Source organism: Oryx dammah, unplaced genomic scaffold (genome assembly GCF_014754425.2).
Source record: "Oryx dammah isolate SB20612 unplaced genomic scaffold, SCBI_Odam_1.1 HiC_scaffold_4, whole genome shotgun sequence".
NCBI classification, from domain to species: Eukaryota; Metazoa; Chordata; class Mammalia; order Artiodactyla; family Bovidae; genus Oryx; species Oryx dammah.
In genome coordinates this window covers 1,846,072-1,918,160 of record NW_024070188.1, presented here as the reverse complement: position 1 = coordinate 1,918,160, position 72,089 = coordinate 1,846,072, and the positions used below count along the sequence as shown (strand labels likewise).

The 72,089-nt window shown below is 38.4% G+C and overlaps 1 long non-coding RNA gene and 1 pseudogene across 1 annotated transcript; one reads left to right on the top strand and one right to left on the bottom strand.

Annotated features, from left to right (window-relative positions):
• Positions 1-18,039: 18,039 nt before the first annotated feature.
• On the bottom strand, positions 18,040-30,532 carry LOC120862893. Its single transcript, XR_005720873.1, has 3 exons — positions 30,423-30,532; positions 26,846-26,848; positions 18,040-18,049 (listed from the first exon to the last, which is right to left on the bottom strand). It is a non-coding gene; the product is annotated as an uncharacterized LOC120862893 (long non-coding RNA).
• A 6,022-nt stretch (positions 30,533-36,554) lies between these two features.
• Positions 36,555-39,178, top strand: LOC120863092 (annotated as a pseudogene).
• Positions 39,179-72,089: the final 32,911 nt, after the last annotated feature.

The window sequence follows — 72,089 nt, the reverse complement described above, 5'->3', positions numbered from 1 at the left end:
TTAAACTGTTCCTAAATAAATCATTTTTGTATATCTATTTAAACTGTGAACTGAACTTTTACTCTCTCTTTTGATAGACAGTTATCATAAGCATCTACACTTTTCTCTGACTTTATTTTTTGTAAACCTGAATCAGACCATGCTTTTTAAATTATGTGTTTGTCATGCTTGGCAGTTCATTCACTGTTTGGCCATTCCTAAGCTTCTGTAATTCTTTAGAGGGCTCCAGAAGGTCACCGTGTGCCCTGACCTCCTGCTAGGTGGACGGCTTTTTTCTCTCTCCAGATGTTTTCCACTTCAAACTTTTATAGCCATAGCTTTATACAAGTCATATATGAATAGTGTTAAGTCATTGTCCAGCAGTGAAATTAGGACGCTTTCAAATTGGAGGGAAATGTTAACAGAGAGCAACCGTTGTCCTGCCAGTGTTGCTCCTGGCAAACCAGCTCTGAGCAGGCTGTTTTCCCTTCAGCCATCTGTGCTTCCATAAACAATCTGCAGCGGTTTCTTCTTCTCATTCAAATTCTAGCAGCTGGATTCCCGTCTAAGTTCCTTTTGATGTTGTGACACCAGTAGCAGCCCTCTCATGAATTTGGTGTTTCTTTCTACTTTGGGGGATTATATCACCAAAGATGTTAAGTAAGTAGTTCACTTGACTCTTCACACATAGGGATTCTGCAACCCATATGCCAAAGGAGAGCACTCTGGCCTGATGCTAAAATGAAGCAGAGTAAGCCCCCTGGGCAACCTCCAGTGTCTTTGTTTCTTATCTTTTTTAAAACAAGTAAATCCTTCTATCTCTTTAACATTTTTCATCATCTAAGAAGTCTCTCTGTTTTTTCCCTATCTGCATTACCCATCAGTGCTGTCTATTTCTGGCATTGTGCATGTTAGCAACTTGGATTCAGTTCAAAGAAAGTGTTTCCATAAATAAACATTTAGCTTTATTAGGTATTAGTAGACTTAACCCTTCCTAGTAAAAACTTTAGACGCACAAGTACTTGTATATGTGTTATATACATATATATGCATATGTTATTTAGAGTATGAACATTTATTTATGTACAAAATCTTCATGAACATAGTCACATTTTTGTTTCTGTTTAAATTCATCAAATGCACAAATATTTTTGCTTTTTAAGGAAATCAGCAGCATTAAAAATTATGGAAGTTTTCAGAATATATTGCACTTACTCTTTTACAAGTGAAAAGAGTTAAAAAACAAATCTAGAATCATGTTTTTTTTACTACTATTACTTTGCAAAAAGAATTGTCAGAGTCTACAAAACAGCTTTTCTTTAAAGAAAAGGCAAATGTCAGGAAGTAAGTTAGCATATAAGCAAAAGGAAATTTTAAAATATCTTTCAGAGAGATTTGTGAGAAGTTGAACTGGTGACCTGACAATCAAAAACTGTGTAGAAAACCATGAATAAACATGATTTTTTAATTTAAAAATTAGACATATAAATGATATAAAAATGCAGATAAACATTACGCAAGTTGAACATTTACTAATTTTTCACTGTGATATCAAAAACTTGAATTTAACAAAACATTCAAGTGATTGATCAATATTTTACCTATTCGTTGATAAATTTTATTGATTTTGTAGGAAAGAGACATTAAAAATGAGCTTGACTATCAATTTTAAGCTCTTTTATATTCAGATGCATTCGCTTTCATGCAGAACTGTATTACTAAACTCAGGAAGGATTTTTTTTTCTGAATTCATTCAGAATAAAATAGAAAACTATTTCCCTTGAGGAAATAAACTTTTCTTCAATTCCAGTGAAATATCAATGAATTAATGATGTTGAGTGCCCTTAATTTCATCCCAGGAAACTATTTCCATAATTAAAAGCTCCAATGGTCAGTCTATCTTGTTCTTCATTGTGGCCTGAGTACCAACATGGTAGGCACTTGATGAATAGACTGAAAAAATGTTTGAGTATTGGTTGATACTTGAAATTCATTACACTCAAGTAGTCTTGTAGGAGATACTAGGAAAAAGCATCAGATATTCTGGCTCTGCCACTTGGCCAGTTGTGTGGCCTTGAGTGAGGTATCCAAAGTCCTGCTGATTGCCTCAGTCATAAAATAAAGACGGAGCAATAGCCTCTCATTTATGCAACAAATATATATTGAACGCTTTGCTAACCACCATGCAAAACTGTATTTATACCATGTTTCTGTAATTTACAGTGCTAAGCTAGTGGAAAGAAGTGAGAAGAGTATTACTGGGAGATAATGAAGATGGTTGAAACCACAGAGGAACTGAAAAAAAGACTTTCTGTGGTAGAAGAAAACTGGGTGATGGAAATATAGCATGGAGAGCAGCAGGAGGAGAAGAGGGGCCAAAAGAGGAGGCTACTGTGGGGCCTGGAGGGAGGCTGACGGAGGCTGGGACTAGGCGGTAGGGTGGGGCAATGGAGCTCATGAAAAGTGGGTGAGCTTGAAATCTATTTTGTTTTAGAATTGAAAGTAATTGGAATGAATATTTTTAAGCTGAAGACTGAGTGATCAGGCACTCTGAAGAGTAATTCTCAGAATCCCTGCTCAAGTGACTGAGTTGTGGAGATGGCATTGGCTAGGGTGGAGAGCACATGTGGATGAGGAGATGGGCAAACCAAGGTTGACCTGTGAGCATCAGGTGGGGGTATCAAGCAGGCAGGTGGGTGCATAGAGCTTAGAGGTGAGTGCTGGATGAAAATATAAACTGAAATCACAAGAGTATACAGATGGTATTTAAATTATGGGACTATGGTATATATTATATTTACAGTGGAATATTTCTTAGCCATAAGGAAGAATGAAATGACGGCATTTGCAACAACACGGATGGACCTGGAGATCATCACACCAAATAAACCAAAGACAAATATTGTATAATATAACTTATATGTGGGATCTCTAAAAGATAAAAACTTATTTTCAAAACAGAGACTCACATCCAGACAGTATGGTATTGGCACAAAGACAGAAATATAGATCGATGGAACAAAATAGAAAGCCCAGAGATAAATCCACACACCTATGGACACCTTACTTTGACAAAGGAGGCAAGAATATACAATGGAGTAAAGACAATCTCTTTAACAAGTGGTGCTGGGAAAACTGGTCAACCACTTGTAAAAGAATGAAACAACTAGATCACTTTCTAACACCGCACACAAAGAGAAACTCAAAATGGATTAAAGATCTAAATGTAAGACCAGAAACTATAAAACTCCTAGAGGAGAACATAGGGAAAACACTCTCCGACATAAACCACAGCAGGATCCTCTATGATCCACCTCCCAGAATTCTGGAAATAAAAGCAAAAATAAACAAATGGGATCTAATTAAAATTAAAAGCTTCTGCACAACAAAGGAAAACATAAGCAAAGTGAAAAGACAGCCTTCCGAATGGGAGAAAATAATAGCAAATGAAGCAACTGACAAACAACTAATCTCAAAAATATACAAGCAACTCCTGCAGCTCAATTCCAGAAAAATAAATGACCCAATCAAAAAATGGGCCAAAGAACTAAATAGACATTTCTCCAAAGAAGACATACAGATGGCTAACAAACACATGAAAAGATGCTCAACATCACTCATTATTAGAGAAATGCAAATCAAAACCACAATGAGGTACCACTTCACACCAGTCAGAATGTCTGCGATCCAAAAATCAGCAAGCAATAAATGCTGGAGAGGGTGTAGAGAGAAGGGAACCCTCCTACACTGTTGGTGGGAATGCAAACTAGTACAGCCACTATGGAGAACAGTGTGGAGATTCCTTAAAAAATTGCAAATAGAACTGCCTTATGACCCAGCAATCCCACTGCTGGGCATACACACTAAGGAAACCAGAATTGAAAGAGACACATGTACCCCAATGTTCATCGCAGCACTGTTTATAATAGCCAGGACATGGAAACAACCTAGATGTCCATCAGCAGATGAATGGATAAGAAAGCTGTGGTACATATACACAATGGAGTATTACTCAGCCATTAAAAAGAATACATTTGAATCAGTTCTGATGAGATGGATGAAACTGGAGCTGATTATCCAGAGTGAAGTAAGCCAGAAAGAAAAACACCAATACAGTATACTAACACATATATATGGAATTTAGAAAGATGGCAATGATGACCCTGTATGCAGGACAGCAAAAAAGACACAGATGTGTATAGCGGACTTTTGGACTCTGTGGGAGAGGGAGAGGGTGAGATGATTTGGGAGAATGGCATTGAAACATGTATAATATCATGTAAGAATTGAATCGCCAGTCTATGTCCGATGCAGGATATGGCACGCTTGGGGCTGGTACGCAGGAATGACCCAGAGAGATGTTGTGGGGGAGGGGGGTTCATGTTTGGGAATGCATGTACACCTGTGGTGGATTCATGTCAATGTATGGCAAAACCAATACAGAATTGTAAAGTAAAATAAAAAATAAATTAAAAAAAAAAAACCAGAGACTCACAGACACAGAATACAAACAATGATTATTATAGTGGAAAAGGAGATGGGGAAGTGATAAATTAGGAGGTTGGGATTAACATATACACACTAACTACTGTATATAAACTAGCTAATCCACAAGGACATTTGGTATAGCATAGAGAACTGTCTTCAATAGTTTGTAATAATCTATAAGAAAAAAGAATCTGAAAAGGAATATGTATTTATGTATGTATAATTGAATCATTGTGCTGTGCACCTGAAACTAACATGACATTGTAAATAAATTACACTTCAAAAAAAAAAAAAAGGGCCTGGGAGTAATAACAGCAACCCTATCAGACCCTGAACAATGCTGATGCTGTTTGTTTGAAGAGCTGTATAGTACTCACTGACCCATTAGAATGACTTTTGGTTGAAGTCAAATACCCATTAGTCACTGCTGGCCCAAAGTTTTAGTGGCAAAATCATGCAGATAGTCTCTTTTTTTAATTCTTGTTTTTCAAGTAATACAAAAATATTTTTATATAAAAGAATAGCTCTTGATTAGAGTCTTACCTATCTAATATATGTATTGAGATTTGAGTTGGCTCTGTGAAGCTCAGGTAGAAATAAGTCACATTTGAATATATTTTGTTACTCAATTATAACATGGCTCCCAGGTTCTGTGATTTATTGGTGGGAAATTTCACTGTAGATCTGCTTTTATTGGAGGAGTCTGTTCTTCCAGAGGCCTTGGCAAAAGCTCTAGGGGCTTAACTGATCAGAAATTTTGGGCAAGAACCATCTGAACTCCTCACCTTCCCCTGGTTGACTGCTCACACCAGCCACAGCTCCATGGGCCAGTGAGAGGCTGTCTTTGCTTTAAAGGAAGCCATATAGGATTTACTTTGGAGCTGAAGTTTTGGCTGATCTTCCAACTAGAATCTCTAACTCAGAATCTCAAAAATTTCGTGTTTTAATCACCCTTCTATTTCAGAGGTTAAAGCATCTGCCTCCAATGTTGGAGACCCGGGTTCGATCCCTGGGTTGGGAAGATCCCCTGGAGAAGGAAATGGTAACCCACTCCAGTATTCTTGCCTCGAGAATCCCATGGATGGAGAAGCCTTGTAGGCTACAGTCCATGGGGTCGCAAAGAGTCGGACACGACTGAGCAACTTCACCCACCCTATTTTTCCTATGTAGGTCCTCGGGAGAGGAAGACCCAGGCTATGGACTTTGTGACCTCCAGGGGGTCCAGGAGAGACTCATACTGCCAAGTCATAGCCCAATCTTTTGCTACTGAGTGTCCATCACCAAGGGTAATTTCAAGTTTGTTCTTCTCCCTAATTGGATCAGTGACTATTTTTTGTGGAACTGGAACATTCTCTCTTCCTAACTGGTTTGTAGCTTTCAAGATCTACCAGGCCTGCTTTTGCTTTCACATGATACCCATGCCTTTGACTTCAGATTGGTGGGTACGGCCTGCCACAGCCTGCCTACTTTGCCCACAAGTAAAGCTAACCAATGGGCAGTTGCACTTCTCGACCCTCTTGTTTGGTTGTGCATTGTTCTCAGCTTCACTGTGGGCTGGGACCTCCTCCTGCAAACCCTGGACCTTTGCTTCTTGCCTGACGAGTCACACAGCAGGCAGGCTGATGGGCCTGCCCATCTGCAGGTATGAGCTCTCTTCTCTTGTCAGTGTGTTTTGGAAGGGGCCTCAGGAAAGGGGCTCACCCTAGGCTTCTCAAAAACTGACAAAGCAGCTGTGGGAGATTTCGGCTGCTCTGATAATGTCTTGTCTGCTTTAGCTGTTTACAGGCTAAGCCAGTCCCCCCTGAAATCATCCACTGGACACTTGTTTCTCAAATAGTGGATCTTCCTCTACTTTTGAAAAGTCTGAGAATGTGCCACAGTTCAGTCAAATTGATCTGAGAACAAAGCAAGTGTCTGATGTTATCCTGTTGTACTCATTTTAAACAGACTATTCACATTTCCCGAGTATAAAGAGACTGGATAGATCTCTTCCAATCCATCCACATTGTAGTCTGTATCTACTCACACACCTTTACAACTGGTCTCCTGGTGTTCCTCCAAAAAACTGACATGCTCTGATCTCTGATATTCAACACATCAGGACATCTGTTTTGATTAGTTGAGACATTTGTTCACATTCATGAAAGCCCTAATGGGTGGGAATACCGCTTCTGGAAACTAAACTCAGATTTGATAATTTACTTTTTGCATCGGAGGGAATACAGCGTCCCCACTGTCTGTTTAGTACATTAGCTGTTGTTTTCGGTGGTATGTTTAAGTGCGGGGCCATAGGATTGCCTCTGTACCCCAGGACTTGGCACCACGTCATCATGTGCACTCCTTATTAGTAAAGAGATTTCCTGTTTGGAAATTCAGAGTCTGAGACCGGCTTCCAAAATCAACTTCTGTGCTCCTCTATTTTTGGTATTTCTCTAGTAATGACAGAGAAATCCATCTCTTGGGAAAACTCTTAAGATTGTACTCATTTTCTGTTCCTTTCTAAACTTTTTGAGTATCACTCTATACTATCTTAGGAGATTTATGTAAAGCAATTTTTGTACATGCTCTCAAACTCAGTTCTTCACATCCATGAGTATTTCCCATGTCCATCGTTTTCAGAGTTCACATTTATCTTTGCTCAGCAGGGCTCCAACGGGGTCACAGCTGTAACTGGTTTCTTAAACAGTCTGAACTCAGTCGGGAGTGAATATGAAACCATCCTATTTTCCTCTAGTCGCTGGCTGGGACCACGCTCAGATGAATTTCTCTTTATTGTATCTTGGACAATATCTTGGCCACATTAAAACTGGGGTCACTTTGGATGATTTAAAGTGAGTCTATTTTAAAACTCTAGTCTCCTTTCTGATTGAAATCTTAACTCCTCCTCTTTGCCAGTAGCTCTTGAATGGGAGTGGGCAGGTTCTGCTCTTTCATTTCCCTTATTTGAAGAGAGGAGGCTGAAAGTTGAATATCTCAGGGATAACTCTTTTCCTTTTCTGGGAACAGGCAGATTCTGGTGGTCATTAGGACTGTTCATTGGGGTTTCTGTTTTCCTTCTCACCACATGGAGGAGTTGCATTTCCTGACTCCTTTATGTACGTTTATACAGACAGATAGAGGAAGAAGCGGATGTGGGGGGAATAAAATATTCTTAAAGCTTCCACCTGTGATGGATGTCTCATTTCTAGTTTGTTTTTATCAGCCAATGACCACTGAAGTCTACCTTCTGATCACCAAATAGCTGGCTACTTCTTACTCAAAATTTCCATCTAGATACTGCATTCAACCCCAAGTCTAGAATCTCTGAGTGATGCTCCAGTCTCTTTACCAGGTCTGGATATGGGCTCTCCTAGCCTGCAGATCTATATATGTAATAGACAAATTATCTTTCTCCCATATGTGCGTTACAAAGTGATGGAAAAGCAGAGGACAACCGTAATCAATATTCCCATTTAGAAAGAAGGAAGAACAAGAGACACAAAGCAGCTTCAGGAGTCCATCAGTTCAGTTAAGTTCAGTCACTCAGTTGTGTCCGACTGTCTGTGATCCCATGGACTGCAGCATGCCAGTCCTCCCTGTCCATCACCAAATTCCAGAGTTTATTCAAACTCATGTCCACTGAGTTGTCTCATCCTCTGTCATCCCCTTCTGCCTTCAATCTTTCCCGGCATCAGGGTCTTTTCAAATGAGTCAGCTCTTTGCATCAGGTGCCCAAAGTATTGGAGTTTCAGCTTCAACATCAGTCCTTCCAATGAATATTCAGGACTGATTTCCTTTAGGGTGGACTCTTTGCAGTCCAAGGGACTCTAAAGAGTCTTCTCCAACACCACAGTTCAAAAGCATCAATTCTTTGGTGCTCAGCTTTCTTCACAGTCCAACTCTCACATCCATACATGACTACTGGAAAAACCATAGCCTTAACTAGATGGACATTTGTTGACAAAGTAATGTCTCTGCTTTTTAATATGCTGTCTAGCTTGTCATAACTTTCCTTCCAGGGAGTAAGCGTGTTTTAATTTCCTGGCTGCAATCACCACCTGCAGTGATTTTGAAGCCCCCCAAAAATAAAGTCTGCCACTCTTTCCACTGTTTCCCTATCTATGTCCCATGAAGTGATGGGACTGGATGCCATGATCTTAGTTTTCTGAATGTTAACCTTTAGGCCAAAATTTTCACTCTCCTCTTTCACTTTCATCAAGAGGCTTTTTAGTTCTTCTTCACTTTCTGCCATAAGGGTGGTGTCATCTGCATATCCGAGGTTATTGATATTTCTCCCAGGAATGTTGATTTCAGCTTGTGCTTCATCCAGCCCAGCATTTCTCATGATGTCCTCTACCTATAAGTTAAATAAACACGGTGACAATACACAGGTCCATAGCGATTCTGAAATCCAGTTAGGCCTATGTTGACAGTGAGAAACATTCCTTGATTTATATCTCAACTCTGCTCACTGGAAGAGCCTCCTTCCTGTTTCCCATGTCTTTTGAATCAGTTGCTCTAGAATTTTATTTCCTTTCCATTATTCATCAAGGTAATCAAAATATATACTGGGAAATTTGTCTGTCATTGGCTACTGAGTAGTTTTATCAGTCTGCTTCATAACCATGAGGACCTAAGATCATTTTGAAACTGGTCAGGATCCCATGGGGGCTCCTGGGTACAAATCTTTTCTGTGTCCTTCAGTTCTTATTTGTAGGAAGTAGGCTTCCTTCAGCCTCCCTGTCCTTCTCTGAGTCCCAAAGGACAGGTTCAAACAGTTGCTAATTAGGGAAGAGAGGGGATGCAGAGATAGGGGAGGAACAGTTAAGAAACAATAGTGTACCTTGGGGCAGGGTCCTGGTTCCTCTTGAAGGGATACATATAACATCTTTGAGTTCTTCTGTAAGAATTAAGGCCCCCACCCAGGTGAAGGATGGTAAATTCAGGCTGAGCACAAGATCCCTGAAGGACTGCCCTGTTACTTTACCACCAATCAGTAGGAAGAAATCGTATACCCTGGAGCTCTCACCCCAAATTCTACCCATTAAAAACTTCTCTCCCAAAACCACTGGGGAGTTTGGGGTTTCTGGGCATGAGCTACCTGTTCTCCTTGCTTAACCCTGCAATAAACCTTTCTCTACTCCAAACTCTGATGTTTTAGTTTATTTGACCTCACTATACATCTGGTCCCATCACTTCATGGGAAATAGATAGGGAAACAGTAGAAACAGTGTCAGACTTTATTTTTTGGGGCTCCAAAATCACTGCAGATGGTGACTTCAGCCATGAAATTAAAAGACGCTTACTCCTTGGAAGGAAAGTTATGACCAACCTAGATAGCATATTCAAAAGCAGAGACATTACTTTGCCGACTAAGGTCCATCTAGTCAAGGCTATGGTTTTACCAGTGGTCATGTATGGATGTGATAGTTGGACTGTAAAGAAAGCTGAGCACCAAAGAATTGATGCTTTTGAAATGTGGTATTGGGGAAGACTTTTGAGAGCCCCTTGGACTGCAAGGAGATCCAACCAGTCCATTCTAAAGGAGATCAGCCCTAGGTGTCCTTTGGAAGGAATGATGCTAAAGCTGAAACTCCAATACTTTGGCCACCTCATGAGAAGAGTTGACTCATTGGAAAAGACTCTGATGCTGGGAGGGATTGGGGGCAGGAGGAGAAGGGGACGAGAGAGGATGAGATGGCTGGATGGCATCACTGACTCGATGGACGTGAGTCTGAGTGAACTCCGGGTGTTGGTGATGGACAGGGAGGCCTGGTGTGCTGCAGTTCATGGGGTCTCAAAGAGTCGGATACGACTGAGCGACTGAACTGAACTGAACTGAACTGATACATTGGGTACATGAACTTGTGTTTGGTAACAATTTTGACTCTTGAACGACCACGGCTGTTTTTAGTTCACTATATGGTTTCTTTGGTAGCATAACTCTGCTGAAAACATAACAAGCACCAGATCTACTAGGTTCCATTCAGTTGTATTTGCCAATAAACACATAGTTCATTTTTAGGCCTATTAATTCATTTTGCTAAGTTATCTTGTGTCCACTCGAGCCTACCTCAAAGCCTGGTAGCCTACCAGGCTTTAATCTTTTTTCACTAAATCCTGTTCCCTATTGGAAGAAATAAGCATTAAATCTTTAGCTGTATTGTCTCTTCTGTCTCCTTGATCTATTCAGAGATTTCAATGAGTTTGAAAGCTACATCCTTGCTTTTTATCCTTGATGAGTTCTAATTGGACTTTATCATTCTAAGGCATTCTTAAAATTTCCTTTTGCAAACTGACAAAGGAGAATTAGTAGCCTCTTTCAGCCTTTTTATTCATGGATTTTAGCTATTCCATTTTACTTGTTTTTACTCCTGCCTGAAGCTAGCCAAGTCTTTTCTGAACTCATCTATTTCTCATACTGCTTTATCAAATGAAGCTAACAGCAACCAGCACACAATGATAACATTATTTTCTTATTTCTTCCACTAAAAATACAGATTATCTCTATATGTTATCTTCTCTCCAAGTTATTTCAGACAAAACTTTTACCAAAGACATCATTGGTATATAGCATCGACCATCATCCTTTCAGTTTCCAATAATAACTTTCTAGCTGCCCATCCCCAGTTATAAGCAATGCTATGTATTTGTGGTTTTATGTTATATATCCTGTCAATTCAGTTCAGTTGCTCAGTTGTGTCCGACTCTTTGCGACCCCATGAATTGCAGCATGCCAGGCCTCCCTGTCTATCACCAGCTCCTGGAGTTCACTCAAACTCATGTCCATTGAGTCAGTGATGCCATCCAGCCATCTCATCCTCTGTTGTCCCCTTCTCCTCCTGCCTCCAATCCCCCCTTGGAATGGGGTAGGCTCCTGTTGATGCAGGCTCCATGTAAGTAGCACTAAAGAATCTGCCTACAATGCAAGAGACACAGGAGACCCAGGTTTAATTCCTGGGTTGGTAAGATCCCTTGGAGGAAGAAATGGTAACTCACTCCAGTATTCTTGCCTGGAAAATCTCATGGACAGTGGAGCCTGGTAGGCTACAGTCCATAGCATTGCAAAGAGTCAGTCATGACTGAGCACACACATGCAGGTTTGTTCCCTGAAGATGTTCAGGGACTCAGAATGATGGAGGCTCCAGTTTATAAATGCTCCATGTAACTAGCCATCATTGACTACAGCTAGTTACTTGGCTACACCTAAATTCAAATTGGATGGGGAAGTGTAAGACTACCAGATGCTTGGAAAGAAAACTGGAATGTTTGTGAACAGCCCTAATGAATATTATAATCATTGTAGCAAAATAGTAATTGGTTTTAGCTTTTGATATTTTAACTTGGCCATCTGTGGTACAGATGTGGAATGCACAAGAATTCTTAGCAATCCTGATACTTCCTCCAAGCCTGTTTCTTTCATATTCTTCCCAATTTACTTAATAGCAATTCCATTTGCTCTGTTTATTGCTCAAAAATCTTATCTTTCATGTTTTTCTTTCACGCTCAGTATCCAATGTGATAGTCAATCCAATTGGTTTTACCTTCAAAATACAACCATAGTATTACCACTTGTCTTCACCTTCACCTCTACCATTTAGTTTTAAGCTACCTTTGTTTTTCACCTCCTAATTGTTACCCTAGTTCTACACCTTCAACCTGCAATTATTTTCAACACATTTCTCATCATATTTTTTAAATGCAAAAGCATATCATATAATTCCCTTATTCAAAACCCTCCAAAAACTATCTCTACTGCCAAAATAGAACAATGCCTGGCACCTAGTATATGCTCAGGAAAGTTTGTTAAAGAAATGAATAAAACAATATTGATTTATGAAAAGACAAATAGATCCATGGAATCAAACAGTGTTCACATTGGAATTTTGTATATGGTGAAGGTGGCATTTCAAGTCAGTAAATAACAAATGTTGGTGAAGATGTGGGGAGAGGAAACCCTAGTTCACTGTTGGTAGGATTGTTAATTGGTGCAACCACTGTGGAAAACAGTATGGAGGTTCCTACTATAAGATCCAACAATCCCACTTCTGGGTGTATATCCAAAGGAAATGAGAACAGAGTATTGAAGAGATCACCTTCATATTCACGGTAGCATTATTCACAACAACCAAGATGTGGAAACAAACTCAGTGTTTGTTAACGGATGAATGGATTAAAAAAATATGTGGATTATTACTCAACTACAATAAAGGAGCAAATCCTGTCTTTTATGACAACATGGATGGCACTTGAGGTCATTACACTAAGTGAAATAAGCCAGAAAAAGAAAGAGAGTATTATTTATATATGGAATCTAAATAAAAATTCAAACTCTTAGAAGCAGAGAGCTGAAGGTGGTTGCCAGGGGCTGGGTGGTGGGGCAAAGAGAGAGAGGTTGCTAAGGGTGAAAACTTTCAACTATAAGATAAATAACTTCTGAGGATCTAATGTAAAACATGGTGAATGTAGTTGATAACACTGTATTATATTTTAAAATCTGAATTTCTTCTCTAAAGATAAAAATAATGATGCCTGAATTAATGTTTTTTTCTGGAGTGTTATTTGAGTTTTTCATCCCTGCATTTATTTGGCAAATAGTTTTTGGTAACTTGAGCCAGGCCTTGGTTAGGTACTAGGTACAAGCCAGTGAACAAAATAGAGAAAATCTCTACCATGAGGGAACTGAAGCACTCATTGAGCATCCATTGAGATACTGTGTCAAGGCTGTAAAGGTGAATATAGTTCCTGCCTTTAAATACTTATTAAACAGATATGAATGTATAGTCATAGAACAGAAATATTAATACCACCATACCCCTAGAAAGATCAGTGGTTTTCAGAAAAAAAAAGAGGGTGTATATGGCATATATATTATACTATTAAAAAGTAACCACAGATACATGTTGTTGCTGTTTAGTCACTCAGTCATTTCTGACTCTTGCAACCCCACGGCCTGGAGCCTGCCAGGTTTCTCTGTCCCTGGGATTTCTTAGGCAAGAATATTGGGATGTTGTCATTTCCTTCTCCAGGGGATCTTCATGACCCAAGGATCAAACTCATGTCCCCTGTGTCTCCTGCATTGCAGGAGCCAACTAAGATAAATGAAAAAAACTCAATATCAAATTCATTCATAAGACAGACAACTGGTTAATTTCTTTGCTACATGTGCAGCTTAAAAAAAAAAGTCAGAAAAAACACAAAATGCACAAGAATGTGACCAGAGAGAAAAAGAAATAGAAATGGCTCAAACATATAAAAAGAAAAACCATGATCTCTGTGTTAATACTGAAAAAAAAGTAAATGGGAACTTTAATGAGATATAATTTTAAAAGCAAAATACTGGCAGAAATAATTTTTAAACATCTGGTGTTTGACAAATAAGATAAAGTTTAAATTCTAGAAGAATGGCTAAACACTAGATTTTAAAAAATCTAACATGAACCATAAAAGCAAATAAAACTTCATCATGAATTTATTAAGTATTTTTGGTTAACACTTTATTTTCCCAAGAAATACTGATGTCTTTTAAAATATTCTGAGATTTGTATTTCATCTGGACATAAATGATGCTGTCTATTCTGATGCCTGAAGCTGATCCTTGGACTGGCAGTTTTGTCCATGCAGAATCGTCCCTGGATTCTTGATGTTATGTAGAAGATTCACTGAAAAGATTCTCTTATATTCCTTATTGGAGAGCTCATTTATTAAGAGGAAAATCTTTTTAGTTTGTTCTTCACAGATAAGACAGTGATCAGGATCATACCATTGTGGAAACAATGGTCACAAAAATAAGAGAGCCCCCTCATCTAAGGCTAGGAGCCCACCCAAGGAGGGTGGCTTCTCCTCAGGTCACAAGGCTGTTGTGCTCAATTCTGGTTCCTCACAAACTCTCCAGCAGTGCCTCCTGGCAGGATTCTAGACAATGATTTCAGCTGAGCTCTAGAGCATTTCCTCAAAAGGAAAGGCAATAAATAGATTAATGCTATACTTCCTCTTGGGAGTCTGGAAGGAGGAAGAAGGACAATTAAAGCAACTGAAAAGGATGCTTAGCTTTCTGGCTTCTCCTGTATTCTCCGCCTACTTCCTGTTTCCTTCTGCTGCTTCTAATCTGTCCAGGGTATCCCACAGAGGCCTCCTAGACCTCCCAGTCTGGCCTTGTTTTTCCCAGGCACTGGATTTGGAAGGACTCTTTGTTAGGCAGGACTGGGTTTCAAGAAGGCCAGTTGAAGGATCTGTAGAGAGAACAGTCTGTGGGGCCAGTGAAGCTGTCTCAGAAATCTTGCCTCGAGGCCCAGAATGTAAACCCAAACTACTGGTAGGAAGCTGTAAATTCTTCAAATCCAGCGAAAGGATTGGAACAAACTTTCTCCAGCTCACATGGAAGCGAACAGAAAAAAATGTTTATCTCGTCCAAACTTGGAAAGTTGGTCCAGAAGCAGACTGGTTGAAGGGGACAGAGTTGATGCGAAAGCACTAACTACCGAGAAGTCTCTGTCCTTCCAAGGACTTCTCTGCAGGGGGGCTTCCATGGTCTGGCTCCACTTCCCTGGCTTGGATGGGAGGCTGGATTCAAGGGCTTCCTTCAGGGAGATCTGCTGGCCACCTCATTCATCCTGGACCCCACTTCACCAGAGTTACATTTTTCTCAGTCTGATAATGATGATCAGTAAACATCTCAGCCTCTCTGTTGCAATCCAGATGTGAGTTATACACTCTGATGCAAAGAGAATTAAAAAAGAATTGGTCCAGTATGTTCTTTGCAACATTTAGAATTCCTTTAAGAGGAATTTTCCAACTTAAAGTTCTTTTTTTCCCTCTCACAAGCATTTTATAAGTCTTGCAGGATGATTAATCATTTTTCTAAATAAAACATTTACTACTCAATGTCTAAATAAGGTATTTGAAATGCAAAGAGGTTTTCCTTTGGCTCTTCTTAAAATAAAACATTTCTGAAAATTTCTTGGATGAAAGGATATTGAGGTTTAAATGTGTCAAAAGTTTGAGAAGCTGGGGATGGAACCTATTTACCTGGTGACCTGGTTGCATGACTGCCCTATGTTTGTTTCTGCTAAATGAGCCTGGGAGGACTGAGCACTGTTCCAATGCATTCCCAATGTTTTCATTGCTAATGTAATTATGGAGTTTTATAGAATATCAAGCGTATATAAAAATGAATCATTCTGTTTCGGAAGGCTTACTAGGCTTCTCGAAAGAAGAAAGAAAAAAAAGACCGTGTCTATTAAGGAGTCCCCTTTCCTTACTTCCCTGCTGATTTTCCTCCCTCCATTCCTCCAGATTCCCAGTGTAGCTTAGTTCCTTAGTTACTGTCTTTATTTCTTTATTTTCTCTCAATTCTAAGTTTTTGTCAATATCAAACTTCCAGACTCCCTGTCGTCACAACCACAGGACATGTCTAATTGTTTCTCTTTGTGGAAGAACTCTGAGGACTAAAAGGTACTGTAGTAATGCTAAGTAACTTTTGCTACAGAAATGAAAGAAAAAATAATCAGAAAGGAGAAAAGAAGACATAGATAATGCTAAATTTAATCACTTAGTGATGATCAAAGGAAAGTATAAGGTGAATCTTGTTCAGAAGTTGGAAAATTATAATTCAGTGATCCCTGATTCAAATATTAATATAATTTTGATGCATGGGTAAAAACTTCAGGATTCTAGGATGCAGAAAAGGCACGTGGACCTTTAAAGATTATTATCTTTTATGTGTGGTGTGGGAAGTTGAAAGTGTGGTTAACGTAACCCAGTGGTTCTCAGGTGGGTTGTTTTGCCCACCAGGAGAAATCTACACTGTCTGGAGACTTTTTTGGTTGTCATAAATGGGGGTAAGGGTGCAACTCATATCTAATGGGTAGAGGACAGGGCTACTGATGAACATTCTATGGCACACAGGGGAGCTCCCACAGGAAGAATCATCTGGCTGGTTTTGAGAAACCATAGCTTAATCTAATGCATCATTATTTAAAATTAAAAGTTCAACAAAGCCAACAAACATAAAAACTAACCATCATATCATCTTTAGCCATTCTTCCTTTTGGGGGCAGAAACTCTGGTCTGTGATGGGGCTTCCATGGCAGCTCAGATGGTAAAGAATCTGCCTGCAATGCAAGATACCTGGGTTGCATCCATGGGGTCAGGAGGATCCCCTGGGTAAGGGAATGGCTACCCGCTTCCGCATTCTCTCCTGGAGAATTCCATGGACAGAAGAGCCTGGGGGGTTACACCCCATGGGATCACAGAGTCAAACACAACTAAGCGACTAACACACACTGGTCTGTGTTGTAGCACCATTGAACTATTGAGAGTCTTGCTAAGTGAAACTTTAAACTCGGTGCTACAGTGCCTTCTTCTTCTTCATTTAATTCACATTTAAGTATATTCAAGACCTTTTCTACGTGCCACTCCTATGTGAAGCTTTCTGTGATATTGTCTCCTTATGACTCTGTCTCCTAAATAACCAGTGTACTTCACCTCTAATGTTTTCTCCATGTCCGATTGCTTGTTCCTGTGTGAGCACCTTCCTCCCACTGTGAGCACTTGATGGCTGAAGCTGGATTCTACGCATATTTAAAAACTCTGGCAGAGAGTCTTGGAGAAGGCAATGGCACCCCGCTCCAGCACTCTTGCCTGGAAAATCCCATGGACGGAGGAGCCTGGTGGGCTGCAGTCCATGGGGTCGCTAAGAGTTGGACACGACTGAGCGACTTCACTTTCACTTTTCACTTTCATGCATTGGAGAAGGAAATGGCAACCGAGTCCAATATTCTTGCCTGGAGAATCCCAGGGACGGGGGAGCCTGGTGGGCTGCCGTCTAAGGGGTCGCACAGAGTCGGGCACGACTGAAGTGACTTAGCAGCAGCAGCAGCAGAGAGTCTATCCCTCAGCAGCCGCTAACAGATGTGGTTGAACAGATGCTTTCATGGATGGAAGTCTCAGGGAATGAGCATCCCTGGGTTATCTTCTCGCATACCTGGGCTTTGTTTATCTTTTGAATACTTTTGTGACACGTGAGCTTTGTTCAGCAACTCATTATATCACTTTCTAGCCCCAAACTCTTGCCTGAGCTGCATTATTGGTGTCTACACGTACAGTTGCTGCCACTTGTCCCCCGAAGTCTCTCAGGTACCTCAAACTTGCCTTCATCAAAACCCTCCCTAACCTGTTATTCCCCTCATATTATTGCTATTATTCCTCTCAAATTATTTCCTTTCCTAACTTGCTTCTTTTCTCAAATACTTTGTATCACTACTGATAGAGAACTTCCAAACAACTTCCAAATTTCTTTCTTATTTCCATGACCAGTACTTTCGTTTACAGCTATAGTTGAGCATCCACACTGCTTCCAGAATTTTTGTTTTTAATGAAAAATCTCTTCTTTCTTCTGGTTAAATCATTCACTGACTCAGAAGCTCCTCATCACCTGTAGATAAAATTCACATTGTGCAGACTGAGAAGTCCCTACATGATGTTATCCTAGGACATTATCTCTCCAGCCTGTATCATCTCACGGTTTATGTGTTCCTAGGACAGCAAACAATTTATCTCCCTGAAGTACTGTGCCTTATCACATGCCTTCATATGTGTTAACCTTGTCTAAAACCTCCTCGTCTCATCTCCAACCCCTTTTGTCCTCTACGCACTGTCATCTACCAAGCCTCTCTCTCCCGAAAGTGTTCACTTCTATCTTCAGGCTGAACTGGTGTCCCTTCCCTGGGGTCCAAGCTCATTCCGGCTGTATTTCCAGTACAGCCCTTTGCTCATAGTGTTGTCAGTATCTGTCTTTTTTTATTAAACTATGAGTCCATCAAGAAACGAGAATGCATCGTACACATTTCTTATTACAGAGACTGACAGAGAAGAGTTAGAAAACACAGAGCCTCTTTTGTAGGAAGTACTGAATAAGCATGTATTCAATCTGTGCTTATTCAGTTAAACTGAATATTTTCAGTCAAACTGATTCTTGGATGAATATCCTATCAGGAATACATCTGGAAATGGAATGGTTATAACATATTCAGCTGATTTCTCGTATATCCATGTTATTTAAAGGGACAAAAGCTCAAATTGTCTCCCAAGAGTGTGAGGCTCCAGTTTCTTTGTCTGTCTTATTGGATGTTAGTCTTCATTCCTGTGGATGTTATTTAACTATTCAGACTCACAGAGATGCCATCCAATTACTTTAGTCAATGGAATTTAGTTTGGCCTTTCGTGAGCCATCCTCACTCTTTCCAGCCGCTGGGTTATCATTTGGTCAGAGTGCTGTGGTGGCTCGTGGTTGAGGAATGAATGAGGAAGTGATGGTGGCTTCTGACGACACTGCAGGAACCACGGCAATGGCAGGAGAAACCTCCAGGCGACCACATGCGGGAAAGGATAAGTGGGTGTTAGGGGAGGGCCAACAATGAGATAATTCACGTCCAGTTTCCAGGTTTCAGCTACTACAAGAATTTTGAACATTTAAAAATAGACATAATCGGTTCCCCCGGCGCATTCCCAGACACGGAAGCCTCCTCCATCACATTCTCAGACTCTGTGGGTCCTTCAAGACATATAAAATAGAGGAGGGGCGTTTCAGTCTGGACAAAATTGAGGCATGAACTAACATTCCACATTCCAAAAGGAAGAAAAGAAACCTCAAAACAAAAATCACATCACTATATTCTTGCCGACATAGCTGAGGTTAATACCAAATGTGTCACATCAGTTTTACTTTATTTTCTCTGTCTGAGAAATGAAGTAGCAGGAAAAGGAGGAAATGAGGTTTAGGAAGGTGAATACATGACTTGTAGTTTATATTTTATAGAAAAATATAGTGTGCAAAAGCCTTTCTGGAAAAATTGCCGAAACTGGATTGGGTTATTATAAAATTTGAATGCAGGCACATTGCTTTATCAAAACAAAAGTCAAGTAGTGTTCACCACTCAAAAAGCATTCATCAGGGGTGTTTAGTGTGATGATGGTTCAAATGATCTCAATTAGATTTCAAGAAAAGGAACAGTAAATGTAATTTGGCTTGTTATTCATACTCTACTGACTTATATGTCACGTTCAAACTGTGCAAACCCTTTAGGTTCATTTTGGGAAAAAAGGAACTAAAATTTTTTTATGTGCTATTTTGTTTATAGCATGTAAACTTCAAACATCAAATCATTTCCTCAACTGCTTTTTTTCTTAATTTCATTTTGGTATGAAACAGAAGGCAAGTATCACCTGAGAAATCACTTTTTTTTTTCAGGAAAACTGTGCATATTTTTAATAATTATTTAATAAAAATATTTTATTGAAGAAAAATTGTGAAAAGAATTTCCTTATCTTGGTTTGCGAAAATGTATGGAAGTTAGGAACAAAGCTTCTGCTATGTTTTATCATGAAAAATTCTTGATTTACTTTAAGTGGGTTTATTGAGAAAAATAAGTTGGAGAAAATTTCTATAACAATGATAGAAACTTGTTTGGGCAAATCATCTAGCTGCTTCATCCTCTGGTTGTCTCACATATAATATGAATTTGGATTGAATATGTAAAAGTGTTCCAGGCTTTGAAATTCAGTGATTCTCCTTAATCACTTAATCTTCTTAATTAACTAAAGGAAAGTTGATTTAAAAAACATACAACACTATAAAATGAGTACTATAACATCCTGCTTTTGAAAAATAAAAATTATTAAACATCAAGTAATATTTAATTCATTCTTATTTTGTTTTTGTAGTCAAGATAATGTTTTCTTAAATGAAGGAGGAACAGTTTTACAGATCAAATTGTTTAAAGAGGTAACAAAGTACACATTTTGGGCAGATGTTGAAAATTTGGGTATTAAAATCAACATCTAGTTTAAACTGAGGCTAAAGATCACCATCACGGAAGGAGTCTCTGGTCAAAAGAGGAAATCTGAAATTTTATCCAGTAATGATTTATCATTAAATTTTCATTGTTCATGGTAAATATTTAAAGGTGTTAACTCAGGAGGGATTGTCTCTCAGCACTGCCGACAACAAATGGCTCTGTGTGTGGGGGGTGTGTGTGCTCAGTCATGTCTGACTCTTTGCAGCCCCCTGGACTGTGGCTCTCTATCCATGGGATTCTCCAGGCAACGATACTCGAGTGAGTTGCCATTTCCTCTTCCAGAGGATCTTCCTGACCCAGGGATCAAACCTGAGTCTACTGTGTCTTTGCATTGGCAGAAGGATTCTTTACTACTGTGCCACCTGGGAAGCTTCCTCTAAATCAATATTAGTGCTGCCAAATAAACACTGGGCTTCCCTGGTGGCTCAGAGGGTAAAGCGTCTGCCTGCAATGCAGGAGACCTGGGTTTGATCCCTGGGTCAGGAAGATCCCCTGCAGAAGGAAATGGCAACCCACTCCAGTACTCTTGGCTGGAAAATTCCATGGATGGAGAAGCATGGTAGGCTACAGTCCATGGGGTCTCAAAGAGTTGAACATTACTGAGCGACCTCACTTTCACTTTCAAATAAACATTTAACTGGTGGTGCTTGAAAAGCCACACTTTTCTCTGACACCATTGCTTTTCTGGTATATTCTTTATTACTTCTGGATAGAAGACAGTTTACATGGATGGATGGATGGATGGGTGGATGTTGTCAACATGATTTTGGAATATTTTCCTCCCAAATCTTGAAATCTTGAGATGTTAAATGAATATTTATTTAATTTATTAATTTAATTTAAATTTATTATTTACTTAGAATGACTGTTGCATTGGAAAAAATATGAATATTCTTGATTACCTTTGCTTTCCTAGATCTGCTGGGGATTTTATATAGGAAGAATTCATACTCCATGCTATGTGTCTAAAAGTTATAAAATTCTGAATTTTTAAACACACGTAGCCCCAAAACTTTCAGATAATTTTTCTCTTTGCCTCAGATATTTTTGTTCTTTTTCTACTGTTAGAGTAAAAGATAACAACCACAGCAAATCTGACTCTGAACTAGCTTCTTTTGGAATATTCATAAATAGATTAGATTTATATTATGTTATATAATGTCAATTCCTGGAGGAGGGCATGGCAACCCACTCCAGTATTCTTGCCTGGAGAATCCCCATGGACAGGGGAGCCTGGTGGGCTACAGGCCATGGGGATGCAAAGAGTCAAACACAACTGAGCAACTAAGCATACCACAGCATAGCATAGTGTCAATTAAGTTTCTCTTAAACCTTTCACCACCGAAAATATCTCTCAGGTTAGCTTAACATATTGCATAAATATTCAAGTTGAGGCATAGATGAATAAATTGCAGTCTGTGAAGAAAAGGAAAGTATGCAAAGTAGAGTCTGGACATTAAACACACGTGCACACACACATACAAACTTTCCAGGTGACTCCTAGTGTCCACTCAGCATTGAAAAACCAGTGTGAAACCCTTTTACTTTACAGATGAAATAACTGAATCAGAAAAAAATATTGGTAAAATGTCATTGGGTTCCAGAGGAATGCATAAAACTAAAAATAAACTTAAAAATTCACCTAACAGAAATGATTTATTATAATCATATGTTTAGTAATAACACTTTTATTTGCAAATGACTGAAAGCCAACCCTAAACAGCATATGAATAAAGGCAAATGGGTTGGCTTATAGAACGCAGGAAAATGTTGACTACAAAACCCCAGGAAGGGCAAGTTGGCTATGAGGCACATTCCACGCCAGGTACTCAGACGCCACCGTTCCTGTCTGTTGCTGAACTTTATTCTATTCTGTTGGAGAGCACACTTCTCCACATGCTACAACATGTGGTTGCCAATGGTTTCCAAATTTTACACCTCATCATTTAAGACACCAGGAAGAGAATGACCTCAAGATATTTCCCTCGGGCTGAATTGACATATCCTAGAAAAGGATTCAACTCAAGTTGGGCACAGAACATAAATCAGATGGGTCCAAGGGACAAGGTCACACTGTACTGAAAGAAGCATTTCCATCTAAACCATACTGATGGTGGAAGAGGCAGTTTGCAGACAAGAGATCCTTGACAAACCAGCTTAGGTGTGTACTAAATTAACTTAGCCATTTAATTGAGAGAAATGTATTTAAATATATTTAAAATTCTTTCATTGGAAAATCTTTACCTGAAGTACAGAATAATTTTCTTGAGGAATCATTCTCTAGAGTAGAATCTTTCACCTTCTAGGAGTGGTGGCCCAGGAACTCCACAGGGTTTCCCTGGTGGCTCAGACAGTAAAGAAAGGGCCTGCAGTGCGGGGTTCCTAGGTGGCTAGTGGTAAAGAACCCGTCTGTCAATGCAGGAGACTTACAGATGTGGATTCAATCCCTGGGTCGTGAAGATCCCCTGGAGGGGGGCATGGCAATCCACCCCAATAATCTTTCCTGGAGAATCCCCATGGACAGAGGAACAGTCCATGGGATCACAAAGAGTCGGACATGGCTCAGTGACTAATCCTTTCACTTTTTTTTTTAGCCTACTCTCCTTGCATTTCGTCCTATGCCTCATTTTTGTGCTCCATGAGGTCTGTATCCCCAGTTTAAAACCTCCTGGTTCAATTTCTTCAGGGAATAAGCCTCTCTTATTTGTCCAAGGAGTGGAGGAAGAGAAAGTAATTTGTAAAAGTTGAGATGGAACCGGGCAGACGTTACACAGACGTTACGCAGGCAGAGGCTCCTGTCTTTAGAAGGGCCTGCTTGCAAGGTTGGGCCTTGGCTGGCATCTGGTACCTTGGCTTTCAAAATATTCCCTTGTCCCTAAGTGGTAAGGTTAGTTTGCTGTGTCTCCTCTGTTTGTACAACACTGTGATTTATGTTGAATTCTTGCTTTTCATAGTTGCTAGGCACAACTTGCGTACATGACTGGCCCTCAGTAAAAACCCTAACTGTTAGTCTTAAACAGGCTTCCCTGGGCAGAAACATACATGTGGCTGCATTTTCCCCAATGGCAGGAATGTGTGCTCTGTGTGACAGAGGACTGAAGGTAGGAAACCTGTGCATTTATTCCTCCAGACTGCACCTATGATTTTCCTACTGGTCCTTCTGTATCACTGTAATAAATCTTCACTGTGAGTACAATTGTATCCTGAGTCCTGATGTTCCTTCTAGTGAGTCATCAAAAGTGTGATGCCTGAAACAAGGACTTTACTTTTGACTTCATGGTTTACCCCAGTTCTGAACCTCTCTTCAATATCACGTTCCATGGCAGAACATTGTAATTCATTAGCTTTCCTTCTTCCCAAACTTTATTGGAATCTTTTGTCACTGGTGTCCCGATTCAAATTCTTTTGTCCATATGGACTTTCATTACCACTTTTCATTACTGTAATATGATTTAGGTGCAGTTTTATGTAAGGGAGGATAGAAATATGGGGCTGCTGCTGCTGCTGCTGCTGCTGCTAAGTCGCTTCAGTCATGTCCAACTCTGCGACCCCATAGACGGCAGCCCACCAGGCTCCCCCGTCCCTGGGATTCTCCAGGCAGGAACACTGGAGTGGGCTGCCATTTCCTTCTCCAATGCATGAAAGGGAAAAGTGAAAGTGAAGTCGCTCAGACATGTCCAACCCTCAGCGACCCCATGGACTGCAGCCCACCAGGCTCCTCCGTCCATGGGATTCTCCAGGCAAGAGTACTGGAGTAGGGTGCCACTGCCTTCTCCAGAACATGGGGCTAACATGTCATCTTTATGTGGAAGTCCTCTATTATAGCCATGAGGGTTTTTCCCTGGTCAATTTATCCTAGTCCTTTTTCAGAGAATACCGTATTTTGGACCCCCAATATCTTATCTTCATATCTATCTATAATGATTTTTATTTCTGTGTCCACATCTTCATTTTGTATAATTTTTCTGAAGTTACTTTTACAGACCGTTATTAGAGTCTTCTGTATATAAGTGGTTCTGATTAAATTATAAAATCTCATTTTAGTACTATTTTTCTCCATAGTTTTTCTTTGTTTTGCCTAATGCAGGGAAGAAAAGCTCAAGAAGGAGGGCTACTGTTGTTGTTTAGTCACTGAGTTGTGTCTGACTGTGACTCCATGGACTGTAGCCCGCCAGGCTCCTCTGTCCATGGGATTTCCCAGCCAAGAATACTGGAGTAAGTTGCCATTTCCTTCTCCAGAGGATCTTCCCAACCCAGGAGTTGAACCTGTGTCTCTTGCTTGACACGTGGCTTCTTTACAATTGAGTCACCTGGAAAGCCCCAAGAAAGAGGATATAAATATGTGTGTGTGTGTATATATATATATACATACATATATATATACACACAAAAATAGTTATGACTGATTCATGTTGATATACGGCAAAGACCACCAAAACATTATAAAGCAATATCTTCCAACTGAAAAAACAAGGTAATCAAGTAAAAAAAATCACCTTAATGCTTTATTAACTCATGTTTCAGCATGTTTCATAGAGTTAGTGCATTCGCAACATTCCTTGAAAGTAAAGACAGATATTATTTAATTTTTTGTTATATATTGCAATTTCCAAATATTATTTCCCATTTCTGACATTCTCTGTATCTTTTGTAATATGTACCTGAAGTCTTTTTGACAGTTTCAGATAACAATATTTTTCTATGTGTACGCTTTAGAATAAATGGTTATTTCTCTACTTATTTGTTCCAGAATAATGTAGTTGTGATTTCCTTGACTTCATTATTTGTTTACTTGTGCATTGTATGAGCCTTTCCTTTAAGCCTGAGAGTGAGACATTAACTGACCATGTTTTATTTGTCAGTCAACAGTGTTAATAGGACACCAGAGGCAGCTACGATCTGAGTTTTTGTTTTATTCTGTTTCATTTGTTTGCGTGATTTTTCTTCAGTTGCTTGAGACTTTTGTGTTGGCAACTTATAACACAATTTTTGCTTCTGAACCAGCACTTTGGTGGGAATACCATTTAGGAAATAGTTTAATTGAAGAAAATGTTTAATTGTCATTATTGGTTCCTAGATCAGTATACTTTTCTCCTAAAGTTATCTTTGTTTTGAAACTGCAAAGTTGGCTTTGGGAATATTCTTTTCCATCTCACTCAATTCACTCACCTCCACACCTAACACCTGTGAGTTAATAAGTGAGGTTAGTGGAAAAATACTGGCAATGCACAGGCTCCCCTCCACCTCCACCCCACTGATGACCTGTGGCAGAGGGGAAATGTTCTCCAACTTGGGGATTTCTTGTCTGTATAATCTCCAGGGCTTGTGCCTACATGTCAGAGAATAATACTGGGACATTTCTTGCTTTACTTCCAACTATCTTATCCCATATTTTCAAAATTTCTATTTAGACCATATTATACCTTTCTCACTTTATTTGATGCATTTTATGAGTTGTGAAATGTTCTTGTTTGAGTACAGGTAAAATATTCTCTTCTATTTTTGTCTTTTCATTTCACATTATTTTGAAATTTTTTTTCAGTGTACAACAATATTATCATCTATTCCAGAAGACTTTTAAATGGCAGACCTCTCAGATTGTTAATTCCCAAACTTAATGAAAATTTTGAATAGTTTTAACTGAAAATAAAGTGACCCCAAGGATGGGGCTGCCCCATCATCACATACAGTTATTTAAAAAAGGTACACACTGCATTGACAAGCTAGAAAAAAGTTTCTCCCTCTGAGTTAGTAAGAATCTAAGTCAAAGAGGAATATTTGGTGAGTGAAACAATGAGGAATCTGGTTGTCATTCAAGCTGGGCATAAACTACACAGCATAACAAGTCTCACTTCATAAAAGTATGCTAGATATCTAATATAGTCAGTAGTATTTAATTTCTATGCAAAAGATCATTTGGAGCCCACAGCTGACATCATATCCAATTTTTAAGAGTTAGTACTTTTCCTTTAAGATTAGTAACAAGATAAGGATGCCTATTCTTGCCACTTTTACTCAACATAGTACTACTGAAAGTCTTACTCAGAGAAGTTAGCCAAAAAGAGAAATGAGGAGTGTTCCAATAAGGAAAGTAAAACCATCACTATTTGCAGATGACACGACATTATGTATAGAAAATCCTAAAGAACCCACCAAAACCTGTTAGAATTAATACTTGAACCGATAAGGTTGCAGGACACAAAATCAAAATATTCAGTATATGCATTACTATGTACTAATAGTGATATGTAAACTGAAAACTATATGACATTAATGAAAGAAATTAAAGATGATATAAATACCTGGAAAGATATCCCATAATCATGGGTTAGAAGAGTTAACACTGTTAAAAAATATCCATAGTGTCCAAAACAATCTTCAGATTCAATACAATCATTATCAAAATTTCAATGTAATTTAGACTTTCAGCATTTCTATTGAGACTTAGAATATTACATCTACTTTCAGAAAATAGTATTGTGGAATCCACAGAGAATTCATCAATGTGTTTTGTTGAAAGTATCAGTATCCTCTCTCTGAACACACTCATCTGCTTCATTTCTAGGTATCACAGTCCTCTCTTATCACTCTGCTTAGATTAAATACCCAGAGACCGCCTCCTACAAAGTGAACAGATGACTTTGAGGATGAGCAGGCAGTGGTTTGGAAATACATTATAATGAAAAATACAAACACTTTGCTCATCATGAACAAAAAGTGCTGCTGAACTATTGAAACACAGGTTCAGAAGACAGAATAATATTAAGACCGATTAGTGGGAGGAGCTATTAGGTGATGGGGTTTTCTTGTGAAATTAAGGAATTTTTCAGGTAAGCAAGCATGCTGGATTAATACTCTTTGTTACACAAAACTCTTACAGACAAGATAGAAAGTGGCAATTGGTCTAGAAATTCTGAGTTAGAATACTATGTTGATCCTATCAGTTTATATAATAAAAATATACTCTAGACACCAAATAGTTTCTTAGAAGTGGGAAAAGAAAAAATTCATGGTTATTATCCATTTGGCAATTTAATATCTCTAAGAGCTATTTGTCAATTATTGAGATGGGAAATACAACTCACTTAATAATGAAATAACACTGATATGAACGTATGATGATCTGATATGGGAGATCATGATAGGCAGAGGAATTAAAGAGTTTATTCAAATGCTGAGACAGATTGGAATCTGAAACCCTTTTCTGCAGTACTGCAATACTTGCACCTGGACACATCTCTCCTTGAACAACAAAATACAAAGAAACTGTATGGGATTAAAAATAGCTGCATGCACGTGCAGTTGGTGCAAATTCTGGACAAAAGACACAAGGAGATAAAAAGAAATCCAATACTGCCACTTTTGAATAGACTGGAGCTAAACAGAGTACCGTGCATGCCCCCTGCACACAATACCACCTAAAGGGTGGGCAAACCACTTAAGCTTCCCCTCTGGCCCAAACCCTGGACACACCCCTACCCTCACCTCATATAGGGAACAAGCTTGCCTCCCAACCTCAGGGAGCAAGAAAGCAAGGGAACCTGTTGTTTTTTCTAGCTTGCTCTTGCTATAGCAGAGGACCCAATAAAGACTTGCCTGAATTTCTGTTCTGGCCTCTAATCAATTTCTATTAATGGGGAAGGCCAAGAACCTTGGCTGGTATCAGTGTTACACAACTTATAGTACATGACTAAAATGGTTCCTCTCAAATGCTATTCAAATTTTAGTGGTATGACAGTTCAAAGCAAACCTAATTATTGAGATTTAGGGTTGTTACAGGTCAAATTGTGTTTCCTGATCCCACATTATACCCTAGTACCACAGAATGTGACCCTATTTAGAATAGGGTCTTTACCAAGTTAAATGAAGTGATTATGGTCCACAATCTAATATGGCTGATTTCCTTGTAAAGGGCAGTTTGGAGATGGACTAACATACAGAGAAAAGCTGCATGAACATGAAGATGGCCAAGGAGAAAAGCCTGGAATAGGTCTTTCCCCCATAGTCCTCAGAAGAAACCAATCTTGCCCACATCTTCATCTTGGACTTCTAGCCTTCAGACTCTTGGGCAGTAAATGTCTCTTTAACCCACCTAGTTTGTGGAATTTTGTTATAGCAGCTCTGGGAACTTAATACCCTAACATTGATTTAGGATGTTTGACCATGCACCAGAATAAAACCAAAAATTAAAATGAGCTGTGGAAAAAGTATAGCTTTCTTTTTATGAGTCTTCATATTTAGCTGCCAATTTCTGCTGAATATGACTACATAGTTGTAAATAAATATATCCTTTCTAAATTGTTAACTGGATACAAATTCTTACATTTGAAATAATTGAAATATATCCATAGGGAATATGTAAGAAAATTTTATTTTTATAACTATACTTTCTAAATAAAAATAGCTTGATTTTTGTTCTAAAGTTTTATTATGATTGTGTATAAAGTATTTTTCAAACTAATTTGCTTTTGAGTTTCCACTTTTTTTCTCATCAGAAAATATCCTTTATCCAAAATTTTGATTTGTGGAATATTTTATACTGTCATAAGGTAGAATGCTGAAATGTGATCACTGCTTTTAGTCTGATTTATTTGGAATTTACCAAACATTGAAGGTTTAATGAAGTTATGGTAGGCTCTTTTATTCAGTGAAGTTACTGACATTTCTGGCAACAAAATATTTGAATTTGAATTCACATCTTTTTTATAGATGCCAAAATATATCCCTAGATAGAATAAAAATATACAATAAACCCTTAAAGTTAATCTTTATATATATATTTATATATATGTATTACAAAATACTGAAAGTTGAAGGAAAAGTTTCTTGCTAAAATAATTGTTTTTACTGAAGTACAATCTGAAATCCTGAATCAAGGTTAAGTATTTTAAAACAACCTTTTTTTCCCTCATTTATCAGCTCAGTAAATCTATTGTGGTTTGATAGCTTATGCCTCTGCATTCAGAGTAGGACCCATAAACTGAATTCATATTGTAAGCAAAATGCTGTGTCTTTTGTAACAGTAATAATCATGACTCCTCATAAACACGAGAGATGTTCTACACATATTTCTTTACATAGAAGTGCCAGCTCTGCTCCCATTCAGATGTTCATCCTCTGGCCTCTGTAACCTTGACTACTACTACTATCTCATTAACCTTTTGAAATTCAAATTTTTCCCTAACATGAGAGCAAGTTACAAGATTTATTTTTCTAATCCTTATATAAATTATTTTTTATAGTTCGAATTTTATTTAGCCAAAAAAAGGACACATAGGGAAATAAGTATGCATCCTTTGACTTACTCCTTCCACACCACTTGTGGGTTTTTAGTGTGCACATAAACTCTTCCATTTGTCATTTAAGTGAAAACCGAGTGATTTTACCATATGACGTTTTTAGGTTTACGCGGTTTGATGATATGGTTATTAGTGGTAATAGTAACTAAAACCAAGCATGTAAAGCCTGGCATACTATTTTAAACTGTCTGGATTCTACCTTGCCTCCCAACTTCCTCCAATTTCTATACATCTTATGATTGTTAATCTACTGGGAGACTTGTTTTCTTAGGCAGCAGTAATCTTCACTCACTAGGTAGCATAAGTAAACTTTCAATAGAGAAAAATATTGGACAAGCGAGATTGGTGGCTGTCATGAGAACTCATTGGCCACAAGAGGAGAGTCAGCAACTTAAGATAAAACGTGGCCAAGACCAACGATGACACAATCTCAGCTAGCTTACAAATACAAGTCCTCCTCTAAACCTGTCCATAAGGTGTGTGCTTCGGTGCTAATTCGCTTCAATCGTGTCCGACTCTTGTGGCCTTAAGGACTATAGCCCACCAGGCTCTTCTGTCCATGGGATCTCCAGGCAAGAATACTGGATTGGGTTGCCATGCCCTCCTCCAGGAGATCTTCCTGACCTAGGGATCCAACCTGCATCTCTTATGTCTCCTGCGTTAGGAGACAGGTTCTTTACCACTAGCACCACTTCTAATGCATAATCTAAAATGCCTAACTTAAGCTTCTTAAGTTAAGAATTTTACTTTGATTAGCAATGTAATCAAAGATTACATTAGAATCTGGGCCCTACCATTCATCCATTTAAAATGAGATTACTCCTAGGGCTTGGGTCCGGAGTTGTGTTTAATGTTGTATGATCTCCTAGACTTCTCAGTCCAGGCACTTTGACAAAATTTTGTCCTCATTTGAGGCATTTTTTGGTCAGGTTTTTGTGTTCCTTTTTTGTGGGTATTTGCCTCATTCCATCCCCAAGCTTTGCAGCTAGACAGTGAGGTTCAAAACTACGTTCTAAGGCGTTTCCTGTAATGGAGTCATTGGTTGACAGTATAGTAAGTCAGGCTTTTCCACTAAAAGGGGAAACAGAGGGTGGTAATCCAGAAGATAAGATAATGTTAAATTGTTAGAAGAATTCCTTGTTCGGAAATTTTAGCTTTGCGTTTTGTTGCTCTTTCCTGAAAATAACTTGGAGGTGCCCCGGATGTGTCCATCTACTGCTCTGATGCCTCGGATATCACTCGTTCTTTTCACTTAAAGAAAAAAAAGATAAAACAGTAATTGTTGCAGAGGTCTCTGTATTTTGCAGCTGCCTTTTTGTAAGACGCACTTTTCCCAAATAAAACAGTTTTTAAAACCCCCCCAAAAAAATAAAATAAAATAAAATGAGATTACTAACTTTACATTTATCATAAAAATCACTCAAGGAAATAATTTTATTCAAGATCATACACAATTCAGTCTGAAAATTCTATACTAGTTACTTACCCAAACATTTTATTTATTTATTTAAATATATAAATTTTAAAAATAAATAAATTTTATTTATTTTAATTGGAGGTTAATTACTTTACAGTATTGTATTGGTTTTGCCATACATCAGTGTGAATCTGCCACAGGTATACACGTGTTCCCCATCCTGAAGCTCCCGCCCTCCTCCCTCCCCATACCATCCCTCTGGGTCGTCTCAGTGCACCAGCCCCAAGCATCCAGTATCATGCATCGAACCTGGACTGGCGATCCATTTCATATATGATATTATATATGTTTCAATGCCATTCTCCCAAATCATCCTACCCTCTTCCTCTCCCACAGAGGCCAAAAGGCTGTTCTATACACTCGTGTCTCTTTTGCTATCTCGCATACAGGGTTACCATCTTTCTAAATTCCATATATATGTGTCAATATACTGTATTGGTGTTTTTCTTTCTGGCTTACTTCACTCTGTATAATTGGCTCCAGTTTCATCCACATCATTAGAACTGATTCAAATGTATTCTTTTTAATGGCTGAGTAATACTCCATTGTGTATATGTACCACAGCTTTCTTATCCATTCATCTGCTGATGGACATCTAGGTTGTTTTCATGTCCTGGCTATTATAAACAGTGCTGTGATGAACATTGGGGTACACGTGTCTCTTTCAATTCAAAACCACAATGAGGTACCATTTCACACCAGTCAGAATGGCTGCGATCCAAGAGTCTCCAAGCAATAAATGCTGGAGAGGGTGTGGAGAAAAGGGAACCCTCTTACACTGTTGGTGGGAATGCAAACTAGTACAGCCACTATGGAGAACAGTGTGGAGATTCCTTAAAAAACTGGAAATAGAACTGCCTTATGACCCAGCAATCCCACTGCTGGGCATACACACCAAGGAAACCAAACATTTTAAATCTAGAGATTTAGCTGTGGCGGAGATGACTAATCATCAAACACGTGCTTCCCCTTCTTTGTGAAATTGTCTCTGGAAAGCAGCTGTTCACCAGCAACCAGATTTCCCAGGGCCCCCTCCCTCACCAGCGGAATGTGGACAGAAAGGTGTCTCTCTTCTAGACCAACCTTTTCCGTATTCTCTTTCTCTCTTCACTGTATTGCCCACACTAATTGATCCTGTCAATAATGAGTTTCTGAAGTGGTCTTAATGAAAGCACAGCCTTGACATATTGGCAAAAGCTCTGAATATAGGGACTGCTATGAATTTCTGAAGTCAACTGTGACTTTTAGAATGTCATTATTTTTTATGTAGTCTATCTCTTCCTCTTGGAACCTTCAAGCAAAGATCATGCTAATCCTGAATATTTTGTCTTCCTCAGTTGTCTAGCAGACACTGGAGGTGCATATCTGTGTGGTTAGGCTCTCTGGAGTCTCCTGACCCACTGGGGCTGGCATGGATCGTGCTTTCTTGGCTACTATCCTCACTTCTTCACAATGGAGGTGGCCAGATGTGATTTTCTATTTTTATCATGACCAAGAATGCTTTTAGATTCTTTATAAGATTGACAGACTGCTGGTAAATTTAAAAAATTACAAAGTTACAATAATTTAGGTTAAAAATAAGAAAAGAGATTTCTTCCCATGCAGAACATCTACCCTTTGTCCCCACTACTCACTCTTCCACACCCAGCCACGTCCCACATTTGTAGCTATTTACACAGCCTTGTATTTCTAGCTTATGCTGTACAACAGATTTTATACTTCTTATAAAATCCCCCTTCTTATTAAGTATAAAAATAATTTTCTGACACAGGAACTATAATAAAATCCATACCTCAAATGTGCAGCAATTGTGACAATTCAAAAAATCCACCATTTGTTTTGTTGTATGAAAAGTGATATGTCTCCAGTCATTTCACGTCATATCCTGGGGAAAGTGTATTTGAAAGAGATAGCAGTAAGTGTAAGTTGGGATAAGGACTCGAGGTTTCTTCAATATAGAAGATGGTCCAAGAAGTTGGCTTAACGGAGGACAATGAGGAAACAGTAAGTTTTCAGGGCCAACCTCTTAAGAATTCTGCCATAGGTACTTTCTCTTCGGCATGAACGGTGAATCCAGGTGAAGGGAGGAGAACTGGTTTAAGTATCATTGTTCTTAAAAGTAAAAAAAGATCATGGATTGGATTTTAAAAGCCAGTGGAAACAAAATAATAAATAAGGTCTAACATTTGTGTTACCTTCTTACCTGCTTCTCACAGTAGCCTTTTGGAAAAGATGAAGTCATATTGTTCTATTTTAGAGGTTAAGAGGCTTTCACTTACAAAGCTTATGATGTGTGAAAGTTCTGAGCACCTAGACCGGGGTTAAGTCTGTTTTTATTGTAGTCCCTGCCTCACATATAATGATGCTACTCAGATCAGGCAGGTCTGTTGCACAGTGTGAAGAGATGGTGCTCTTTGTAGGGCAGACAAACATCCAGGAATAGGGTTAGTTGGCTTCATATTGGCATATTTTGCCTGCTTTGGAGTTGTAAAATCTGTCAAGTGATATGCCAGATTTTTACTAGAATGTGAAATCAAGATATGTACAAACACACATATCACTGGAATAAGATTGTTTGAAAATTTAAGCTGAATTCTTGCTGTACCATTATCACCAGGAAGAGATTCGGGTACTTTTTCTGGCATAGACACTAACCAATGAAAGAATGTGAGTAGATCAAAAGCAGCTAGTTTGTGTGTGTCTCAGTGGACAAGTCTAACTCTGAAGTACCCATAGACCTGGATTCCTGGGCCAAAGGTAATGTAGGCTCCTTCCTGTTCTGTCCCAGAACCAAGCACAAGGCATCACATATGCTCTCAATGCAGACTTTTAAATGAGTGAATCCACAGGCATTGAATTTAAAATATTTCTGAAATCACGCAAGAACTTTCTTCCATGAAGGACCTTCTTATGTATTTCTGATAAAAGAGGGAAGAGTGACTAATAATGACTGAAAGAAAAAATCTGTGTAAAGTAATTCACAGACCATGCTTCCCAGTCTCTTATTTTTCAAAGGTAATGTTCAAAATTTCACAGAATACTATATTCATCAAAATATTATCATGTATTAAAAATCACATACTGATGTTCAGACTCTTGCAAAACTGTAAATAAACTGAATCTCTCTTGGTTATTTTAAGCGAGTCTGTTAGTGGAGACTGACCCCTTCTCTGCTTAGGAAATCAGCCAACAGGCATCACTGAAGCCTGTTCCTGCCACACACCCTCCAGATAACTCAGCCACCCTTTTCACTGCCTTTCTCTGCTTATGAACAATTCTGTTTGAGGCACGTGTTTCTTATTTTTATATTATAATGATATAATTATTTTATAAGCATTTTCCATAATTTCAAAAGAGACATTTTTCTCATAATGTTTCTAGACTGAATTCTGTTTAAAAGTATCTTTAAACAGTGATAAATCTGGGCCTTTGCATGTGACAAAACTTCCACCATTACTAATAAGTACAGTGAACAGCATAATAGCTATTTTTATTCTTTTCATCAGTGTGATAATCTACCACAAATAGGAAAATACAGTTGTAAATTGATATAGACTTTAAAGGAAATTATGATTCCACAAAGTTTGTCAATAAGACCTATGGAAATTCAGTTTTAAACTTTTCTAGAATAATTTATGAAAAGCTATTTCCATAATTTCTAGTAATATACTAAATTCTTAAGGGAAGTAGGCTTACTGTTAACATTTTATTCAATTTCTGTATGCTCAGCATTGTAATTAATATGTGGGTAGAGATTGCTGAGATTATATAGTCACCAGAAGCAAATAGTTTTCTGATCTATTTTTAGTGAATTTTTGTAAAATAGATCACAACAGATAAGGATACCTCCTTTTAGAAGAGAGATTTACTAACTGTAATGTAATATCCTGATTTATAGAGCTGATTATCCTTCTGCTTTGCAATAGCATATTTACAGACATGCTTTTAGTTTCAAGTGAAATTGAGGGAAAACTAAAACTTTGTGTCTTTAATTCCTACTTTCAACCTTCCCAGACTTACCCTCTGAGTGGTAAATATACACTTTGATGTATGAACAACATGTAACCTTTGGATATTTACTTAGATGATTTTTGTTTGTTATGGCTCATCCCTTTTCATATGTTGAAATTCTAACCTCGAATTTGACCATATTTGGAGATAAGGCTTTTAAGGAGGTATGAGCCATCTCTTGGTATTTTAAGGAGGTATTTAAGGATAAATGAGGTCAAAAGAGGGGCCCTATCCACAAGAGTTGTGTCCTCATAAGAAGAGAAAGGGACGTCAGAGATTACTTTCTCCATAAGCAAGCACACAGAGGAAAGACCTTGTGACTGACTCTGTTGCCTGGTAAAGCAGAGAGACCCGGCACTGAAAAATTGGCTGTAGCCGCTGATTTCCTACATGTACTATTATTCTCTGTGGATCTCCAAATAACTTGGGAGCCTGTTTACACATGGTGTGAAGAGCTACAAGAACACTGATGTGCAGCAGTTCCAGACCACAGGTATTTGGTCATCACTAAAAACAGATTTACCAATGGGAATTTCCCAGTCTCTGTTTTTCAGAGCAGCTGTTTGCTTCTATGTGCTCAGTCACATTCAGTTTTGTTTACTAATTTGTCCTTTTGGATAGTTCACTGTGCTCTCCACCATGAAGAATTATAAAGAAACTCAGACTTCTAGACTCCATATTGAAGACATACATATTTATCTGAAAATCTGCCACAAACCCCATTTGAATGAATGTAGAATAACAAAAGGTATAAACTTGTAGTCAGAATAGTAGTAAGTGGCAAAGAAAAGATCTCAAATTTTAGATACTAGGAAAATCCCATGGACAGAGGAGCCTGGTGGGCTGCAGTCCATGGGGTCACTAACAGTTGGACACGACTGAGCGACTTCACTTTCACTTTTCCCTTTCATGCATTGGAGAAGGCAATGGCAACCCACTCCAGTGTTCTTGCCTGGAGAATCCCAGGGATGGGGGAGCCTGGTGGGCTGCCGTCTATGGGGTCACACAGAGTTGGACACGACTGAAGTGACTCAGCAGCAGCAGCAGCAGCAGGGATCTGGATGAAGAACTGTGAGGTAGGAGATTGCTATTGTTTTCTTTTAAATAAGCTTTTATGACAATTTGTGTTTTGTGATTAAAAATAGGGATATTATTTTGAAAAGAAAATTTGTGCTTAGTTGCTCAGTCGTGTCTGACTCTCTGTGGCCCTTCCAATTGTAAGCTCTCAGGCTTCTCTATCCACGGGATTTCTCAGGCGAGAATACTAGAGTGGATTGCCATTTCCTCCTCCAGGGGATCTTCCGGGCCCAGGGATCAAAGCTGTGTCTCCTGTGACTCCTGCATTGCAGGCTGATTCTTTACCCACTTTTTAAAAACAAATAAATTATAAACACAAGTGTTGCCTTTCAGGAAAGTCAATCAAATAGAAAATATTTAATTCCTTAGTTGGGCATTTTCTAAGTCATGAATCTGCTGACACAAAGGTTGTCTTGCCTTCCGAGAAGCCATCAGAGCTCAGATCTTGTCACCTCTCCTGTACTTCATCTAAAACAACTTCACGCCTACGGAAGCGTGAAGAGACCCCTCTGCCCCTATGTTTCTGAGACCCCTCTGCCTTTGTTGCAAACTGTCACAGAGAATTCAGTGTTGGGTATTCCTGGATCCTCTGGGGAAGAAGCGGGTGAGCATCAAGGGACCTGCCATGGTGGTGCCGGCCCCGGAAGCAAAGGCTCTCTCTCGCCCATGCTGTGTGGGGTGTGACTGCTCCTGCCCTCTGGCTACCTGCAGTCCTGCTAATATGTCTTGGAACTGGCAACATTTCTCAAAGAAGCAATGGTCACAGGTTAAAATCTACAGTCACAAATTCATATTTTCTGAAATGTAACTTCAGCTTTCCCAAGAGTGTTTATTGTTATTCAGGGGAAAACAATTTTGCCACTTTTGGGTAATCCTGATTCAAAATAGTTGCTTTCAGGACACTTGGTTCAGGTATAGAAAACACTTGCCCCTCCCCAGGTTTTTTCCCCTTATTTAGGGGCTTTCAACACAAACTAAGCCCCATGTACCACCCCTGTGCAGGGATCTTTGTTATATTTCGGTACAAACAAGCCAATCCTCTTAGATCCTATGGAGGAAGTTGATTTGCTGAGTCTTAACTATGTCTTTCATCCCGTCCCTGGAATATCTCACTCCTCAGTGTAGGGTTGCCAGATTTGGTAAATACAAAGTACAAAATGCCCTTGTAGTTACAAGGTAGCATCCTGGAGCTTGGCACTGTTACTAAAGTTGTCTTTAGCCAAGTGGAAGGATCTCCTACTCACACTGAGGCCCCTGGGAGAAATGGTGTTTTAGATGCTAGGCTTAAGAATCATAACATCTGGGGCATAAGAGAAGCCCCAGAAATTAACTGGGAGCAGCCAAATGCTCTTCCAGGAGACCAGCAGTTACCTCAGACCCAAGCTCCTCTAGGGTGACCTTGGATCTGCCAAAAGAATCACAGGAAAGGAATAAGCAGATAGGAATTGGGATCAAGATGACAAACCAGAAGATGTGGGCACATTCTCTGTGGTCAGTGAGGAAGTCTTGAGGAATAGAGTCATTAAGAAAAAGCAAAATGTAGAAATGTTAAATTTCAATCTGACAATGGAAAGGCTTTTTAAAGGCTTTAAAGATTTGGTTGGACTTTCCGGAGGAGCCAAGAGCTTTTTGGATTTGGTAATGGCACTGAGATTCAACCTTCACAAGGACTTTCAAATGGTAGAGTGATAACTGGTACCTCTTCTCTCATTAGTCCAAAGGCTGGGACGTGGACCAACACAGCCTTTGATTCTACTACTTCAAATGGTAAGATAGAGAGTTCAAATTCCAAAACTAAGATCCCCTTTCAGTTCAGTTCAGTTCAGTTTAGTTGCTCAGTCGTGTCCGAATCTTTGTGACCCCATGAATCACAGCACGCCAGGCCTCCCTGTCCATCACCATCTCCCAGAGTTCACTCAGACTCACGTCCATCGAGTCCGTGATGCCATCCAGCCATCTCATCCTCTGTCGTCCCCTTCTCCTCCTGCCCCCAATCCCTCCCAGCATCAGAGTCTTTTCCAATGACTCAACTCTTCGCATGAGGTGGCCAAAGTACTGGAGTTTCAGCTTTAGCATCATTCCTTCCAAAGAAATCCCAGGGCTGATCTCCTTCAGAATGGACTCTGTGTTTATTGAGATAAAGCATACCAAGGGAACGCGACTAACAAGAAGTTAGCTGTGTTAAACTTTCTCTTCACGATTGGTTGTGAATTGCTGTTCAGTTGCTCAGTGGTGTCCGACTCTTTGCACCCCATGGACTACAGCATGCCAGGCTTGCCTGTGCTTCACGATCTCCTGGAGTTTGCTCAGACTCATGACCATCGAGTCAATGATGCTTTCCAACCATTTCATCCTATGTTGTCCTCTTCTCCTGCCCTCAATCTTTCCCAGCATCGGGGCACGTGGCACAAACCCAGTCTAATCTGACACCTGTCTTTAAAGACTGTCAGATTTATTTAGCAAACATTGAACATGGGAACAGTGGCAGTAATAATTATCAACATGAAACTAATAAAATGTTGCTTGAAACACAGTCCCTTTCCCTGTTTGTGTCAACCAAATTACAATAAGAATCATCATTTTTGTTTCATGACAGCAAAACTGAAGCTTCATCTGAAAAAAAGGTGAAATCTGTGCCTGAAGAGAAAATGGACCCATTACTAGAAGCAATCCATTACCAGATGACTTTGCAAGAGAATGGATGCCTTTGTTTTGGCCTTGTTAAGCTTTCTCTCTCTCTGACTGGATTTGTATTTTCCTTTGGCAACTCCAGTGTTTTTTTGGCAAAAGTATTACACAAAGTAAATCAGTTTCTTCACCACTTTTCACTAAAACAGTTGTGAACCAAGCAGAAGGTAGCATAAATGAAAATAAAGGTAGAGATAAAGGAAAGTTTGATGAACCACTCAAAATAGTTATTACTCAAAAGAACATGCTTTTTACTCCAGAAAGTATAAACTATTTTACAAGAAAATGAATTTAAATAAAAGGGTATAGATACCCTGGATTAAAACCTATAACAATCCGAAGCATAGCATTTAGTTTAGGGAGACATGAATTTAGGAAATATACCAGTGAATGCTTTGAGTCTACCTATAACTGCTCTAAAAAAATGAAATTTACTTAAAAGGTGGAGAGAGTCTGTGATAATATATAATGTCACATTAATATTTAATATTCAAAATATGTTGCATCTCTGTGTTACTTCATAATCTCTCCAGGTATATCTGGAAGTCCCTAAAATTGTCTCACAGGTGTCAGTAAATAGTACATTTATAGTCTTTGACTCATGCTGCCTATGTGAAATCCACTGTGCCAACAGTTTGAGAAAAATGCTCATTACCATCAGCAGAATTGCTGGAGGCCCTGAAAAGAGTGTCCCACTGCAGAGGCAGGGGCCTTGTGGATGTTCTTATCTCTGGCCAGCAAAGCATAGTAGAGCCGTGTTCCATACTGGTCACCTTGGCTTGTCAAGCTGGATGTTATGAGGATGATAGGATGAGGAGCCCTCCCCCTTATTTTTTTCTTCCTTTCAGTTTCTTATTGTAATTGAAAAATCCAATAACTGAAATAAAAAATTAAAATCATTAGAGGCATTCAACAGCTGATTTGAACAGGCAGCTCTTTCATCAAGAGCCTCCTGATGAAAGTGAAAGAGAAGAGTAAAAAAGTGGGGTTAACACTCAACATTCAAAAAACTAAGATCATGGCATCCAGTCCCATCACTCCATGGCAAATAGATGGGGAAACAATGGAAACAGTGACAGACTTTTTTTTTTTTTTTGGCTCCAAAATCACTGCAAATGGTGACTGCAGCCATGAAATTAAAAGACACTCGCTCCTTGGAACAAAAGCTATGACAAACCTAGACAGCATATTAGAAAGCAGAGACATTACCTTGTCAACAAAGGCCCATCTAGTCAAAGCTATGGTTTTTCCAGTAGTCATGTATGGATGTGAGATTTGGACTATAAAGAAGACTGAGTGCTGAAGAACTGATGCTTTTGAACTGTGGTATTGGAGAAGACTCTTGTGAGTCCCTTGGACTGCAAGGAGATCAAACCAGCCGATCCTCAATGAAATCCATCCTGAATATTTATTGGAAGGACTGATGCTGAAGCTGAAACTTCAATATTTTGGCAACAACCTGATGTGAAGAACTGGCTCCTTGGAAAAGACCCTGATGATGAGAAAGATTGAAGGCAGGAAGAGAAGGGGATGACCTAGGATGAGATGGTTGTCAGCATCACCAACTGGATGGACATCAGTCTGAGAAAGCTCCAGGAGTTGGTGATGGACAGGGAAGCCTGGTGGGCTGCCATCCATGGGGTCGCAAAGAGTTGGACATGACTGAGTGACTGAACTGACTGATGAGTTCCTTAGATCTTTATCAATAAATATTTATTTCAGTTAAGATTATGGGCTTTGGAGGTAGACTGCCTGTGTTTCAATCTCAAATATGCAGTTTACTAGCTGTGTTACCATGGGCAGGTTAAGCCTTGCTTTCATTCATTGTAACGATAGCACTCCTCCTCTAGGCCTGTTTGTGTGGTGACCACTGAGAGTGCACTTAGTACAATGCCAGGCATTTAATACACATAAATTTAATAAACACTACCATAAACATTTAGCTTAAACAGCCCCCATAGACAAAGTTTACTAATAGAAGTAAGTTTGGCCTTTAATGTATATCCTATAAGCATTGAAAATTCAAAAGCAAAGATATTATGGTATATAAGTTGATTTTAGAAAATGCTCCTAATAATAAGACTATCAGTTTAGATTTAAAGTCACTTCCAACCTGAGACTTCAGTGGTTACTGTGCTTGAACAATTAGAGAGCTGCTTTTGTAAACTCTAATCTGAATTGTGGCTTTGAAATTCTAATGATCTGATTTAGTTCTGATGACTCCAGTGATTAAAGTAAGTGTTCTTTAGAGAAGCAGTGTAGGCTTGGAACAAAATATTAGCAATTGTATTAGTGGTTATAGATGTGCCTTCCATCTGTGGTTAAGTGTTTCAATTAAATCTATAATCTGAAGATGTATTGTTTTACTCACCTTGATGCTTGTAAGGTTGAGGCTGTAGAGTAAGAAGTCCTTTTCTATTCTGACTGCACCAATATCATTTGATGGGGATGCATGTACCTGGTTCATTAGATCACGGGAAATTGCCAAGTTCCAACTATGCATGTGTAGCTTGAGGTCAAATCTGTTTTTCCTTAATGTTCAATTTCCTTATAAAGACAAACTCTGGCCTCCAGAAATCCCCATGCAGTTTTCTTTGTGAAAAAATAAAATTAAAATAAAAAAATATCTAGTGCACTCTGCAGTTCACCTAGGGTTCATTTCCATTGTTCTTTTTATTTGTTTATCTTTTGAGTTGTTCATGCTGAAGAAGATATACGTTTATATCCTTTCAATTGAGTAGAGAATATTTTAAATAGATTAATATATGGTGACTTTATAAATTGATACCAGGATTCAAGGATATGAGAATTAATGCTAATTTATTTTAATTTTTGAATGAGTACAATTTGTTACTGAAAACATACAATTTAGATAAAATAAGCGGAAACGGGATATAGTATTTCTTCATACTCCAAGCAAAATGAAAACATTATAGATATAATGAGGAATGAATTATTATTCGCTAGCTAATCCAAAGGTGGTTTATTTTGAAAATTAATGTCAATTCTGCTGAAACTTAATGCATCAAAAATTTCCAAATATGTTCTTACTTTATTGGAAATACAATGGATTATTATTTTCTTTAATGGATAGAATGAGAGTTCCTAGGGGATAACATTGTTATTAAATCTCAGGAACAACATGATATGTTAAATTTTGATTAGAACAAAATATTAGCAGTCCTTTTAATAGTCATGTATGCAACTGATAGTGTGGTTAAATATTGTAAGTCTATAGTCTGAAAATTTATTACTTTACTTAACTTGATATTTGTATAAAAACCAAGGCATTCTCAATGTGCAAAATTTTCTCTTCCTTCACAATAAGCTAGGTCTGTAATCTTATTTAGATATTCAACATGCTTATAACCAATTTCATTTTCAATTTATCTTTCTTTTAATACCAAGATCAAATTAATCATTGTAGGTGATATTCCTTTGTTCCATAAAAATCATTCTTTTTGGTTTTGAGGTAATGTGTACCTCATTAAATTGAAATAACCAGCCCTTTACAACAAGATTCAATCTGGCTTTCTAGCTTATTCTAAAATTTTCCTTTATGGACCTTCATTTTTTTTTTTTTTTCAGTCAAATTGTCCTAGCTGGCCTCTCATAAATTTTTTTATGTTTTCTTTTCTCTAAGCTAGCAGGGTGTTTGGACTCATGAATCAGAATCCCAGTGAATGTGTGTTTGAATGGAGCAGGTACTTATTAAAAATGCAGATTTCTTGGCCACGGTTCCCATCGATTGAATCAGAATATCTGGGTGAAGGATCCCAAAATCCTCATTCTGACAAGCATCTGGATGGTTCTTATTCACATGTAGCATTTGTCTTCATCTTTCTAGCCACTCAATAGCAGCATTTTTCTAGTATGTCTACCTATTAGGATTCTTATACACCATTATGAGTTCTTCACAACTCTGTTCAAATCTCATCTCCTTCAAAAAGGCTTTTCCAATTCCCCAAGAATGATGTTTTTTATTTTCCTTACCTTCCTGTTGCTTGTTAAGAGTCCTCATATAAGACTTACATACTATGTCTTTGGTCTTAGAATAACACTGAAAATTCACAAAGGTAGAAGATTTAAACTGTTTTTTCTTGATCCATATAAAAGAAACATGTTTTACACCAGGACATAATACACACACATGCACACACCCCATACATCTAAATTGAAGCAAATTTCTTAAAACAGTATATATTTTTATTGCATTAAATGCCATTTGGTTATTCCCATTTTGTATTATATTTGTATTGTACTCTCTTCTGTCTATTTCATTACAAAATAGTTACAGAGACATACTTAAAAGTTACAGAGACATACTTGAAAATATTGTGGCTCACCCATAGGCCACTATAAATGTTTGGAAAAATACAGATGTAAATACGGATTTAAAGAGCTAAGTTGCACCCAGTAAAGAAACATGTTGCACCCATGTTTATAAAGCCCATAGAGCTCCTTCACTCTTCTGCCATATGAGCGCACAGTGAGAAGACCACAGTCTGTGAACCAGGAAGGAACTCTCACCAGTTACAGAATCTGCTGATACTTTGATCTTGAACTTCCTGATCTCTAGAACTCTGAGAAATAAGTTTCTATTGTTTATAAGCTACTGGGCCTATGGTATTCATTTTATGTAATATAGCACATTCTGTCCAACCTAAGAACTCAACACTGATACATTACTATTAACCAATTTCTTAATCAGCTGTCTACCAATGTCTAGAATCCAATCCAGGGTGATACAATTCATTTAGCTGTGATGTCTCCTTAGTCTCCTTCTGTCTGACAGTTTCCCAGTCTCCCTTTATTTTTCATGATCTGACATTTTTGAACAATACTAGTCAGGTATTTTATATAATGTTTCTCCTTTTCAGTTTATCTAAAGTTCTTCTCACGAGTGCACTGGGTTTGTGGATTTTGGAACATTACCACAGAAAAGAAGTGCCCATCTCATCATATACATATATGTCTATATTGAGGAGTACATGTTTCCCACACAACATTGATAATATTGACCTTGGTCAGTTGCTTAAGGTTGTGTTTGCCAAATTTCTGCAGGTTTCTTCACTGCATTACTATTTTTCCTTGTGTTCTTTATAAGTGAGTGACTAAGCATTTCATATTCCAGGGGGTGGTTATTAAGTTCCACTCCTGGTGGGAGTGATATCTATGTATTAATATACTATTTGGAATTCCCCTTTTAAAAAAGTATTCTTCTTCCTCTATTTATTAAAATTATTTATTTATATCAGTATATACTTATGTATATATTGTAACTGTTGTTATTTATTTTATTGCTCAAATTCTTGGGTCATTAGAATCACATTCAGATCGGCTCTTGTGTCCATTGGACATGATTCAATCATTTTCTTTTTGAATACTTCATTCCTTTGTGACACTATAAGATACTGCTGGCTCATTTTATATTTTCACTATATCAGTTCTAGAATCAGCAATAATTCAAATTATATATACTGTAGTAAAATTAATGATTTAAATAACAACTTCAAGTAGAACAAGATCATTTTTAAAAAACAGAAGACAATTTAGTAAATATAAAAATAGAAATTGGTGAATTAGGAAATAGAAAAATAATGAAACATAAATAAATCTAAATGAAAATTATTTGAAAAATACCATTTTGTTTGTGGAAATACTTTGTTGAAAGAAATTTCTTCTTTGCAACTACCAAAAAAAATAAACAAATCACTAGCTATCCTATCAATGTAAACCTAAGAAGACACAAATACACAAAATTAGAAATGACTGATGCTGAAGCTGAAGCTCCAGTACTCTGGCCACCTGATACAAAGTGAAACTCATTGGAAGACTCTGATGCTGGAAAAGATTGAGGGCAGAAGGAGAAGAGGGCAGCAGAGAATGAGATGGTTCGATAGCATCACCAACTCAATGAACTTGAATCTGAGCAAACTTCAGAAATTAGTGGAGGACAGAGGAGCCCGGCGACCTGCAGTCCACGGGGTGGCAAAGAGTCGAATGTGACTCAGTGACTAAACGACAAGAAAATGGTGAGAGGAAAACAGCCATCAAAAGAGAGAAAATGTTTAAAATAAGACTAACTTACACAACTTTGCAAATAAATTTGAGTCTAGGTGAAAGAGAATTTCCCAGAAAAGTACAACTTATCAGAATTGATCTTGGTAATGACAGAAAATCTAAGCAGACCAATAACTACAGAAAAAATAGAGAAAGGAAATCTTACCCACCCAAACATTTAACATATACCAGGTCAACATGGCTTCATAGATAAATTCTGTCAATTAACTACCAGATACTTTCAATACTTTTGAATGATTTAAAGTCATAGTGAAAAAGGGAAAACATCCAAATCATGCTTAAGAAAAAAAACAGATAGATCATATCCAACATGCACATTTTGTTGCAATTTATGGTTTTGATTTAACAAGTATTTTCGGATAGTCCATGGGTTAGAGTGAGTTCTAAATTATTCTTCTAATGTTTAGTTTCATATTCAGTAGAGATATATAATAATTTGTTCACCTATTTCCATATTGACAGACATTCACACTGCTTCTAATCTTTTGCCCCTGCAAATAATGCTATACTAAATATCCTTATATACATACTGTTGGAGGTGACAGCTTTGGGATTTTTAGCAATAAGAAGCAGATCAAAGCAATGAGAGATAGAGATTATTTTAGGAAATAAATATGACACAAAGCTGAATTCAAATACACATTCATGACTATTTTCTGGAAAAATCAGTTTGTGCATTAATAGCATACTATTGATGATAGTTGATATAAGTGAATATGATCAACATTTATCTATTTTTTTGTGTACAAAAATCCAAATGCATTCAAGATATAATTAATTTGCTTCCTGAACGCCATGTTCCATCACAAAACATTATTTTTTCCAGAGAACATTTGTGACCGCATTTCCAAAAAAGCAAAATAACAGTCATGCATGTTTGTCTCCTTGTTAAATTGTTTCAGTCAATTAAAATCAAAGAAAAGAAATACCCAGAGGCTATATTTTAAAATGAGAATTCTTCAGAAACTTAATATTCCTTTTATTTCATAAACATTTTACTACTTGAATAGTATGCCATTTCAAACTGACATTACCTTCTCCTATTATTATTTGGTTAAGTATTTAGTTCACTGAAATTTCATAGTATTAAAAATTGCTTTATTGTGGTATATTCAATATAATAATGAAAAACATACCTATGCCTTAATTGGAAAAGTGTGTGACACTCAAATGTTAATACTTAATGCAATTTATATCTATTTATATCTACAAAATATATTTGTATCTAATATATTAACTTATATCTATGCATGCCTATGTGCATGAATAAATATTTAGGTATATATTCACTTGTTTCATATACTGGTAAGTTTATGGTCAAAATCCTTCATGCTAGGCTTTAGCAGTACATGAACTGAGAACCTCCAGGTGTACAAGCTGAGTTTAGAAAAGATGGAATCAGAGATCAAATTGCCAACATCTTTTGGATCATAGAGAAAGCTAGGGACTTCCAGAAAACCATCTACTTGGACTGTGTGGGTCACAACAAATTGAAAATTTCTTAAGAGATGGGAATACCAGACCACCTTACCTGTCTCCTGAGAAACCAGTTTGCAGGTCAGGAAGCAACACTTGGAACCAGACATGGAACAATGGACGGGTTCAAAATTTTTGAAAGAAGTATGAGAAGGCTGTATATTGCCATCCTGCTTATTTAACTTATATGCAGAGTACATCATGTGAAATGCCAGGCTGGAAGAAGCACAAGCTGGAATCAGGATTGCTAGGAGAAGTAGCAATAACCTCAGATACGCAGATGATACCATTCTAACGTCAGAAAGTGAAGAGGAACTAAAGAGCTTCTTGGTGAAGGTGAAAGAGGAGAGTGAAAAAGCTGGCTTAAAGCTCAATATTCAAGAAACTAAGATCATAGCATCCAGTCCTATCACTTCATGGCAAATAGCTAGGGAAAAAGTGAAAACAGTTACAGATTTTATTCTCTTGGGCTTCAAAATCACTGCAGAATGAGCCTGCAGCCATGAAATTAAAAGATGCTTGCTTCTTGCAAGAAAAGCTATGACAAACTTATTAAAAAGGAAAGACATCACTTTTCTGACAAAGATCTGTACAGTCAAAGCTATGGTTTTCCAGTAGTCATGTACGAATGTAAGAGTTGGACCATAAAGAAGGCTGAGTGCCAAAAACTGATGCTTTCGGACTGTGATGCTGGAGAAGACTCTTGGGAGTTCCTTGGATACAAAGGACATCAAATCTGTCAATCCTAAAGGAAATCAACCCAGAAGTACTGATGCTGGAGTTGAAGCTCTTGTTTTGGCCACCTGATGTGAAGAGCATGCTCATTGGAAGAGATCTTGATTCTGGGAAAGATTGAAGTCAAAATTCAAAGAGAGTGGCAGAGGATGAAATAGTTAGATAGTATCACCTACTCAATGGACCTGAGTTTGAGCAAACTCTGGGAGATGGTGAAGGACAGGGAAGCCTGTTGTGCTGCAGTCCATGGGATGGCAAAGAGTTGGGCAGGACTGAGCAACTGAACAACCACGTATATTTTATATGCAAATGCATGTTTGTTTACTACAATTCAGATATGTAGGGAAAAAAATGTCTTACATTGTTTGGTTTAAAACTGATCTCTGCTTCACAAATCCTCACAAAATATTTAGCTGGAAAAAGAGGAAGTCATATATTCTGATTTTAAACATAGGCTGAGCTGATATTTTCAGTACTCACTTTGGCAATATTTAGTCTCTTATCATCATCTTCCTTCCTCTGCCTCCTCTTTGAGATAGTTTTGGATATAAGTGAAAAGGGGACCTTAGTAGTTGAGAAGGAGAAGGTAGTTGTCCCTTGTCTTTGAGTTAGACCGTGGATGTGTGCTGTCTGGGGTCCGCTGGTGTCTGGAATGGCAATCTTGCATCTTCTCTAACATTTAGTTGCTTACAACATCTAAAGCGAATGTGACAAATGATTAATATCTGATAAAACTGACTGGTGGTCACAGGGTTGTTACTTTTTCTTCATGTGTTTCTGGTTTTGGCCTATCTGATAAAAAATAATGTAAAAACAACTTGCTAGAAACCTATAGTTAACTATTATTATTCACTCTGATAAAAATTTGGCTGAAATAGTTTGGCAAAGAAAGTGCCCCACCCGTGACATGTGGGATCTTAAGTTCTTTAACCAGGGATCAAACCCATGCCCCCTGCATTGGGAGCATGGAGTCTTAACCACTGAACTCCCAGGGGCATTCTGATTCCACAGTGTTTTTAAATTTCTCTTGTGATTTATTATTTTACCCAATCTTTATTTAGAAAGGTGTTACTTAATTTCCATATACTTTTTTCCAAAATTCCTTTCTATTTCTATTATTAACATGTAATTTTACTACACTGTAGTCAGAAAACCTACTTTGTCTGATTTTAGTTCTTTTGAATTTATTTAGCCTTGCTTTATGGCTGTATATATATATATTCTATATTGAGAATATTAATTTTCAATGTACTCTTGAAAAGAATGTATAGCCTATTCTTCTTGTTCAGTGGTCCATAGATGTCTGTTTAATCTAGTCAGTATATAGTATTTTTCCTAAAATCCTAAAAGATGATGCTGTGAAAGTGTTGCACTCAATATACCAGCAAATTTGGAAAACTCAGTAGTGGTCGCAGGACTGGCAAAGGTCAGTTTTCATTCCAATCCCAAAGAATGTTCAAACTACCACACAATTACACTCAACTCACACGCTAGCAAAGTAATGCTTAAAATTCTCCAAGTGAGGCTTCAACAGTGTGTGAACCGAGAACTTCCAGATGGATTTAGAAAAGACAGAGGAACCAGAGATCAAATTGCCAACATCTGTTGAATCATAGAAAAAGCAAGAGTGCCAGAGAAACATCTACTTCTGTTTCTCTGACTACGTTAAAGCCTCTGACTACGTGAATCACAAAAAACCTGTGGAAAATTCTGCAAGAGATGGGAATACTAGACCATCTTACCTGCCTCCTGAGGAATCTATACGCAGATCAAGAAGCAGTAGTTAGAAATGGACATGGAACAACGGACTGGTTCCAAATTGGAAAAGGAGTATGTCAAGGCAGTATATTGTCACCCTGCTTATTTAACTTATATGCAGAGTACATCATGCAAAATGCTGGGCTGGATGAAGCACAAGCCAGAATCAAGATTGCTGGGAGAAATATCAATAACCTCAAACATTCAGATGACACCACCCTTCTGGCAGAAAGCAAAGAGGAGCTAAAGAGCCTCTTGATGAAAGTGAAAGCGGAAAGTGAAAAAGCTGGCTTAAAACTCAACATTCAAAAATCTAAGATCATGGCATCCAGTCCCATCACTTCACAGCAAATATATGGGAAAATAATGGAAACACTGACAGACTTTATTTTCTTGGGCTCCAAAATAACTGCAGAGAGTGGCTGCAGCTATAAAATTAAAGACACTTGCTCCTTGGAAGAAAAGCTATGACAAACCGACACAGCATATTGAGATGTTACTTTGCTGATAAAGGTCCGTATAGGCAAAGCTATGGTTTTTCCAGTAGTCATGTATGGATGTGAGAGTTGAATGTAAAGAAAGCTGAGTGCCAAAAAATCGACACTTTTGAACTGCAGTATTGAAGAAGACTCTTGAGAGTTGCTTGGACTGCAAGGGTATCAAACCAGTGAATCCTAAAGGAAATCAATCCTGAATATTCATTGGAAGGACTGATGCTGAAGCTAAAGCTCTAATACTTTGGCCACCTGATGGAAAGCGCTGCCTCACTGAAAAGACCCTGATGCTTGGAAAGATTGAAATCAGTAGAAGAGGATTACAGAGGTTGAGATGGTTGGATGGCACCACTGACTAGATGGACATGAGTTTGAGCATTCTCCGGGAGTTGGTGATGGACAGGGAAGCCTGGCAGGCTGCAGTCCACTGAGTCACAAAGAGTCCGACACGATTGAGCGACTGAACTGAACTGGTGTTGTTTAAATCTGTTCCCTTGCTGATCTTACCTAGTTGTTTTTTTACATTATTGACATTACATGGATGACTCTAGTTATTACTGTTAAGTTTTTCTATTTCTCCCTTTAATTTTGTCAGATTTTGCGTCATTTGTTTTGGGACTCTGATGTTAGGTGTGTTGTTGCTGTTCAGTTGCTCAGTTGTGTCTGACTCTTAGTGACCCTGTGGACTGCAGCACACCAGGCTTCCCTGTCCTTCACCATCTCCCAGAGATTGCTCAAACTCATGTCCATTGAGTCAGTGATACCAACCAACCATCTCATCCTCTGTCATCACCTTCTCCTCTTGCCTTCCATCTTTCCCATCTTCAGGGTCTTTTCTAACAGTTTGGCTCTTTACATCAGGTGGCCAAAATATTGGAGTTCAGCTTCAGCATCAGTTCTTCCTATGAATATTCTGGGTTGATTTCTTTTAGGATTGACTGGTTTGACCTCGTTCCAGTCCGAGGGACTCTCAAGAGTCTTTTCCAACACCCCAGTTCACAAGCATCAGTTCTTAGGCACTCAGACTTCTTTATGGTTCAACTCTCACTTCCATACATGACTACTCGACAAACCATAGCTTTGACTATACGGACCTTTGTTGGAAAAGTAATGCCTCTGCGTTTTAATATGCTGTGTAGGTTTGTCAGAGCTTTTCTTCCAAGGAGATCTTCCTTGGACAGCAAGAAGATTCAACCAGTCCATCCTAAAGGAAATCAGTCCTGAATATTCATTGGAAGGACTGATGCTGAATTTGAAACTCCTATACTTTGGCCACCTGATGCAAAGAGCTGACTCATTTGAAAAGACCCTGATGCTGGGAAAGATTGAAAGTGGAGGAGAAGGGGACTCCAGAGGGTGAGATGGTTGGATGGCATCACCAACTCAATGGACATGAGTTTGGGTGAACTCTGGGAGCTGGTGATGAACAGGGAGGCCTGGTGTGCTATAGTCCACGGGGTCACAAAGAGGCAGACACGACTGAGCGACTAAACTGAATTGAAGGAAAAAAAAGTTTAAAAGTAATAACTCTATGGTACTTTTTCTCAAACAAGAATGAACAGGTGAATTTGAAGCAAAGTTGTATTCCCTAGCTTAAGCCACAGACATTCTCATATGGTAGACTTATGTGGGTCCCAACTATTTTCAGTGAAGCAAGTTGGTAGTTATGATGGAGGAGGTCTTCAGACAATCACTTGAGAAAACAGAAGCAGTTCACAGGAGGATCAAAAAATTGGCATCAAATGCCTCATAAGTTGGCCAAGTCTACCTTTACAATCTTGGAAGCTGCAGCTCTCCCAAGATTGTCTCTTGAATGTGTTTCGCTCATGCCTTGGCTGATTTATTCACCTCCATCTGACACACATTATTCTTCCTCTATGCTTGACTTTATCCTGTCCTTCCTTAAGCCCAACTCAGGTTTCACCTCTTCATTTAATGACACTTACTTAATCTAATCTACAGTAAGAAGGATCATTGGGGGAAATGCTACTGTTATCCTAAAAAGTAGCAATGATTGCTTATTTTTATTTTATTTTTTTTAATTTTATTTTTACTTTATTTTACTTTACAATACTGTATTGGTTTTGCCATACATTGACATGAATCCACCACGGGTGTATACAAGCTCCCAATCCTGAATCCCCCTCCCACTTCCCACCCCATATCATCTCTCTGAATCATCCCCATGCACCAGCCCCAAGCATCCTGTATCCTGTATCGAACATAGACTGGCACTTCGTTTCTTACATGATAGTGTACATGTTTCAATGCCATTCTCCCAAATCATCCCACCCTCTCCCTCAGAGTCCAAAAGTCCATTCTATACATCTGCTGTTTTGTTGTCTTGCATAGAGGGTCATCATTACCATCTTTCTAAATTCTGTATATATGTGTCAGTATACTGTATTGGTGTTTTTCTTTCTGGCTTACTTCACTCTGTATAATTGGCTCCAGTTTCATCCATCTTATTAGAACTGATTCGAATGTATTCTTTTTAATGGCTGAGTAATACTCCATGGTGTATATGTACCACAGCTTTCTTATCCATTCATCTGCTGATGGACATCTAGGTTGTTTCCATGTCCTGGCTATTATAAACAGTGCTGCAATGAACATTGGGGGTACATGTGTCTCTTTCAATTCTGGTTTCCTTGGTGTGTATGCCCAGCAGTGGGATTGCTAGGTCATAAGGCAGCTCTATTTGCAATTTTTAAAGGAATCTCCACACTGTTTTCCATAGTGGCTGTACTAGTTTGCATTCCCACCAACAGTGTAAGAGGGTTCTCTTTTCACCACATCCTTTCCAGCATTTATTGCTTGTAGACTTTTGGATTGCAGCCATTCTAACTGGTGTGAAATGGTACCTCATTGTGGTCTTGATTTGCATTTCTCTGATAATGAGTGATGTTGAGCATCTTTTCATGTGTTTGTTAGCCATCCGTATGTCTTCTTTGGATAAATGCCTATTTAGATTTAGATTGCTTAGTTTTAAATTTTCTGATTTAATCATCTTAGTGAAGGGTTTGACTGGGACTAGTATTTTTCCTCCCTGAATGCTGATGAACTCCTGCTGGGCTTGTCAGCTGAACTTGGCCTGAGACTGGAGGGCATGGAATCAGTGCTGATGTAAAGATGCATGTGAGGGCAATGCAGAACTCAAGAGACAGGTGACCAGTCCCTCTCAAGCAGCAGAGGCAATCCTGTCTACTCCTTCTGTCTACTCAAATTCTGAGTAGGAGGAAGGAGCCATGCCTCCATCTGGACCATATGCCCCATTTTTGCAAAGGCTGGTTGGATTGGGAACTAGTGAGGTTGACATTAGAAGCATAGACACAGGAAGACAGAATTATAAATGATAAACTCCATCATTCTTATTAAAAAGGATAAGAAAACCATTAAGACTAGCTTTGAGAGGCCACAATGTATTATTCTTTTAGCTCACTCCTGCAGAGACTATATTTGACCTCAGTTTGGCTCCCTAGTATCTTCCTTGAGTTTAACCTTCTGAGTTCCTCAAGGTATTAGAGGGTAGAGGGGAAAAATAAGAAGCAATCTTGTGCTCTGTTGATTACTGCAAATAGGGTCAAATTAAATGCTTATCTCTTCCATTTTATATCTCAATTACTGACACCGTAGAGTGTCACCATCACACTGTACTAACTCAACATTAAAAGATATTTAATGATGACTTTTATAACGAATATATAGAACATCTCCATGTCAGAAAAGGAGCTGGTTTATTTTCTTTCTCCTACAACACTGCTTTTGGTGTAAAATTATCTAGATATTTAAAGATAAAATATTAAAAAACCCAGACCAGATAACAAAAATGTTAGTATGTTTTTTTGTTAAATCACTTGATTACATTTGAGATGCTTTCATGTAATTTTCATAGGTCTGTATATATATGTATATATGTGTATGTGTGTATACATGGATATATGTTTATTTATCTGAAAGTATATGCTTAGTACCTCGAGGAGAGCATGGCAACCCACTCCAGTATTCTTGCCTTGAGAATACCATGGGCAGAGGAGGCTGGCAGGCTACAGTCCATATGGTCACACAGATTCGTATACAACTGAAGCGACTTAGCACTCACGTACACATATGCATAGTAAGACAAAATAGAAACATTACTATGTGTGTCCTTTTTCTCTTGTGCTTTCCATTCCAACCTTTGCTTTAAATCATATTCTTTCTTAATAGCCAATGTACCTTGGGGCAGTATTTATATTTTCTTTAATATCATTGACATGCTAAGTAATTGTAAAAATGGTACATAGAATTTATAGTTAAATATGATCAATCAATGACATGTATATAGCAAATAAAGAAATGTTTATAGTAATCAAAGGGCATTAGATATAAGTAACAATAGATTGAAAAACTTTATCTTAACACATATACGTTTCAGAAAATTAGCTAAAAGCCGATATTATATAAATTTACACATATAACACTTCAGGGTGATAACTCCTCTGACTTTCAGAGAATATTTTCGAGTTAAGATTTACAGAAAAGTTGCTTGATTTACCAGGCGCTAAGTAAACAATACAAGCAGAGTCCTTATTATCCTGGGGCTTCTTTTCTATTGGGGGAAGGCAGCATGAAAACAAGTAGACAAATGTCAAAAATGGTAACATTTCAAATGGTTTTCAGACTTGTAAAGAAAATAAAGACAGGTAGTGGAATGTGGGAAGAATGACTGGAGAATGCAGTCTTTTAGGTATAGAGATAGAAAAGTCATCCTGGAGGAGGCATATCTATTCTAAAACCTGAAATATGCAAAGCAGTTAGATATGTGGAGATTGAGGGAGCCTGCTTCAAGCAGAGGGGATCCCGGGTGTGAAAAGCTAGGGGCAGAAACAGATTGACCATTTGAGGAAGAGGAAGAAAACTAAGCAGTTGGGCTCCAGTGGAACAGTCTGTAAAAGGTGATGCAGGAAAATTAGTGCCAAATGGCACAGGGCTCTGTAGGTTCTGGTAAGATTTGACTCTATTGTAACAGTCAGGAGAAGCAATAGAAAGATTTTAGGCAGGAGAGCAAAAAAAATCTGATGATGAACCGTGTGGACTAGAAAGCCGGCAGGGGACCGTCTGGTTTGGTTTTAATAGGTGCATCGCATCAGTCGTCCTAAATTCTCTTCCCCTTTATTTTGTTTTAACTTCATCCAGAGCCAAGCAGGAGACTGTGGAAAGGCAACCTCTTTTGAAAAACATAATAGTTTAAAGGAATCTATTTCTTTTGGAGTATCGAAGACCATAAAATGTTTGAATTTTGGTAGGTTGCCCACAACAGGATGATTGCCAAAGGGATTTAAAAATGCATATCGGGAACAAAATGTTCCCTCATCCACATGACAGAAAGTAGAAAAAGTGCAATCTCCTTCTCCAATAGCATTCTTTTTTTTTTTTTTTGAGTTAGTATTTTGTTTAATCAACAGAATTTGTACCGTTGCTGAAAAAGACATTTAATAACACATCTCTTCTCAGTTGTTAGTCAAGTAGTTTGTAATAAAAACTAAACAAGTGAGAAAAAGCTAAAGTTATATTTCTACCTCTTTCAATTTTCTTCTCCTTCAATGATCTTTCAATAGGTGATAAATTCTCTTCTTTTGCAAGAAGTTCAAAAAGAAACAATTGATAGGGCAGTTATTTCACTTCATTTTGGAAGAAATGAAACAGATTAAAGTGTTATTTCTTACTGTCATGTTCCTATTCCATAGATTCCAAAATATTAATGGTAAAGATGATTATGTAAACACTTTTCATATTTCTAAATAATTAGGTAGTATTTTTAGGCTATCATCAAATCAGTTAAATACCATTAGAAATAATGAAAATGCTTGGGGGATTTTTACCTAAGTATAAAAGCATTTGGCTTTGAAAGATATATTTGATCTGGTTGCTTATGAAATCTGAAGAACAAATATCTCCAACTATTTTGAATACTTTCAGAAAAATTGTGCTCATAAATTTTATTTTTTAGATTAATGGTTTTATTATTTTATAAAAATTAGGTATGCTTATGATAAATATTTAAGAAATATATAAAGTGATCAGTGGAAGTCACTCAGTTGTTTCCACTCTTTGCGACCCCACAGACTATGCAGTCCATGGAATTCTCCAGGCCAGAATACTGGAGTGGGTAGGCTTTCTCTTCTCCAGCAGATATTCCCAACCCAGGAATTGAACTGGGGTCTCCTGAATTGCAGGTGGATTCTTTACCAACTGAGCTCTGAGGGAAGCCCATACAAAGTGATAAGAATGATTTTTAAAAACCACTCCACATTTTATAACCTAGAAATAAAAAATGTGTGATAATGTGATTTCATTCAGAAACTCTCTCCCTCCCACCACTCTCACACTCAACCTATCTATCTATATATCTACCTATATATCTACACAAACATATACAGCCTGATATGATAGACCATATAAAAAAGCAGAATCATAAGTTATATTCTTTTAATTTTTCCTTGAATTTAAGCAGTTAAGAAAGGAATTGCTAAACTTCAAATGATTTTTTTTCCTTCTAAAAAAAGTCAATAAACCCTAAAATATCCTTCTAAAGTCAACTGAAAGATTATGAAAAGTATAAAAGCTGGTGACTCTTTTAACCTGAGCATTTCAACGAAAGAATCAGTTGATTACCCTGGTAAAAGATGAGAAAATGCCCCATTTAAGCCTCTTCTAATTTTCCTTCCCCACACCTATTCTCTTTGACATTGATGTGTTTTAAATTTTCCATTCTCCTGTGTAACCATCATACTCATAGTTGTTTAGTTTTGTATTAATCTAAAATATATTATGAATCCATTTTGCTATGACTTCTCCATTTCAGAATTTTTATTAGATTTATCTTTTAGTTGGTTTTCTTTCATTGTCAGTTTTGTTTCTTTGCTTTCATGTTCCAAGGAACTACTCATGAGTGCTGTTTTCCCTGAGTTCTTGAAAGCTTCTGAATGTTTTTCTGTCTTCTTCACAGTTGAAGAGACCTTAACTAAATTTACCAGTTGGTTGGCATTTGCTTCTATTTATGCATTTAATGTGCCAGGTACTGAAGACACCCTGAACAACATTTTGCGTACAACACAGCCAAAGCTCCTTGCTCTTATGAAGCTCACAATTCATTGTGAGTAGCAAGACAGGCAAATGCATGAATTTTATATTTATAAGGGAAGAAAAGCAGGGTGACAGGATAATGTCTGTGCCTCTTTAAGGGTGATGATTAGGTAGTCCCTCCCTCCTTGGAGATGACATTTGAGTTGAAGTAGTAATGACAAAAAGAACCAATCATGTGGAATCAATTGGAAAGCATTCCAGGCAAAAGAAACAGAAGAATACCAAGTGCACAGACTCTATGGTAGAAAGAAAGAAAAATGCTTTCTGAAGATCTTGAGGGATAGTGAGAAGGTTTCTTTTTTTTTTTTTTTGCTAGAAAAAAAGGCAGAGGCTGAGGCTACCGTTAGAAGATGATTCAGAAAGGTAGGGACAGTGGACCATGTAAGGCCTGATAGGACTACATAAGAGATTTGGGATTTTTCTAATTGCAATGGGAAGAGCATTTTCTATTCTAGACATTGTCCCCTCTGTCTATGCCTCATCCTGGCATTCTTTTTGAAAGGGTAAATATCTTACCCAATATTATTTCCTTCATCTATTCCTTTCAGGTTTCTGTCGCCGTTACTCTAAGACCTTATTGACAAAATTATCACTTATATGTGGAATCTTGAAAAAAAAAAACAAAAACAAAAAACCAGCGAGTGAAATGGTGGTTATTAGGACCTGGGTGCTGTGAGATATGGGGAAATGTTGCTCAAAGAGCACAAACGTGTAGGGATCTAATGCCCAACATTGTGACTATAGTTAACAATATGGCACATTATATTAACATACTGAAAGTTGCTAACAGACCGCACTTAAATGTCCTCATCACAACACCAAAAGATAATTATGTGATGTAATGGAAATGTTCACTAATGCTATGTGGAGTAGGAAATGGCAACCAACTTCATACTCTTGCTGGAAAATTCTATGGATAGAGGAGCCTGGCAGGATACAGTCCGTGGGGTCACAAAGTGTTGGATACGACTGAGCACACACACACACAGTCATTGTGATACATGTGTATCAAATCAACATCTGGTACACCTTAAATTTTTCCAATGGTTCATGTCAATTATATCTTAAAAAAAGGAAAAAAGAAAAGAAACTTGGCAGGCATCTTATGAAGACTAAACAAAGTTAGAAATGGCAGTTAGACTGCTTCATCTAAATGGTCATTTTTCTGCTCTTAGATTTATTGATCTTTCAGTAGCATTTGATTAACTAACCGCTTCTTTTTTTTTTATTGGTGTGTATGACATGTATTTCATAGTTTTCCTTTGATCTTACTGAGCACTCCTTAATTTTCTTCTTTGTGTATTTATACACCATTCCTGTGTGATTTTGCACAATCACGTGATTTTGATATCATCTATGTAAAATATCTCCCAAATCTCATTGTCTTGGTCTACCCCAGAACTCCAGTTTCATGTATCAACTGCCCTCTTGACATCTCTTGGATATTTTAATATGTATCTTGAGGGTAATGTGGGCACAATCAAACTCATGTTAGCCAACTCAAATTGACCTCACAGACTTCTCTCAGTCAAAGTACACTTATCCACTCAATTTCTCAAATAAAATATCTCAGCATTCTTGAATATTCTTTTCTTCAGCAAATACTGTCATTTTAAATCTAAAATACACCTCCAGTAAGAACAATTCCCTCCAAGATGACTGCCTCAATTTTATCTTCATGTATAGCTAAACCTATAGAAATTCTATGAGTTTAAACAACTCTTGGAGCAAGAGTAAAAGTTGGGAAATAAATGTTAGTTCCTGCAGCTATTTAGAATTGCATTTGGTTGCTTGTCACAGCCAAGTATAGCACTTCAACAGTTTAGGGGTTCATGCTCTTGTGGGGAAAAATGTCCCAAAGAAGGCTTTCCTGAAACCATTAGTGTGCCAGCTTTCCTCTGACTGCCTTGCCGTTCTTTACGTGCTTCACCTTGGAGGGTGCAAGATGGCTGCTGGAAATCTAGCTCTCTTGTTCATTTTTCAGGAAGAATTTAGGGAAGAGGAATGGGCAAAACCACTTCTAGTTGAGTAAGTTTCTTTGAAATCCCTTTAAAGACTTCAGGAGCCTTACCGAGTGACTTTTACTTTGCTATTATCAATCACATCTAACTGCAATGAGGTTCACCACCACCTTGAAGAAAAATATGTTTGTGCTACTAAAGAAGGTAAGAAGCGTTAAGGTAAGATATTGGTTAAATTGATAGTAGTCCCTTGCCATAGTTTGTTTCCTTTCTCTTTTCACAAAGCATGTCTTTCCCTCCATTTAATAGCTAGAATCAATCTTCCAGGAGAAACATTTTAAAACAAAAATACTGCTTCAAAAGTTAAAAATCACTTGTAGGTCTTTTAAATCCATTTGTTTGCTAACTAATGTTATAATATCATAAAATGTTAACTCTGAGGGAACATTAAAACTGACCATATTCATGTGAGCTTTTCAAAATATGGTGAAGATCAGTGCCAGTTCATGGTCTAGTAATCACTGTATTTTGTCACTTAAATATAAAAATTAAGAGCAAGCATTCAGATACTTTTATAGAAATTTGATTGATATGCCTGATCCTTTAACAATTTTTATATGTGATATGATTTGTTATTCTTTTCTTCGTTTCTCTAACTCATCTACTTTCATTGTCTTTCTCCAGAGTATTAGTTTATGACATACAGGGTATTTAAACAAGGATACTGGAGTGAGTTGCCATTTCCTTCTCCAGGGGGATCTTCCCGACCCAGGGAGAGAACCTGGGTCTCCCACATTGCAGGCAGATGCTCTACCCTCTGAGCCACCAGGGAAGCCCAGAAATAAACATATTAACAGATAGCCCCTTCTTTCAGTTTTATGATATATTTATTTATGGCTGTAGTAGGTCTTCATTGCTGTGCACAGACTTTTCTCTAGTTGCAGCGAGTGAGGCCTACTCTCTAGATGGGGTGTACAGGCTTCTCATTGCAATGGCTTCCCTTTTTGTGAGAATGGACTCTAGGGCATGCAGGCTTCAGTAGCGTTAGGAGGGCTCAGTAGTGTGTGGGCTCTAAAGCACAGTCTCAATAGTTGTGGTGCCTGGGCCTAGTTTCTCTGCAGTGTGTGGGCTCTTCCCAGACCAGGGATCAAACCAGTGTTCCCTGCATTGGCAGGTGGACTCCTCACCACTGAGCCACCAGGGGACCCCACCTTTCAGTTTTTACATAAGAGAAGTAAAGTTTAAAGGGCTGAGAGATAATCCTAGAATTACTATTCAGTAATCCAAAAAACTCTGATGCTGGGAGGGATTGGGGGCAGGTGGAGAAGGGGACGACCGAGGATGAGATGGCTGGATGGCATCACGGACTCGATGGACGTGAGTCTGAGTGAAATCCGGGAGATGGTGATGAACAGGGAGGCCTGGCGTGCTGTGATTCATGGGGTCACAAAGAGTTGGACACGACTGAGTGACTGAACTAACTAACTAACTAACTAATCCAAAATCACTGCGGATGGTAACTGCAACTGAGAAAATAAAAGATGCTCGCGCCTTGGAAAAAAAGCTGACTAAACTAGACAGCGTATTAAAAAGCAGAGACATTTTGCCAGCAAAGATCCATATAGTCAAAGCTATGGTTTTTCCAATAGACATGTACAAATGTGGGAGTTGGACCATAAGGAAGGCTGAGCACCAAAGAATTGATGTTTCTGAGTTGTGGCATTGGAGAAGACTCTTGAGAGTCCCTTGGACAGCTAGGAGATCAAGTCAGTCAATCCTAAAGGAAATCAACCCTGAGTATTCATTGGAAGGACTCATGCTGAAGCTGAAGCACCAGTACTTTGGCCACCTGATGCAAAGAGCCAACTTATTGGAAAAAAAACTTGTTGCTATGAAAAACTGATGGCAAGAGGAGAAGGGGGACAACAGAAGATGAGATGGTTGGATGATATCACTAACTCAATGGAGATGAGCTTGAGCAAACTCTGGGAATTGGTTAAGGACAGAAAAGCCTGGAATGCTGCAGTTCATGGGGTGGCAAAGAGTTGGACATGACTTAGTGACTGAACAAAATCATAAAACAGATTTTTACTCTACTATCATCACGATTTAATAATGATGTTAAGCTATAAATTCAAAATTCTCACCAGTAACCTCAATATCTAAGCACTGCAATTTGGTGGCTTGGCAAAAATTCATCACATTGTAATTCATTATTTACTAAATCAATGTAGTGGGAAGGTGTAACCTAATGGCTTCTGGAAAGCCTGGGTCCTAGAATTGATATTCTAGGCTAGAGGAAGAAAGACTTGAGCTAGGTAATTTTGCTCTAAAATCTTTGCACAAAAATTAGACTAACATAAATTTTAAAATATGCAGTTAATTTGTTTCAAAATAATATAAAACTATGAGGGAAAAATTTTACTCTTATTCACTATCTTCTTACATTTCCACTGAAATCAATTGATTATGTGGACATAGCAAGTCTTCAAAAAGCAGAGTAGTAACCAGAACCAATCTTTGAGGGATTTACAGCATGGTTATAAGTCAAGAACAGCTTTATTGTCTTAGGTTTGAAATCTGATGTGAGAGGAATAAAAAAGCTAATCATGCATCATTTTCTAATTTCCTTTAAATTATTTTATAAGCCAAGCCATATTTTTAATTCTTCTGTTTCTTGCCTTCTAGTGCTTCCAAATTGGTAGCAGGTTGAGACTACACACATTATTTATAACAAAAATTTCTGCTCAAATTTGGGATTGTTTGTGCTCTGAAGTAAATATACAGCATAACAGCCCCTTCCACCTGCTTTTTAATTTGTTGCACAATGTTTACTTGTCAACAGAAGCCCTAGCACCCTTGACAAGTATGAGAAATATGTTTTTCAGAAATTATAAAAGCAGTATCAGGCAGCCCAGTCATGCTCTGAGCAATCTGCTCCGAAAAACACAGAAACCTGGGAACAGCAAGTAGGAAGCCAGACTAGGCTCCGAGCAGGAGTATGACGAGTAACAGACACAACCCATTTATTTCTTAACATGCTTAGAATCACAGTAGACTGTCAGCATATGTCTGTTCAAGGAATTATAATATAAAACGTCAAGGACAGAACTTCAGCATAGGTGGTGGACCAGATAGAACCTAAGAGAAAGTAATTTTACTTATTGCACTACAAATTCACTGAGGTCAAAAACAATATAAATTCATTTTTTACATCCATTGGATCTACCACAAATTACAATCAGTGTATGTAATGAATGATTCAATGATTGGTGGTAACTTCAACAGAAGTAGATACAGAGAAATACTAGAGTCAAGGTAATATTAAGGTGGATTTATGAACAAAATGGAAGTGAGGACGTGGTTCTAATTTCAACACATGAGAGCATAAGAAGAAATGGAGAGTAAGGATACCAGGAAAGAGAGAGATAAGGAGAGGCAAATAGAGGGGTCTGCATGTAGGTGGGTATGAGTGTTCACGTTTGTTAAAGGAAACAATGAGGGTAGAGGAAAGACTGAAAACATAAGTGGTATGGGGTAACCGAGAGGGTAAGGACCACAAATTTACAAAACTTCCTGTTTTCTTCTCAAATTAGAACAAAGAGAATAGTAATTAAAACAATAGTAAAACAACTTGAAAATAAATTATCCAATACTATATGAAGATATGATTAAGATGCAAAGCTTCCGATTTATTGACTACTTGATATTGTTCAAAGAGATAATTTTGCAATAAGAAAAGGGAGAGATATGTTATATCTAAAGAGAAATGTTTATTTGTTGTAAGTTAAACCAACCAATAACCAAGTTAAATCAACCAAGTTAACCAATAGCAAATTAAACCAATCAATAACCTACCAATAATCAAGTCCTCCTTCCTAAATTTTCCAATCAAACTCCTTGAAATCAGGGACAACAATTTTAAATTAGGTTATAGGAATACATTTTATGCAAGTGTGTCTTTAAGAGTGCCATTAAACTCAATCATATTCATTAGAATTTTCTAGCATTCTTAATGAGCCAAGGAAGAGTGGCTGAATTAGGCATTTTTCATCTGATAGAATCTTTTAAGGATGGAGGTAGGTACACTGTTAAATGATGTACTTCAGTTATAAATAGGGGTTCTCAGTGTCAATCAAGGCTGGTTTATCACTTCAGAGTTCCTCATTTTATCTCACCTGGTTTTCTTTGACTACTTATTAATGCTTGAAAAGGTCTACTGTGTCCTTTCACTCATCTACCTAAGGGATATCAAAATGGCAGCAAGACAGGCATAAGTCTCAGCAGATCGGATTTACCAACACCCAGGACTTATTGCGGAGGTCCACAATCTAAGATAATTCTAAGCAAACATCTCACAGTTCAGCTTACCCAGTTCACACTTTTCTAACTAATGACTTTTCTATATAACCAAGAGTTCTTTCACAAATCCCTGACAGCCTCAAATCATATTCAATCTCATTTTCCAAATTATGATGTCTTCTCAAGACATGGATCATAATAACTCTGTAGAACTTTGTGTCCCCCTTTTTAAGATAGCTAAGAGACTCTTACTATGTTCCAGCATAAGAAAATGGCCAACTGTGTTTTTTTCTCTTCCACCCCTACTATTTTTAAGACTGATACCAGTTACTATTACTGCTATCTTACCACTACCTCCTGTGATTGCTTCTACTACTATTACTTCTACTGCCATCACGATAGCCACCTACTACTACTGCCTCTGGCTTTCCAGATGGCTTAGCGGTGAAGAATCCACCTGCCAGTGCAGGAGACACCGGTGCAGTCCCTGGGTCAGGAAGATCCCCTGGAGAAGGAAATGGCAACCCACTCCAATATTCTTGCCTGGGAAATCCCATAGACAGAGGAGGATGGTGGGCTATAGTCCATGTGGTTGCAAGGAGTTGGACATGACTTAGTGACTAAACAACAACAACAACAATAACAATCTGCTATTAAATATCAGGGCCTGGATTTAAACACAGACCTCTCCAAGTCTTGGATTCTTTCTATTCTCCTAAGAACATAATGACTGTATTTACCAAGGAAATTGCCAAGAAACTAAGATCCCGTAATTCAGAATCTGGAAAATATAAGTGTGCCTGCTGGGACTGACCTGGCTATTTGGAAGACAAGAAGAAGTGACTTTTTTGGTACAGGACATTTTGTCCTTTCTCAGACTCTAGTTTACCTGTGGGTTATTTAGAATGATAAGCTCAGTTTGGAGATTAGGTGTTGAGTACATACTGCCCTCTAAGGAGATATCAAGAGATGGAAAAGTTCATTGGAGTTCACTAAGACTCACTCTAATCCATAGAGAATTATCTCAGGTTTAATGAAAATAAGGGTCTACTGAAGTTCCAAAGGACATTAATTTATGAAAAGTGATTGTCCACTTTATTTCTCAGCTTGCCCAGCTGACACTTTTCTAACTAATGACTTTTCTATATAACCAAGAGTTCTTTCACATTTCTTTCTCAAATCCCTGACAACTTCAATTATATAAAAATTGAAGTATTTGAAGTTCATTGTGTTCATGTATTATGCGTGAATCTGTGAAGTCCCTCATTATGAAAAGTAACTTCAGTCATGGTCTGAGGATAAAGATGATGGGAAGAAAGAGATAGGTTGGAACCCTATATTTTTAACTCTAGCTGACATAGTTCTTCTGGTTAAAAACAAGAATGGAAACAGCAGTTAAAAATGCACAGTGAAAGACTTTAAAAGACATTTCTTCCTGACTCAAAAATGAAATTAAGTGAAATGAGCACTTGTTTTTGAAGGAAAATACTATACATAGCAGACATTTGGTGAATATTGGTACATATTTGGTAAATAATTTTTCATGGCAAATATATTTAATATCTTGCAGCAAATAATATTTTTAGATCTCTCATATACTATGATCTGATTTTTAGAATGTAGTATGATTTTAATATTCACCATGTGGTAATTTTTAAAAAGCTTTTGGAATAATTTAGTGAATGCAAATAGCTGTTACTACTATGTTTTGGCAAGTGATTGTTTAGAAGTATCAATTAGGGTTTTCAAAATTTATGTAAATTGTTATAGTACAACACAAATAAACAATGTTTGCAAGAGGTATAACTCACTTTTTAAAAGAAGAGAGCTCACTGATATTGTGCTGTTTTAAAGCTTTATGAAAATCTTTATTTGCATGTGAGAGGCTACAACCACTATGTAATTTAATAACGAAAGAATACAGGAAAAATGTTAAAACAAGTAACTGAATTCGTACACAATAGTTTATATTCTCCACAGACTCCAGTAATCTTCAATGTCAAGTTCTAGAAACGTTAATGTGAATGTGGTACAAGTATGACTATTTCTGGGGATAAGACTTTACCTTTATTGAAAATAAAGTCTCTGTAACCTTCTTCTTACATTTCCTGTATGGGGTAATGCTTTTTAAAATTTTTTTTTTTTTTTTGGGCCACATTTCGAGGCATGTGGGATCTTAGTTCCCTTCCCAGGGCTTGATCCCCATGCCCCTTCCATTGGAAACACAGTCTTAACTACTGGACCACCAACGAAGTCTCAAGGCCTCTGCTTTCTAAATTGCTATTCAGCTCCTGCTACTGTTCTCACAGACGATTCTGTAAAATACATATGGAACTTTTAAAGAATTTGAGGGTTCCATGTGTCCCGTGACGTGGAGTTTGGAAAAGCTGCAACAGCTTGGGGAAACTCACACTGGGCAGTGTTTGAGGCACAACCAGTGGGCCTGAAGGCTGCCAGCTCACCATTTCCTAAGGGTGTTTCTTCCTAAAGCCTGAATATATTCCCTTCAGTTTACATTCTTGCTTAAAATTCCACCAATCCATTTGAGTTACACATATAAATACTCTGGGGAAATGTATGGAGTGTTAGAGAAATTAGCTCAATCAGATTGACTTTTTGCTAGAAGCTGAAGCCAGATTCCACTCAGGGACTGGGAGTTGGTACAGAAAGCTGTGGTGTGAGTCTACAGGGTTCCCCCAGCAAGAAGCCATGCAGCAGCAGTAGGCTCTAAAGGCTCTGCAGAAAAGAAGGGGCATGGGGACCAACAGGAAGCTTAAAAGGGCTTCATTCTGAGGCTGGAAAATCAGTGGCAGAAGCAGAAGTCCAGTTGCCAAGGTTTAGGGAAGAACAGAAATTGGAGGCGGGTAGGGCATGAGTGCTCAGACGGTAAAGTGTCTGTCTACAATGTGGGAGACCCGGGTTCGATCCCTGGGTCAGGAAGATCCCCTGGAGAAGGAAATGGCAACTCACTCCAGTACTATTGCCTGGAAAATCCCATGGACAGAGGAGCTTGGTAGGCTACAGTCCATGGGGTCGCAAAGAGTCGGACACGACTGAGCGACTTCACTTCACTTCAGGGCATGAGTGGGGCTTCCCAGGTGGGACTGGTGGTAAAGAACCTGCCTGTAAATGCAGGAGACATAAGAGTGAAAAAGTGAAAGTGAAAGTCGCTCAATTGTGTCTGACTCTTTGAAACCCTTCTCCAGGCCAGAATACTGGAGGAGTAGCCTTTTCCTTCTCCAGGGGATCCTCCCAACCCAGGGATTGAACCCAAGTCTCCCGCTTTGCAGGTGGATTCTTTACCAGCTGAGCCACAAGGGGAGCCCAAGAAGACTGGAGTGGGTGACCCATCTCTTCTCCAGTGGATCTTCCGGACCCAGGAATCAAACTGGGATCGTCTACATTGCAGGCGGATTCTTTACCAACTGTCAGGGCAGCCAATGGGTTCAATCCCTGGGTCTGGAAGATCCCCTGGACGAGTGCATGGCAACCCATTACAGTATTCTTGCCTGGAGAATCTCACTGACAGAGGAGCCTGGTGGGCTGCAGTTCATGGGGCAGCAAATAGACACAACTGAAGCGAGTTGTCAGGCATGCATGCAGGGCATGAATGACATCCAGGGTAGAGAAAGAAAATATATTTCAAAGGAACTGAAAAGGGTTTTGAAATTTTCCTCTATACTTCTACATTACGTATCCTTGGCTCTCAGATATTACACATATTATATTAATAGTCTCACTATGTTTCAGCTATTTTAATGCTAAAAAGAAAAAGTCCTTTGCTGAGGAGAATGGGAATCTAATCATTATTATATGTGCATTTTAAATTCTCCAAACCAAACTCTTTTTAGAGTTCCCACCAGAAAATGCCTGAGAATGGCAAATAAATGGTACTTCATGATTTACCCTTATTTTAAGATAAATCTGCCCTCTCTCATTACTGTTAATCAGATAAAATGATTGTAGTTCTGGAAACATGCAGGGAAATCTCATGTCTTTGTGATATGCTCAAATCCTCCAGCCTCTGTTTTCATTCCCACCAATCCCTTCAACTCAACTTTGGTTGAATATCCTAGACTAGGTGATAGGGAAATGGTGTCTCATTTTTTAAGAGACAGCAGCTCATTTTTCAGTCTTTTATGAGTCCCCCAACACCCTTTGGCTATTCTCTCCATCACACGCCTACATATCCTGTTTCTTCCCTTGTTGTATCCGAAATACTTCCTTGCTCTTCTCTGTATTCCCTTTCCTTGTTTTCATATTTTTCTCCCCCTGAAAAAGTGAAAAGTGCAAGTGTTAGTCGCTCAGTCCTGTCCAACTCTTTGTGACCCCATGAACTGTAGGCCACTGGGCTCCTCTCTCCATGGAATTCTCCAGGTAAGAATACTGGCATGGGTAGCCATTCCCTTCTCCAGGGGATCTTTTCCAGCCCAGGGATTGAAACTGGCTCTCCTGCATTGCAGGCAGATTCTTTACCATCTGAGCCACCAGAGGGTAAATTCCTTAGTGCAAACAATTGTATATTTGTTCTGCCGTCTCAGGAACTATCAAAATAAATTCTTCCCCCCAAATAGGTGAATGAGTGAATACATGTGTAGATCCTTCAGTGAAAGAAGCACCAGGCCTTTGGGGTGTAACACATTCATCACTGGAGCTCCCTACCTACCAGGAAATACGCAGAACTATGACTTTGGTTCCCATGTTGGTTTCCTTTTCTCAGAGACCAAGGAAATCTTAGACTCCCAGATGTGAAGATTGTAGGCAGTCTAAGGGGAAAAATTACAGATTCCCTGATAGCTCAGTTGGTAAAGAATCTACCTGCAAGGCTGGAGACCCAGGTTCAATTCCTGGATCAGGAAGATCCGCTGGAGGCAGGATAGGCTACCCACTCCAATATTCTTGGGCTTCCCTTGTGGCTCAGCTGGTAAAGAATCCGCCTGTCATGAGGGGGAGACCTGGGTTCAGTCCCTGGGTTGGGAAGATCTCCTGGAGAAGAGAAAGGCCACCCATTCCAATATTCTGGCCTGGAGAATTCCAAGGGGGTCACAAAGAGTCAGACATGACTGAGAGCAGTTTTCACTTTCACGTTTCAAGGGGAAAAATTAGATCTTCTTATTTTTGAATTCCTATGATGATTGAAGAAATTCTCCCTTCCATATAAACATGGACCGACAAAAAATAAAGTAAGACAATGCTCATTCTGGGTATATGACTGCGTATGTAGCTAGCAAACAAAGAAAGGGGAGAGATCTCAAGCTGGAAGTGATGGTTAGAAATAAAAGATGATGTAGTTCCAATAAAACGAATGACAGAGCTGCTAGAGAACTTCAAACAAATTAAAAATAAAAAACTTTCTTCTGGATTGTTATTAGCCATATCTGATTCTCTAGATGATTTGAAACTTCCAATGAAAAGCAATACAGAACTTATGCGGTGTACTCCTTCTCTTCAGAATTGTTGTTTTGTAGAATTAAAGGAGAAATTTAACCTTGACTATGTTCCTGGAGGCCATGCCTAATCTAATTTATTTCCAGTAGAGCTGAACAAAGATGAGTTGGTGGAGTCTGCTGGCCAGGTCTGCCACCACAATACTTTCTTCAGAACATTTTGCCATCTGGAAAATGCATGATTCAGCTTCACTGGCACAAGTACATCTTATGCAGGAAACAGAAGAACAATGACATTAACTGAACAAGCTTCAAAATAAATATGGACTACTTGAATAGGAATGCTAACAGTTTGCTGAAAAGTAAATAGGTCTAAATGGCTTTCTTTTGATGTTCTGTACTACATTTTTCAGCTCAGTTCAGTTCAGATGCTCAGTCATGTCTGACTCTTTGTGACCCCGAGGACTGCAGCACACCCATCACCAACTCTGGAGTTTGCTCAAACTCATGTCCATGGAGTCAGTGATGCCATCGAATCATCTCATCCTTTCTTATCCCCTTCTCCTCCTGCCTTCAATCTTTCCCAGCATCAGGGTTTTTTCCAATGAATTGGTTCTTCACATCAGGTGGCCAAAGTATTGGAGTTTCAGCTTTAGCATCAGTCCTTCCAACAAATATTCAGGACTGATTTCCTTTAGGATGGACTAATTGGATCTCCTTGCAGTCCAAGGGACTCTCAAGAGTCTTCTTCAACACCACAGTTTAAAAGCATCAATTTTTTGGTGCTCAGCTTTCTTTATAGTCCAACTCTCACATCCATACCTGACTACTGGAAAAACCATAACTTTGACTAGATGGACTTTGTTGGCAAAGTAATGTCTCTGCTTTTGAATATGCTGTCTAGGTTGGTCATAGCTTTTCTTCCAAGGAGCAAACATCTTTTATTTCATGGCTTTAGTCATGGTCTGCAGTGATTTTGGAGCCCCATGAAATAAAGTCTGTCAGTGTCTCCACTATTTCCCCATCTATTTCACATGAAGTGATGGGACCAGATGCCATGATCTTCGTTTTCTGAATGTTGAGCTTTAAGCCAACCTTTTTACTCTCCTCTTTCACTTTCATCAAGAAGCTCTTTAGTTCTTCTTCACTTTCTGCCATAAGAGTGGTGTCATATGCATATCTGAGGTTATTGATATTTCTCCCAGGAATCTTGATTCTAGCTTGTGCTTCATCCAGCCCAGCGTTTCTCATGATGTACTCTGCATATAAGTTAAATAAGCAGGATGACAATATACAACCTTGACATACTCTTTTTCCTATTCAGAACCAGTCTGTTGTGACCTGCACACAGATTTCTCAAGAGGCAGGTCAGGTGATCTGGTACTCTCATCTCTTTCAGAATTTTCCACAGTTTATTGTGATCCACCCAGTCAAAGGCATTGGCATAGTCAATAAAGCAGAAGTAGATGTTTTTTTCTGGAACTCTCTTGCTTTTTTGATGATCCAGTGGATGTTAGTTTTTTGATCTCTGGTTCTTCTGCCTTTTCTAGATCCAGCTTGAACATCTCGAAGTTCACGGTTCATGTACTGTTGAAGACCAGCTTGGAGAATTTTGAGCATTACTTTGCTAGCATGTAATTTTGAGCATTACTTTGCTAGCTAGTAATTGTGCAGTAGTTTGAGCATTCTTTGGCATTTCCTTTCTTTGGGATTGGAAAGAAAACCAATCTTTTCCAGTCCTGTGGCCACTGCTAAGTTTTCCAAATTTGCTGGCATATTGAATGCAGCACTTTGACAGCAACATCTTTCAGGATTTGAAATAGCTCAACTGGAATTTCATCACCTCCACTAGCTTTGTTCGTAGTGATGCTTTTTAAGGCCCACTTGACTTCACATTCCAGGATGTCTGGCTCTAGGTGAGTGATCACATCATCATGATTATCTGCATTGTGCAGATCTGTTTTTTGTACAGTTCTTCTGTGTATTCTTGCCACTTCTTCTTAATATCTTCTGCTTCTGTCAGGTCCATACCATTTCTGTCCTTTATCGAGCCCATCTTTGCATGAAATGTTCCTTTGGTATCTCTAATTTTCTTGAAGAGATCTCTAGTCTTTCCCATCCTATTATTTTCCTCTATTTCTTTGCACTGATCACTGAGGAAGGCTTTCTTATCTCTCCTTGCTATTCTTTGGAACTCTGCATTCAGAAGGGTATATTTTTCCTTTTCTCCTTTGCCTTTCACTTCTCTTCTTTTCACAGCTATTTGTAAGGCCTTCTCAGACAGCCATTTTGCTTTTTACATTTGTGTTTCTTGGGGATGGTCTTGATCCCAGCCTCTTGTACAATATGAGCCTCTCTCCATAATGCTTCAGGCACTCTATGTATCAGATCTAATCCCTTGAATCTTTTTCTCAGTTCCACTGTATAATTGTAAGGGATTTAATTTAGGTCATACCTGAATGGTCTAGTGGTTTTCCCTACTTTCTTCAAGTTGGCAATAAGGAGTTCATGATCTGAGTGAAAGTCAGCTCCTGGTCTTGTTTTTCCTCACTGTATAGAGCTTCTCCATCTTTGGCTGCAAAGAATATAATCAGTCTGATGTTGGTGTTGACCATCTGGTGATTTCTGACAAAATGTAGTCCAGGGGAGAAAGGAATGACAAACCGCTTTAGTATTCTTGCCTTGAGAGCCCCATGAAGAGTATGAAAAGGCAAAAAGATAGGACACTGAAAGATGGACTCCCCAGGTGGTAGGTGCCCAATATGCTACTGGAGATCAGTGAAGAAATAACTCCAGACAGAATGAAGAGATGGAGCCAAAGTAAAAACAATACCCGATTGTGAATGTGACTGGAGATGGAAGTAAAGTCCGATGCTGTAAAGAGCGGTATTGCATAGGAACATGGAATGTTAGGTCCATGAATCAAGGCAAATGTAAGTGGTCAACAGAAGATGGCAAGAGTGAACATTGACATTTTAGGAGTCTGCAAACTAAAATGGACTGGAATGGGTGAATTTAACTCAGATGACCGTTTTATCTACCAGTGTGGGCAAGAATCCCTTAGAAGAAATGGAGTAGCCATCATAGTCAACAAAAGGGTCCGAATGCAGTACTTGGATGCAATCTCAGAAACGACAGAATGATCTCTGTTTGTTTCCAAGGCAAAGCATCCTTTCCAGTCTGTTTTTATTTTTAGAGGAGAATTCACTGATTTTTCAATGTAAGGAGTATACAGAAAAACAATGAGTAAGGGTACAATGCAAGGGAACAAACCTAGAGGGAGGGAGCCCTGAATAAAGGAATTCTAGAATTAGAAGGTTAATTTTTTTCCATGGAGAATTTTACCCATAAGAATTCTGCCCAAGCAACTGAAAAACAGTGATAATAAGTTAAATATTAGTGTTGAGAGTGAAAGGCTTAACTTGTATGGTGTTGGAACATCGAGCTTTAGCAGTACCAATGAGAGCCTCAAAAGTTGGTCACTATCACATGTAGAACTAAAGTTGCAATCAGACGACACCTCCAACAATTGGTTTACATATTCATTTTGCACAAGTCTTTTAACCTCTCCATAAATGCACAAAATATCAGGCACCCATTCCCAAATATAAACACACTTTATCAGGCACAAGGGCATTTCTCCAAGCTGATATTCATTGTCATCATAATCTCATCATCATTGATACGGAATATTTATTTATTTATTGAGGACTGTCAACATTTCATCAATTTTAGATGCACAATTTTTTTCATATTTTAATATCTCTGGTGTCAGAATGTGCTTTTCAATCAATGTTGTCTTAAAATTGTTATCAAGCAAATGATAAATATAGCATAGTTGTTTTACTTTACATATTTGGAAATATTAAGAAAGGGTCATTATGAAAATCTGTACAATGAGTTTCATCA